The sequence below is a fragment of the Rosa chinensis genome, chromosome 1 (assembly GCF_002994745.2).
Source record: "Rosa chinensis cultivar Old Blush chromosome 1, RchiOBHm-V2, whole genome shotgun sequence".
NCBI classification, from domain to species: Eukaryota; Viridiplantae; Streptophyta; class Magnoliopsida; order Rosales; family Rosaceae; genus Rosa; species Rosa chinensis.
In genome coordinates, this window is record NC_037088.1 from 65588941 (window position 1) to 65652965 (window position 64025).

Below are 64025 nucleotides of genomic sequence, written 5' to 3' on the forward strand. Positions count from 1 at the left end.
TCAGAGGGAGACCGCGCTAGGCGGTCTTCAACTCTCCGATGCCTAAGTTAGTCAATGTATTTATGTTGACAAAGTAACAGTAGGTAAGTATTGAATGCGTTCTTAATGAGGAGAGAGGAGAGAACCTTTTATAGGTGAGGAATAGGAGGTTATTCTCTTTGCTTTCGATGTGGGACTGAGGTGTTTCAGTTCCCAGCTCTGGGAGCTACTGATGCCATTTTGGCACGGCGCGTGGCGGCGCGTCGGTGGTGATCTGAGGGTGATCCGACGCTGAGGTTGTAGCCAGCCTGGCGGTGTACCTGTATGTCATTCCTTTGGTTGGAATTAGTACCTTTGGCGGTACAATGAGCGTGGCCCATTATAGCTAATTATGCTTGCAAATGTATATGTATGTACAGGTTTGTCTCACCGCAGGGGTTGACCAGGGTGGTAAATAGCGCGCGGTTGATGCCTACCGCTGGGTTGGTGGGTTGGGGGATGGCAGATTGATCTGCCCGCTCATCAGCGTTCCCCGCGCTGTTGTTAGTCATGGAGATTGTGGCGGGATGACCTTTTGTTCAAGGGTTCCCACAGACGGTGCCAATGTTAATGCTCAGGTTCGGCGTTAGCCGATTCCTGGGTTTAACGCGGGTCCGGTGGGAGGACCGCTACTCCGAAGATTGGATGATTCCTGTTTACTGTAACACGATAGACAGGGCGTCAGAGGGAGACCGCGTTGGGCGGTCTTCACTGCTCCGATGCCTAAGTCAGTCACTGTGTATGGACAGTATAACAATAAATGATTAGTAATTGAGTAATTAATGAGGAGAGAGGAGATAACCTTCTATAGTTGAGGAAGAGGTTGATCTTCCTCTTTGTTTCCGATGTGGGATTGATGTGCTTCGATTCCCAGCGTCTGGAGCTTCTGATGCTATCTTGACGCGGCGCGTCGGCGGTGATCTGGGGGCGGCCCAGGGCTTAAGTGGTAGCCTGCCTGGCCGTGCCTTCGCAGGTTATCCCCTTGGCGGGAGTCGGTACCTCCGGCGGTACAATGAGCGTGGCTCATTATAGCTAATTATGCTCGTTCTGGCACATGTAGGTACAACGGCTACACCTTAACTCTTCCTAGTCTCAAAAGCTCAAAGCCAGTCAAGGCCATGAAAAAATCCCTTCTCAGATCCTTATAAAACTACTCGTTTTTCATTTCCCACAATTCAATTTCCATTTCTCCACCCAAATAATCCAAAATCCACAACTTTGCTTCTAAAGTTTCCATCTTTTGGTTCTTGCTCCTGGAGTTCAGAGAAGAAGAGTGGCGGAGGAGATGGTAATGGACGAGAGAGAGAGAGAGAGAGAGAGAGAGAGAGAGAGAGAGAGAGAGAGAGAGAGAGAGAGAGAGAGAGAGAGAGATACTGAGACGGAGATTTGAGCTGGTAATTTTTTCTTGGTTTCTTGCCTTCTGCAAAGTCTGAACTTTGAAATGGGGTTGAATCACCTAAATGGTTTAGGGTTTTAATCTGGGTTTTCAGAAATGGGGGAAGAGCACGATATCCTTCGGGGCTGAGATGGTTTTGAGAGAGAGGGAGGCTGAGATCGGTTCGGGTTCGGGCTTTCGGTCTCCGTATATTTGAAACCCGAGACCGAACCAATAAAATACATTCGGGTCGGGCTTTGCACCGAACCGATAATTTTCATATCAAAACCGAACCGAATCGGGCTTTTTTCCTCGGTTCGGGTCGGGTCCTCGGTCTTTCGGGTTTGGACGCCCAGCCCTACTTTGATGTAGTTTGCCAAAAAAGTTGACATCATTAAAGTTTAGACTTTGACCATTGCTAAAATCCAGAGTAGTAACCAACGCCCAAAAAGGCTCAAGCCCAAACACCTCTCCCTCACTTGCCATTCTGTCCACACCGCAATCGGTACATATCTATTGGAGCCCAAAACTTAGGCCGGCTGAGCCTCCAAATAAGTTGTCAGCCCAATATAACCCCGTCTTCTTCTTCGTCATGCCTATTATACGACCCATGGTCTCATCCATAAACACTAGCCAGTCAATATGAAGAAGCAAGTAAAGAGAAATATCCGAAAGAAAACAGCACAAGCTTCCTCATCATCAGCAGAAACCGTAGCCAACATCGAAGAGCTCCTCACACAGATCCTCTTGCGCGTGCCAGCTGGAACCCTAATCCTCTTCAAATCCGTCTCCAAGCATTGGCTCTCTCTCATCTCCATTCCCAGCTTCTGCAACTCCCACACCTTCAAAACCCTAACACCAAACTCTCTGCCGCCTTCATCGTTCTTGAAAAGGAAAGTAAGGACTACTACCTCATCTCTCCTCTCAGTTTTCGCTCTGAGTCTCACTCGTGACAAACTAGACTAGGTGGACTCCACATTCTGGACTCCCGCAATGGCTTTCTCTTGTGCTACACTGAAACATACCCGGGAACTAGAACTAGTTGTTATGTTGTTGTGAATGCCACAACCAGTCAGTGCTTTAAAATCCTCATTTATGATGTTGATGATGATAATAATCCGTTAGTAGTCATCGGTGAATCTCTAGCGGTTGATCCTCGGAAACCACTTCACTACAAGGTGTTGTGTTGTGTATTAACATGTTAGGAACCAAGAAGGCTGTATATTCATATATATTCTTCTGAGACGAGAAATTGGAGAATGATCGAGTGCTCTTTTACCTCCTCACAGACCCATGATGCTCTCCAATGCCGAATGATGTAACAGTCGAATCCATTGGATAAACTGGAAATACGAAATCATACACTATGACTTGGATGATGGTAGTCTTGGAGTGATGGCTACAGTTTCTCAGTGTTGCTTTCATGATGATGCTGATGATGATTATAGGGTAGAGGCATCACATTTAGGGGAATCCGGTGGCCATTGCATCTTATCATCATGGGCGGGCCTTCTTTCACACAATTTGATGTGCTGGAGTTGGAGAGGAACTACTCTGGCTGGTTTATTACGTACAATGTGCATCATGAGAACTTGGCATGTTCGAGATTTGCCATTGCATTTCTTGCTAGAGTGGAAAATGAAACTGCTGAGGATGATTCATGCATGTTTCTGCGCATTTCTGATAAGCTGATCTCGTGTAATATCAGAGATGGGACCTCTAAGACTGTCAGGAACAAGATGGATAGATATACTAAGACTTGTTATTATACGGAGACTTGGGCCCTAGTCTAATCCGTATGTTATGGGTACCAAGCTGATCTCCTATAAAGCAACTCGGTAGTTGCAAATTTCAGTATGTGCTTATCTAATGAGGTTGACATTATCATAGTTTATGTAATGGCGCATCAAATTCTTAAGTAGTAGGACCTTGCCTTATCAGAATCTTGTCATGTGATTTACATACCCAGTGATTTTACTTTGTAACTTTTTTTTGGATCGATACATGAACTGCAGTCATTCTCATCTAAATCTGGATCATTAATTATGCTTAGGTTATAATAATCTGCTTAGAACACAGATTACTTAATCCATTGGGGAATCTGGTACCAACATATGCAAGTTATGGTCATGTTAAAGTCATGGTCTGGTACATGTATCAGAGGTTGGTTAGGGAAAATTTGAACTCCTTACATTATGTACTTTGGGTAAACATATATCTTGCAAGCCTCTTCAGTACAGTTATAAAAGATATTCCTTACATGCCAGACGTTGACTTGACTCAAATCCAAGCCTAGCTATTTACATAGCGAGTTCTCTGATCAAACTCTCCCAGAATGGAGCATGACACAAGAACAGTAGTTGAGAGTGTAACTTCATTCTGCCGTTCGGGCACTGCCCGGAAAGGAAGAATTCAAGTACCTCATCATGGCGTTTATATATGAAATAATCAAAGAACATCCCTGACCTTACAGGCATGTAGCATGCACATTCAACTTCTAAGCATTTAGCATTGAGTGACAACAAATTGTTTCTTAATGTATCTCCCAAGTTTTAGATGACAATTTTTTATGATTTTCATTTGCAACCATTGGCCGATTCTGATCAGCTATAGTTTATGGGGTTTTATGTAAATTATAGACTCATAGTTCCCATATTATAGCTATAGTTGACCTTGTAGCAGTAGCAGCATATCCATGTGTATGATCCTTATTTTTTGCAGACCTTTACACTCCATGTATGACTTGTATATGCTGTCTCCTCACATTTTGTCATTTTGATTTCAGTTGAAAAAGTGACGGTGTTTACTCAATCAAATTGAAGACCTCCAAGTCCAATGAGGTACGAACTTCTTAAATTAATTTCTTTATGTTAAATTATGCATAATTTGCGGTAGATTACGGTGATTACCAATATACCTAGGAGTGTGGGACTACATGGCCATTTTAATATATTTGAGTAGATTATCAATCCACGTTACCATTCATGTAGTATTCAATTTGGGTTGAGAAGCACTGATATTAAAACCCGCATGTAGCATTCAAAGCACACTTATCTGTCTTGTTTTGATTAGAGCAGAAATACGTAAACATGTAAATTAATTGTGCTCACCAATATATGTTTGACGAAATGCTTGAAAGAGACATTTCATTAGTTAAGACAAAATTTTTGGTCAGACTCCGGCAAAGTGCTCTTAATTAGTTTAGTTTATGAATAATTCACAATTAAGTTGCTCTTCAATCCTAATTGCCATCCGTTCTACATCAGAGCGATAAATTTTGACAAAGTGCTGTGTCCTAGCTTAGTTTTAATTTCCGAATAATTATTGTACGGTAGCTTTGTCTTGTTTCTGTGTTTAATGCTACTTGCTAGCTAGCTAGCTGAAGGGTAGATCTTGCAATTGCCTATGTGGTCAAACCTAAAGTTTGCGATCGAAGCATGACAGTTCATTTCAAGCCTGTCTCTGATTGCAACTGCTAAAATATGGTTGTCTTATGCAAAAAGAGTATTAATTCTCAAGTAATTTAAGCAGCCGTGTCGCTATCAAAGATGAAGTACAATTGATGTTGGAAATTTGGTCGATGGATGTTATTTTCGTCATCAGATTTCGTTTCTTACAAAATTCACAAATACAATATTTTATTAGTAAATAAATATAATCACATTAATGCCATAATAAGCTGAAAATAGAAGATCAACACTTATCTTTTAGATTTACAAGTCGCCACCCAATGATTATTTCAGAAAGAGTTTAAGGTTGAGGCGTTAAACACTGCCCTTAAGAGTAGATTTCGCCCCTCAGAGACAATGTCTCGGTGTAGCAGGTTTGTGGCACCCTACCCTCCAGGGTACAACAACCTCGATCCTTGTGTGTGTACACTCACAATACTCGGATCGTATCGAACAGCTTGAAAATTTCTTTTGGTGGAATAGATAAATTAAAGTAAACACATGAATACTTTGAGCTCGGAAAGGAAACAAAGGAGATTGAATTTCTTGTTGTGTTTTTTTTTATCTGGAAAGCTAGGGATTATATATATGGCAGGAATGATCAACGCGATGATAATTAAACAATAGCAATTAAGCTATGTAACTTATATAACCGAAAGGAATATTATGACATTAATTAGGAAGAATCAAAACGTCAAAATAGGAATGACATTTAAAATCTGTAACTTATGTAACGGAAAGACAATATATATCTTGACATTGATGAGTAAACCAAAACGGAAGAAAGCAAATAAAGAACCACCACAATTGCAGACTTTGAACAAATGAATGATATATGAGTAAACTGATGAAATCTTTGTGTCAATCACAATCAAAGAGAGTTAATGACTATTGTCATTTGCAATTAAATGTCCAATGGAGGTATCAAATATAGCTGGTATTTTGAAATATTCTAACTAAATTCCAACAATCCCCCACTATTTCAAAATACCAAAATTCCAAGGAAAGTGAAAGATAAGGAATACCAAAAGAAAGTGAGAATCAATGCATTAAAACTGGTGTCTTTTGGACTATGAACCAGCCATAGGACAAATTAGTCGTGACCCACGAAACCTTAGTGAAAATAAAATTTTCTATGAACCAAAATTTCTAATTGTGAATCAGACAACTAACCATCCACATTAACTCTTGGATCAAGCTATTCGAAGCGGGGTGGCGCGAATAGGCCATGCGCCCTACCTGGATATTCATGAATGCTCTAGAGAGTATGCCTTGCTCTCATAGGAAGCGGCCCCACTTTCACATCCATATAGGTGAATCCATCAAGTGTGTACTGCAAACAAACACACCACCCAAATTTTTGGGCTATAAAACTCATTAAGAACATTTGTTCAACCTTACACATTACAGTTCAATCACTATTTATTTACACCATAGGGAGGGACCATCAATAGTTTTATTTGATAGTGCAATACTGACCAACAAATGACTTGTTCTTACCCATATGAACCTACTTCATGGGATCTCCAATCACATAGGTTGTGTTACCATCACTCTTGATCTTTGTCTATAGGCATAAGCCCTATCCCCCTCGATGTATTAACTGAAGGAATTGTGTCCTAAAACAATCATTTTGATGTAATTATTATTGTAATTATTATTAATCAAAAGGGCAAGTTTATTGTTCATTGCTTATATTTGATATTTGATTGAACAAGGTCCATGGAATATGAGTTAAAGATAAAGTAATCTAAAGAGTTAGATGTGTGAGACCTTTACTCTTTCACACTCTTATCCTAAAAGGTTCCTAGTCATAGGATTATCACTTGGACATTGATAATCCGGAAAGACTAGCACATACTATGTATGCTCAATATGGAGGATGATATGTCTCTTGTCATTTGTGTGGAGACACTAATACAAGTATGTGGGTGCTCTTAATTTAAAGAGTACACTGAACGCGATCATTAGAGTTCTTGTATGGAGTCTTACTTACATGTCAAACTTGAACTCTAAATTGCAATAATACAAATTAGTCCTTTGACCTGAGACACCATAGTTGTCTTATGAGTGAATTGATTATTTCTTGATGATGCAATAATATTGTGTCCCTTAATGGATATAATAGATGCATTCATTGGTATAATCAATTCGGTCATGGAGACATGTGAGTGTACAATAAGGAATCTCTATCCTTAAGTAAATAAGGTGTATGTTCAAAGATGTGATTCAATAAGTCTTTGGCCAAAGCATTGAATGAGATTAAAAAGGAGTTTCTAATCACATTCTAAGAATCACATAAGAATGAAAATCACATTAGGGGATTGACATATCAATTCCATACCCCGATGATGTGATTTAGAACATAGTGTTAGAGAAGGACCGTATTGTATTGTAATTCCAATTGAATAGGTTCTTTGTCATTCTACATTAACTAGGGTAGTCATGATATGTTGCAAGACGTCACTCATGACTTGTGAAGTCCCCGAGGATTAATAAACATTTATAATCCTAATAACAAGGGAGAATCAAAAATGGAGTTTTTGATTCGTAAACAAAATAGAATGGTTTCTATAAACTTCACTGCCTTGTTAATTAGAACCTAAGAGATCGCACACCATATAAGTGGATCATTGAGATTGTATATGAAGAAGATTAAACAAGAGTTGGTTATGACCAAATAATTAATTAGATTTATTATTTGGACATAATTAGGATTTTCGGGTAAAACCGAACCTATTGGGCCTAAACGATTGTCGGGTTTTTTGGTGTGGACTTGGGCTTCACTAAATGAGATTTAAATGAAAGCCCAAGACACATTTTTAGTGCCCAATAACATGTATGGACCAGCCAACATATTGGCTTTATGAAAGCCAATATTTTTCTTTTAGTAATTGGAGTTATTTCCTATTATATAAAAGTGAAAGCATGGACATAATAATAAGTGTGTCTCCACACTATTATTTTCAGATTTGAGATTTGAGAGAGAGAGAGAAAGAGTTCTCCCTTGGTCCATTACCAAATTAAAGGAAAGAAGAACACTTGCATAATTTCTTCTTTTCTTTCATCTTTCTTCATCTCTTGATTCACTTGGTGAAGATCCTTAGAGGCCATATCTTTTTGTGGCTTTCCTTACTACATCAAAGAGAAGATTACAAGCACAAGAAGGAGTACAAGAAGGAGTTCTTAATCCAAGGTGCTTCAAGGTGGAGGAAACACACACAAGGAGAGATCAAGGAGAGGAACTTTGGTGGTTCACTTGGATCGGATTGAGATCACGCTCCAAGGGTGAGTAGAACATAAACTCCCTCTTTGTTCTTCCTTACTATGCATGCTATGTTTATATACATATCACAATAAGCCAAGATCATGGGTTAAAGGAATGGATTTTATGTTTAGTTAGTAGTTTAATGGTTAAACTAATTCCGCACTAATTAAAAAGTTTTGAAATCCATCCATTCCTTCAATTGGTATCAGAGCCATTGGCTTAATTTTGATATGTTATAAACATGGCTAAGTATGTTGGTTGATGTGATTTTCTTAAGCTTAGAGTAATATGTAATTTAGATCATAAAATTTGCTTTATCATAAAAGTTATGAAGCATGTGATGTAAGGTAGATTTTATGATAGCTAGAAAAAGTTTTCTGGAAATTACATGTAAGAAGTGGTTTAAGTTTTATGAAACTTTGATGCATATGAGATATGTATTAAGGGATTCTATATGTTTCTTAATTAAGGTGTTAATCTTAGAAACATATTAGATTATATATGCCTTAGGGTATGCATGATTTTTGGCTTCAAAGATGAAGTAAACAAATGTTCAATGGAAGAACACAAAACTGGAATTTTATTTCCAGCTTTGGAACATGTCTAAACTAGTTATGAACTAGCTAATTTTTCATGGTGTTTGCTTTCACTTTTGATCCATAAATTCATGAATTGAAATTTATCCAATAGTTAGTGATGACATAAAATCATTTCCATGATTCCCTCACCAAAAGGTTGGTAGAGTTAGTCATCTTTACTATTAGTTTCTCTAAATTACCCACCAAAAGTTGGAATAAGATAAGAGACATGTCTCCCTAAATTACTCACCAAAAGTTGGTGAATCATGATGTAAAACATCATCCCCTAAATCACTCACCAAAAGTTGGTGATGCATGATGTAAAACATCATCCCCTAAATCACTCATCAAAAGTGATGTGAGACATCATCCCCTAAATTACTCACCAAAAGTTAGTGATGCATGATGTAAGACATCATCATCCCCTAAATCACTCAACTAATTTACTTGCATTAAATTAAAGTAATTTAGTGGTTAACTTATTTTGATTGAGTTAATTATGCTTGTTTAATTAACCTTATTAATCTTGGTTAATTAAAGGATGATTATGGACTATGGCCAAATATAATTGAGCATGTGATTGGCCGACTATTCATTTTGAATGAATGTGGTTATGTAATTAAAGTAGTTAATTCATTTGGGTTATGTAATTAAAGTAGTTAATTCATTTGGTTGTGTAACTAAGTAGCTTATTTAATTTATTCAAGTTTGATTAAATTTAAATGGGAGCTTGTATGCCCCTAATCCACTCTTGTAATCGAAGATGGATGCACATGAGGATGATCCAAAGAAGAAGTTTGAAGTCATCTAGCCTTGAAAGAAGTTCAAGTGCAAAGTGTAATAGCTTAGCTTAGTTATTTAATTTTCGTAATCGTTACGCGTAATTAAAATCAACCACCCAAACATGACCTTGATCCAACATATTGGCTCATGTTGGATCAAACAACAAGTCCATAATCATCCTATGTGACCTATTATAATTGCATGTCCATTGCACTTGATCAAGTAATTTTATATTTCCCATGATTCCATTTGATCGAAAAATGTTTTTGATGAAATCAAATTGTTTTTCTGAAAACAATTAGTGGGAGTATTTTATTATAGATCAAGTATAATGAATGTGTGATTGCAATAGGATCAAAGCAAATGCAATGTGATTGTTATTAATAAGATTATTAAAGATGAGACCTTAAAATTCCCTCAAAGTGATATTAAGTTGAAAAACGAAGAAGTCATTATGAATGCTTCTTTGTGGCCTTCCAACATTGTAATCTCCTAGTAAATGTTCTTGCATGTGAATATCATTCCGAACGGAGGTATTTCTTGCTAGGAGCATTAAAGAGAGGTTATTCAACATTTGATGTTGTAAGGTAGGGACAAATCTTGGTCAATATTCTATTATGATGAGATTTAATTTTTGATCTCTATACTTACATGAGATGTTGGGTATAGCTTAACTAGAGTAATTTATCAATATCCTATTATGGTGAGACTTAATTACTTTAGAGGCCAAAGTTATGGATATTCACATTTGATGTGATTGGATAAGAGTATCCTCTCATGGAAATTAAGTTGACTTATAGTTCTATTATGATGCGGTTGGCTTAATGAATATGAGTCTTCCATACTCACTAAGAGTTTTAATTTATACTCTCGAATTCCTTGAGGGATTTGGAATTTGATAAAATAGTGAGAGGGTGCCATTTGATTCTTAAGACCCGAGTCACTTGGTTTTAAAATAAATCTTATTTATTTTATTTTTATGTTATGTAGATTGCAATATGTCAGGACACCCTATCACCAAAATTCTCAATGAAAATCGTCTTGAGGGCCCAAACTTCAATGACTGGCTCCGCAATTTGAAAATTGTATTGACATTCGATAAGATCGCTTATGTCTTACAAAATGCACCCCCTCACACTCTTTTGGCTCAAGATGCAACCGATGAGCAACGTGTTGCTTATCAAAAGCATAAGGATGATGACACGCAAGCTAAATGTGTTATGCTTGCATCCATGAACTCACAACTTCAGAAGCAACATGAGAATATGGATAGCGCCAGTTCTATATTACTTCATCTCACTGAATTGTTTGGTGAGAGAAATAGAAACGTGCGCTTCACAGTAGTCAATGAGCTTGTTAAGACAAAGCATGTGAGGGGTGCACCTGTTCATCAACATGGTCTAAAAATGATAGGCCTTATTGAGCAAATTCAAGACCTTGGATTTGCACTTGATGCGGAGCTAGCTCAAGATCTTCTTCTTTCCTCCCTAGATGATTCATTTTCTCAGTTCATAATGAACTATAATATGCAACAAATGGATCATACTCTTTCTGATCTTCTCAATATGCTGGTAACAGCTGAGAAGCAAATTAAGAAAGAGAGTGGGAGTGCGGCTATTATCGCTTCTTCTTCATCCAGTAAGTCCAAATGTAAAGGCAAAGGGAAGAAGAAACAAGTGATAAAGCCTAAGGGAGTAGTCCAAAAGAAGAAGAAGAAGGAACAAAAGGAACCAAAAGGTATTTGTTTCTTTTGCAACAAAGATGGGCACTGGAAGAGGAATTGCAAAGCTTATCTTGCATCCTTGAAGAACAAGTCTTCAACGGAAGGTATGATCAATGTGATTGAATCAATATTTACAGTTAATAATACTTCCACTTGGATAATTGATTCAGGTGCATCCCACCATGTTTGCACTTCGTTGCAGGACCTAGTGGGAGCAAGGAAGCTTAAAGCTGGAGAAATCACCCTACGTGTAGGAAATGGCACAAGAGTTGACGCCAAAGCCGTAGGGACTTATATTTTGAAGTTACCATCAGGAGATACATTGGAGTTAAATAATTGTCTTTATCTTCCTATATGTATAAAGAACCTTATCTCCATCTCCATGCTTTTGAAGGATGGTTATAGAGTAGTTTTTGATAAACTAAGTGGTTTTGTATCTATTAATGAACGCATGATATGTCATGCTAATATTATTGATGGTCTCTTTCATCTAGCTTTAGATGGTAGTATTAACTGTATGAAGGAAAATGCTTTGGGATCTAAGAGATCTCGAGAAACGGTTAACCCCATTAAGATGTGGCACCTTAAACTTGGTCATATTAGCCAAGATAGAATTCACAAATTATCCAAAAATGGATACTTAGAGTCATTAGGATCTGATCCTATGCCTACTTGTGAGTCTTGTCTAAAAGGAAAAATGACCAAGTCACATTATGGTGGACAAAGAACAAGAGTTAAAGAACTCCTAGGCCTAATACATACCGATGTATGTGGTCCCATGTCCACTATTAGTAGAGGTGGGTTCTCATACTTCATAACCTTTACCGATGATTATTCTCGGTTTGGTTATTTATACCTTATGAAGAACAAATCTGAAGCCTTTGAAAAGTTCAAAGAATTTAAGAATGAAGTTGAGAAACAAACCGACAGAAGTATTAAGGCTCTAAGATCTGATCGAGGAGGAGAATACTTAAGCAATGAGTTTATTGATTATCTCAAACAAGAAGGCATTGTTTCTTCATTAGCTCCTCCTGGAACACCACAACTCAATGGTGTCTCTGAAAGGAGAAATCGAACTTTGTTAGACATGGTTCGTTCCATGATGAGCTATACTGATTTACCTATATCCTTTTGGGGATATGCACTTCAAACAGCAATTTATTTGTTGAATAAAGTGCCTTCCAAGTCCGTCCCTCTTACACCATATGAGATGTGGCATGGGAAGAAACCAAGTCTCAATCATATTAAGATTTGGGGTTGTCCAGCTTATGTCAAAAGACTAGAAGCAGGCAAGCTTGAAGCTAGATCAAGCAAGTGTTTATTTGTGGGATATCCTAAAGATAGTTTAGGATATTATTTCTATCAACCTGAAGAACAAAAGGTGTTTGTTAGCAGGAATGCCACTTTCCTTGAAAGGGACTACGTCCTTGATGGAAATGTTGAGCAAATGGTAGAACTCAAGGAAGTGTCCAACAAGCCACAAACTAACACTCCATTTCCCATTGAACAACTTCCTGAACCAACTATAACACAAACTCCAAGAATTTCTAGTAGGATCCGGATACCTCCCAAGAGGTATGGTTTGTGTCATGAAAGCCTTGGGGAGTTAAATCTCCTTGGTGACAATGAAAACCTGTATGATCCTTCTAGTTATAATGAAGCAATGTCAAATGTTGACTCAAAGCAATGGCAAGAAGCCATGGAATCCGAGATTGACTCTATGTATACCAATCAAGTCTGGACTCTCGTTGACCCTCCACTTGGTATTAGACCAATTGGAAACAAATGGGTCTTCAAGAAAAAGATAGGTTCAGATGGTAAAATAGAAACCTACAAAGCAAGGTTGGTGGCAAAGGGCTATAAGCAAAGAGAGGGCATTGACTATGAAGATACGTTCTCTCCTGTTGCCATGGTTAAATCTATTCGGATATTATTTGCTATAGCTGCTCACTATGATTATGAGATATGGCAAATGGACGTAAAGACTGCCTTTCTGAATGGCAACCTTGAGGAAGACCTTTATATGGATCAACCTGAAGGCTTTACGTCTAAAGATGACATTCATAAAGTGTGTAAGCTTCATAGGTCCATCTATGGACTCAAGCAAGCTTCAAGGAGTTGGAACATCCGTTTTGATGATGCAGTCAAATCTTTTGGTTTCACACAAAACATGGATGAACCTTGTGTTTACAAGAAGGTCAGTGGGAGTGCTGTTGTGTTCCTTGTACTTTATGTAGATGACATCCTACTATTTGGGAATGATGTAGGAATGTTATCTTCAATTAAAGTTTGGTTGTCCAAGACCTTCCTTATGAAGGATCTTGGAGAAGCTGCCTATGTACTAGGAATAAAAATCTACAGAGATAGATCAAGGAGATTAATTGGATTATCTCAATCCTTGTACATAGACAAAGTGTTGAATAGATTTCACATGGAACAATCTAAGAAGGGTTTTCTGCCTGTCAGACATGGCATTCACCTTTCTAAGAAAATGTGCCCACAAACGATTGAGGAAGTGCAAAAGATGAGCAAGATCCCATATGCATCTGCAATAGGGAGCCTCATGTATGCGATGCTATGCACAAGACCTGATATCAGTTATGGCGTAAGCATAACTAGTCGATATCAGTCCAATCCAGGTTTAGAACACTGGAATGCTGTTAAGAATATCCTTAAGTACTTGAGAAGGACTAAAGATTTATTCCTCGTTTATGGAGGTGGTGATTTGCAATCAGAGTTGCAAGTGGAAGCATACACAGACTCAGATTTTCAATCTGATGTGAATGACAGAAAATCCACATCAGGGTTTGTCTTCACCTTGAATGGAGGTGCAGTAAATTGGAGAAGCTGCAAACAAAGCGTTACTGCAGATTCCACTACTGAGGCAGAATATATTGCAGCATCAGAGGCTGCAAAGGAAGCAGTTTGGATAAAAAAGTTCATCACTGAACTTGATGTTGTTCCTACCATTGAGTCACCGATTCCACTTTATTGTGACAACAATGGGGCAATTGCTCAAGCCAAGGAACCAAGGTCTCATCAAAAATCCAAACACATCGAAAGACGCTTCCATATCATAAGGGAGATTGTTAATCGTGGAGACATTAACATTCTCAAAGTAGCATCTGTTGATAACATATCAGATCCATTCACTAAGCCTTTATCACAAGCAAAGCTAGAACAACATCTTGAGAAGATGGGTGTACGTTTCATGGCTGATTGGGTTTAGTACAAGTGGGAGATTGAAGGAATTGTGTCCTAAAACAATCATTTTGATGTAATTATTATTGTAATTATTATTAATCAAAAGGGCAAGTTTATTGTTCATTGCTTATATTTGATATTTGATTGAACAAGGTCCATGGAATATGAGTTAAAGATAAAGTAATCTAAAGAGTTAGATGTGTGAGACCTTTACTCTTTCACACTCTTATCCTAAAAGGTTCCTAGTCATAGGATTATCACTTGGACATTGATAATCCGGAAAGACTAGCACATACTATGTATGCTCAATATGGAGGATGATATGTCTCTTGTCATTTGTGTGGAGACACTAATACAAGTATGTGGGTGCTCTTAATTTAAAGAGTACACTGAACGCGATCATTAGAGTTCTTGTATGGAGTCTTACTTACATGTCAAACTTGAACTCTAAATTGCAATAATACAAATTAGTCCTTTGACCTGAGACACCATAGTTGTCTTATGAGTGAATTGATTATTTCTTGATGATGCAATAATATTGTGTCCCTTAATGGATATAATAGATGCATTCATTGGTATAATCAATTCGGTCATGGAGACATGTGAGTGTACAATAAGGAATCTCTATCCTTAAGTAAATAAGGTGTATGTTCAAAGATGTGATTCAATAAGTCTTTGGCCAAAGCATTGAATGAGATTAAAAAGGAGTTTCTAATCACATTCTAAGAATCACATAAGAATGAAAATCACATTAGGGGATTGACATATCAATTCCATACCCCGATGATGTGATTTAGAACATAGTGTTAGAGAAGGACCGTATTGTATTGTAATTCCAATTGAATAGGTTCTTTGTCATTCTACATTAACTAGGGTAGTCATGATATGTTGCAAGACGTCACTCATGACTTGTGAAGTCCCCGAGGATTAATAAACATTTATAATCCTAATAACAAGGGAGAATCAAAAATGGAGTTTTTGATTCGTAAACAAAATAGAATGGTTTCTATAAACTTCACTGCCTTGTTAATTAGAACCTAAGAGATCGCACACCATATAAGTGGATCATTGAGATTGTATATGAAGAAGATTAAACAAGAGTTGGTTATGACCAAATAATTAATTAGATTTATTATTTGGACATAATTAGGATTTTCGGGTAAAACCGAACCTATTGGGCCTAAACGATTGTCGGGTTTTTTGGTGTGGACTTGGGCTTCACTAAATGAGATTTAAATGAAAGCCCAAGACACATTTTTAGTGCCCAATAACATGTATGGACCAGCCAACATATTGGCTTTATGAAAGCCAATATTTTTCTTTTAGTAATTGGAGTTATTTCCTATTATATAAAAGTGAAAGCATGGACATAATAATAAGTGTGTCTCCACACTATTATTTTCAGATTTGAGATTTGAGAGAGAGAGAGAAAGAGTTCTCCCTTGGTCCATTACCAAATTAAAGGAAAGAAGAACACTTGCATAATTTCTTCTTTTCTTTCATCTTTCTTCATCTCTTGATTCACTTGGTGAAGATCCTTAGAGGCCATATCTTTTTGTGGCTTTCCTTACTACATCAAAGAGAAGATTACAAGCACAAGAAGGAGTACAAGAAGGAGTTCTTAATCCAAGGTGCTTCAAGGTGGAGGAAACACACACAAGGAGAGATCAAGGAGAGGAACTTTGGTGGTTCACTTGGATCGGATTGAGATCACGCTCCAAGGGTGAGTAGAACATAAACTCCCTCTTTGTTCTTCCTTACTATGCATGCTATGTTTATATACATATCACAATAAGCCAAGATCATGGGTTAAAGGAATGGATTTTATGTTTAGTTAGTAGTTTAATGGTTAAACTAATTCCGCACTAATTAAAAAGTTTTGAAATCCATCCATTCCTTCATTAACCACTAGCTTTGGCCTTTAGCCTAGTGGTTTTGTCAGAGTATTGGCCAAAATCAACTCTTACGTACACAGCTTATTAAATAATCTCAACAATAAGTGATCTTTATTGGATTTTTAGTTATCCAATCTCACTTAGATATAAGAGCCTATTTTTTCTTGTCTTTCCTTGACCCCCAGATTTTTGAGTATGTCTGAATTAGCCTTAGGCTCATAAATATAGGCAAGATAATATTAAGCCATATATATTTACTCAACGAATCTTCGCCAATCAAGGACTTGAGAATTTAGTAGGCAACATTATGTATCATATTTCTTGACTTTGGATACTTTAGTCACCCCCACATTTGTAGCCATCAAATGTCTCTTAATTCTTGATCAAAATTAAATTTGATCATGGAGGTACATTGAATGTCCATTTTCTCACAGAGTAAGCCGAAGGCAGCAATCAACGAGATAGTTTTTCAAGGTATCAGCAAAAGGGACGATATCGAGGTGTCAATGAATAAAAACTGCATATTTTTATTTGTTTTTAAGCAACATTGACCGAAAGGCAACGAAAATTCGAAAGGCAGCCCAAAAACTTAAGGCAGCATATGCAGCTAATCATCTGAGCAAATATGGCTAGGGAACCATGTTTAGAGACTTGTTGTCTCCGCATTATATCTGAAAGCACCGATAATATGAAATCAGGCAACTATTTTCTTGGTAACCAAATTCTCAAGGCAACCATATTCATTATCATTAAAGTATCGAGGCAACCGTTATATCTAATCCATAGGATAGGGTCCGATTCATCATTTAAGATGTAAATGTGGCAACTCTTATTACTTGTAACCAAACTTTAAGGCAACATTATTATTTTTTCCTTTTCGAAGGCATTAACCGTGGGGACATTTATATTCTGAGGCATCAAATTACTATAGGCAACCGTCAATGTAAAATTGACAAAATAATTTCTCACTGTGTTATTCACGATAACACTTTCTTTTTGAAGAAAAATACGTGAAGGGACGTATTCCGAAGGCAACAACATAGGAACAACTTTCCATGTTATAACGGTAAAAAATATTTTAATGCATAGAAATAACTTTTCAAGTTATAATGGTAAAGAATATTTTGATGCATAGAAAATAGGCTAAACCATAAGATTAAGAGCAATGATACACAATAAATAGTACGAAAATAGTAAAATGGTTACAAAAATTATATACAGCTATTAATATAGAAAAGTACACGGTTAATTTTTAAGTTACAAACACAGTACATTGAATAATGAGGTGAATGCAAATTAAACTAAAATTAGTGGTAGCACATGCTTGATTACACGCATTTTTTATGCATGTAATTGTATCCAAAACACTATAAATATGTTGATACTTGAGCCAATTATAGTGTAGTTAATCTAATTTTATTTGTTGTGTAGGAAATAAGCGGAATTGCGGAAATCGAGAGAAAAATGGTAGAAAATTGAGCAAAATGAAATTTCTGACAAAAAGACGAAATAGTCAAAGCGGGTCAACATGGTCAACTCCATCAAGGAAGCGGAATTTAATTGCCTCCGATAGTATTTGCGGAAATGAATTAAGAAGGGAGATGAAAGAAGAAAGAAGAAAAGAGAAGAGAAGAAAAGGAAAAGAAAACCAAAATTAAAAAAAGGCCTCATGACGTCAGCATCAGAATCAACAATTTCCTCCCCCCCCCCCCCACTTGCTCCTTCACCATTTCTTCCCTTTTCTCTTTATTTTTTTTTCTTTTTCCTTTCTTCCTATCACTTGCTGCCACATGTCATTTTCTCTTCCTCTTGCAGCCACAAACCGATGGGAATGATCACATTCCCTCATATACCCATAATTATCCCCATCTCTTCCTCTCTCTCATCAGTAGCCTCACCAAACAGAGGCAGCCCCTTCGGGAAGGGGCTGCTCTCTCTCCTCTCCTCATTCTCTATTTTCTAGTTTTTTGTTAGTTTTATTTTAGAGAATTAAATAATTACTCACCCAAATCTTCAAGGATTCATCAAATGCCTCAACCTCTACAAGATTCAAGATTTGAGTATTTTGTGGGGTTGTAATTCAAGGCTAATCACTCTAGTTTCATAGCTATTTGTGACTATCCTTGTTTTCTCCTACACTTCTCTACTCTTTTCCCTTTGAATTTTGTATTTTTGATGTTCATAATTATGGGTTGTGAGTAATTTTCTTGTTAGGGGTTAGGGTTGTGTCCCTAACCCAAATTTTGTGTAAAAGATGTTTATTTTAATGTAATGATGCAATTTTAATATGATGGATGCTTATGTCTATTTTTGTTGGGTTAAAATGCATGTCTAGGAGCCTAGTCAACTCTAGGGTGTGTATTTTGAGCATGTCTAGGATGGAGTTAGAGGCTTGACCCCATCTAATTCCTAAGCTAGAAACCTTCAATTTCGTATTTGAGGGGTTATAAGCATGGTGATTTACACCCGTTGTGTGATTGCACGGGCGGGTCGCTTAGTAGTCTAATTCCTCGATCTCTATGCCTCTTGATGTGAATTAGTGACCCTTGAACCGGCTCTAATTCATGCCAAGTGAGTTCCTACGGCCCTTGAACCGGAGTAGGAATACCATGAAAGGGAATTTCGGTCCTTGAGCCTTGAACCACCTTGGATACGACTACCGCCAAAATAGGAAATATACATCTACATTAGATTAGCTTCCGACACATGAGATTTGGTGAATAATCCTCCCTAGCACCCGACATTCCCTTTTATATTGTTTACGCTTTTATTAATTTCTTTGCATTTTTATTAGTTGCTTTATATTTCATTACTTTTTGTTATGTTAAAATCAACTCACAAACATTCAACTATTCCACTCATTTGTGCATATCCATCACTAGACTCTTAGTTTTGATTAGGCTTTGGTGAAAATCAAAACCGACCATTGCTAAGGCTTGGTGCCTTAGATTAGCCTTTTTATTTGTTTTATTTTTCCTTTATTTGCTTAGTGACTTTAGTTCTGACTATCCAAGGATTGTGGGTTAGCCACTAATCCCCGAGGTACGATAAACTAAGGTCCAATTACTTCCCTTACTTGACAACGATTCATAGGCTTGCGAAGAGTTTATGAACCAAGTCAATGCTCCATGCATTACTAACAAAAAAATGCACATTATCAACATTCAAATGCAAAAGAAAATCCATTACTAATTAAAATATATACACTTTACTATCGTAACATATATTAAAAGATGATAAATTATAATAAAATCATGTATGTAATTGTAACCGTAACCGTGCAAAATAAATATTATTACAAGAAAATCTTATTGGAGTAAAACAATAATGTAAGACTGCAAAACTGTTTTGTTTTTCAACGTACAACCTGTAATAACCCGAAACTTAGTATCACTGTAGAACATTCTAAGATACCTTCAACTTAGAAATAATCCAAGTATCTTTTAAGCATTTTTTTTGTTTAGAGACCAATGATACCACATGCTATACTTACACGTTATATAGGTAATTTTTTTTAGAGTTCTAGTAAACTTACTAAAATACCTTAGTTCGTATTTCTTGTGTACACTCGATATTTGTTATTGAGCTCAAAACTCTCATCTATATTATTTGTATGATGCATGTCATTTTAGTAATAGTTATTGCCAACACATATTTGAACCTTAAGAAAGCATATCAATCTTCGTATTAGTTTGAGTAGATGTGTATCTATATGTATATGTATACACAATTCAAATGCCAATACATCTAGAAGAGCTAATCTGATTTTTTTTCCAACCATATCTAGCTTTATAGGAAATTTCCAAGCCCTTGTAAGTGCTTTGTGAACTTCCAACCCACTTTTGACTTACAAGTGTTAATTGATTTTTTTAATGCATTTTTCTAGCCTATATAAACATATGATCTGATCATATTTCCTACAAGCCTTAAGATCAAGTGCAAAACTGATTTGGAAGCCTTAGTTGTAGAGAAAACTCACCTCACTAATCCTTCATCATTTTTCTCTTAAGAAGCTCCCTTTGTTTTTCTCAAAGAAGTCCAAGCTTGAATCCAAGACCAAAACATTCACTCCATCTCTGAGTTTCTTAAGTAAGTACATGAATACATTCCTATATTCTTTTGCCTTTAAGATTTATCAAAGTGCATAACCGATGATAAAATGGAAAAGAATCTGTTTTGCTGCAGCCATATATTTTCGTGTTTGATAAAAGTTAATCTTGTCAAAAATATTTATATTTTCAGTTTCTTTATAAAAAATCCTTCAGTTTAGGCTTTTGAATCACTAAAAAAGGTTAAGAAATGAAGAAGTTATGGCTAATCAAAGTTTTCAACTTTCAAACTCGCTAGAAATCTCTTACAGCTATCACAACTTCAAAAATTCATATCTCTCTCATTTCTTAACCATTTTCTACAAACTTTATATCAATTTGAAGCTTAGGACCTCTACTTTTATTCTGGAAATTTTGAGAAGTAATGGTGAAATATACAGTACGTAAAGACTTAGACATCAAAGGTTAATATTAAGAAAATCGGTTTCTGCGCTGTTCTGGTATTTTACCATTTATGGACTATATCACTCTGATCTGGACTACATGACTTATCCCATTGAATTCCTTATGAAAAATCCTATGACTTGGTGTCCTCACTTGACTATTTCGGACATGAATTGAACAAGTTATAAAAACAGAAAGTTGACGGTACTTGGTATATCATTTTGATTGACGAATGGACACTTTGGACTAAGATTTCCAATACTGTGGAAAAATGACTACTGACTCTTTGACTACTAACTATTATTCTCTTACTACTTTTAATTTTCAGTACCTTTATTTTATCGCACATTTACTTTCAAGTTTAATTTGCAGTACTTTTATTTTATCGCACATTTACTTTCAAGTTTAATTTGCAGTACCTTTATTTTATCGCACATTTACTTTCAAGTTTAATTTGCAGTACCTTTATTTTATTGCAAAATTACTTTCAAGTTTTGAGTATATATATATATATATATATATATATATATATTAATTTGTCCACACAATTTCAGTTATATTTATGTAAGCTTGTTTATATGCTTTGTTATTATTTATGTAGCTGTTTTATTTACTACTTAAAGCTTACTATGCTTTATTGACGTAATTATATCTGGAGATGTGAAATTGGGTGATTAGTACTACCCCGTGCTTAAGTGAATTACTGGTAAAAGTGTGTTGTGTTATGAGAAGTTAGCCTTGGGCCCTAGTCCCTACAGATAGTGCACTATTATACTCTTAGGAAGGTTGCTTACTTTGAGTATACATACTTTGGTAGTGTCCTTGGTATGCTGATGGCTGTCCCATGCTTTGGTATAGTACGTTGGACCCTAGCATGTGGATTTATGATTTGTTACCAGTCAACCTGGTTTTCCCGTGTTTTGGGTATAGTACGTTGGACCCTAACACGTGGATTTATGATTTGTTACCAGTTAATCCGAAAATTCACTAAAAAGAGAAGTGTACTTATATTATTTTGATCAAATATCTATCTGCAATATATATATTATCAACATGTTATGGTGCTAAGTGAAAAGAGAATCAAGCGTGTATTGCTTAAAGTTTATTTCACATATTAATGCTGCAATATTTGTTGGTTTGATAAGAAGATGTGACTATGTGATTTATTACCAAACCATTCACACGAATGAATATATTTGTATATATGTGTGTGTATGTATTGTGTGTATACATATACATATTTAAGAAATCGTGTGAACATATAGATGGTTCTCGGTACATTTTTACTTGGTTGTTCAGTTTTGATTTCTTATAAGACACACTAGTATAAGAATGTAAGCTGTACTTACTGGGTCTGTGTTACTCATGATGCTACACCTTCATGTTTTCAGGTAACGAGTAGATGCATGGGGAAAAATGGGATGAACCTACTAAATAAAAGAAAGTTTTTCCTACTGCTATTTCAAGAGTTTGAGTACTGTAATATGTTTTGCTAAACTTTGGTATTGTATAAATAATGATTTCGTTTCCTAATAAAAGTACTATTCAGATATATCTCTACATAGTCTTTTACTTTCTTTCAATTTATTCAAAAGGAAGTAGTTTTATTTATTTCGACTCACGTCACAAATTCATGAGCCATATTTCAATACAATATTGGCCTTAAATTTGGGGGCGTGACACAACCATTAAGACCTCAAGGAAAGGAATGAATGCAATAGATTCATAACAATCTGGTCATATTGAGATCTTAATTGAAATGCTAAGCACACACCTTATAATCATAAGCCAAAATAAAATAAAAATTGAAGCTTAATGTATGATTAAAATGCAACGGACATTTTACATTATGCAGGAAGCTAACTGCCATACTAATAATTCTAAATCTAGAAGAACAAACTCATTCATAGATATATCTCAAGATATAGTATTGACTTCATTCTCAAAACAACTCACAATATATTCTTTTCAAATTTTTGGAGTAGAAAGGCAATATGTTTAATGAGAAAGAGTTATACTCGCAACAACTAAATGAATACCAGACTTATCTTTATGTCCAAGCTTTTCACAAGAAAACATCCACCAACGAGATCTACTCTTAAGATTGTTGGAAATTTGGTTGATAGATGTTATTTTCGTCATCAGATTTCGTTTCCTACAAAATTCACAAATACAATATTTTATTAGTAAATAAATATAATCACATTAATGCCATAATAAGCTGAAAATAGAAGATCAACACTTATCTTTTAGATTTGCAAGTCGCCACCCAATGATTATTTAAGAAAGAGTTTAAGGTTGAGGCGTTAAACAATGCCCTTAAGAGCAGATTTCGCCCCTCGGAGACAATGTCTCAGTGTAGCAGGTTTGTGGCGCCCTACTCTCCAGGGTACAACAACCTCGAACCTTGTATGTGTACACTCACAATACTCGGATCGTATCGAACAGCTTGAAACTTTCTTTTGGTGGAATAGATAAATTAAACGAAACACATGAATACTTTGATCTCAGAAAGGAAACAAAGGAGATTGAATTTCTTGTTGTGTTTTTTTTTTTATCCGGAAAGCTAGGGATTATATATATGGTAGGAATGATCAACGCGATGATAATTTAACAATAGCAATTAAGCTATGTAACTTATGTAACCGAAAGGAATATTATGACATTGATTAGGAAGAATCAAAACGTCAAAATAGGAATGACATTTAAAATCTGCAACTTATGTAACAGAAAGACAATATATATCTTGACATTGATGAGTAAACCAAAACGGAAGAAAGCAAATAAAGAACCACCACAATTGTAGACTTTGAACAAATGAATGATATATGAGTAAACTGATGAAATCTTTGTGTCAATCACAATCAAAGAGAGTTAATGACTATTGTCATTTGCAATTAAATGTCCAATGGAGGTTTCAAATATAGCTGATATTTTGAAGTATTCTAACTAAATTCCAACAATCCGGCCCCCACTATTTCAAAATATCAAAATTCCAAGGAAAGTGAAAGATATGTTGTAGGAGAATGTCATTGTGTTTATTATTGATAATAGGAGCCCTTTAAATAGGGAGTTATAAGGTACCAAAAAGGTAATAGAATCCGATTACAATTGAATACCTAGAATACATTCCTATTACAACTCTAAACCCTAGTTTGTAGAGGCACACATTATGTCGATATCCTTCAACACTCCCCCTTGTGCCGCTCAAACTTGGTGATGACGCTTTGATTGTTGCCTCGTTAAAAACCTTGCCAGGTAACAAAAACCCTGCGGGACAAAAATTACCCTGGTCGAAGGACAAAAAGAGCACAACACGTCCTTCACTCTTCGAGATCGAACATGTAGACATCATGCCTCCCCCTGATGTCAATATCTCCCCCTGATTTCTTCAATTATGAGAGTTCGGATAACTTTCTCAATCTGATGCTCTTCACATGTTTCTCGAAGGTGGATTTTGGTAACGACTTAGTAAATAAGTCCGCTATATTATCCTCTGATCGGATTTGGTTCATTTCAATATTTAGAAATGCTTGTTGTCATTTTGATGGAGGGGATGAGGAGCACGGAAGGTGGGATTTTGCCTTGTTGTGTCCGATCCCACACTTCCGTCATCTCTTTTCTCTGTAAGGATAGAACAAGCCCATATCAATCGTAGTTCTCAAATATCGAAAGATTGTCTTCATACCAATCTAATGGAGTTGCATTGGCGCGGGGCTATATCTGGCCAACAAATTCATAATAATTGAGGTGTCTGGTCTTGTATTGTGCTAAGTACAATATTGCGCCTATTGTACATAAGTAAACACTACTGCTATTAACACGTCTTCGTCATCATCCCTGGGACGAAACGGATCCCTCTTAGGGCCAAGACTACGGACGACCATGGTGCATCTTTGACTTTATCAAAAATGTCTCTTGATACGGTATACAAGTTCTGAAACTAGACAAAATCGTGTTCTCCCAATGTCCTTCCTCTCAAACTCGGATTTCAGGTGTTCAGCGGTTTCCCTTAACTCTCAAGGGTTCCAATTATGTTTATCAACATAAACCGCGACAATTGCAAATCCGAAACTTGTCATGGAAATGCGTGGGCATAATTCATCATATTCTTTCTCAATCAAGTAGTCATTTTAGTGAGCATTTCAACCTCGTTGCAAATGCGCTCCGTGGTATAGAGCCACGTACTTGACTTGGGTAAATAAAGTCCACAAGAACCTTCATTATATTCTGTATCTAGATCCCCATAGAGATATGTAGTGACCACATTCGTAAGCTGCATGTTCAGTTATTTGGAAACTACCAAACTGACAAGGTAGTGGAGTGCAATGACATCCATTACGAGAGAATATGTCTTCTCGTAGTCGATTCCAGGGCGTTGTGAGAAACCTTGCGCCATAAGGCGAGATTACCATCTCTTTTTCTTATCACGCTATCTAACGAAAACCTATTAATGTCAAGAGGTTTTATGTTAGGAGGTGTTGGCATCTCAGGCCCGAAATCCTTCCTCTTCGTTAGTGAATCCAATTCAACCTAGACCGCATCTTTCCATTTAAGCCAATTTTCTCTACGTTGGCATTCTTCAACGGAGTAAGGTTTGATGTCATTGGTTTCAATAATTCCACGTCCTCATGTACACTAGTGTAGTTCGTAGAGATCTCTATATTCTCAGGAGTTGGTTCTAACATTGAGGCTTTCCCCAACGATGTCTCTTGGACATAACCACAATCCAAAATATTCTCATGAGACGGCTTTTGAGTATCAATGATCAATGGATCAAGTTGTGCCAAACTCGCTCTCTTCTTAGGGCGAGAATCCATCGAACCTATGGGTCTCGTACTCTCTCTAGCGGAACTCATGGCCTATGATACCATTATGCCACCTTAGTGGCGTCACCATACCACCATCCATGGTAGTGGTGCAATACCCATCTTCTCTGGGTGACACCATGTCCTCTTGTGGGGATATCAATCCTTGCAGGCATGTTTGTAGCAGGTATATGTGATCTCGTCACTTTTAGGGGATCAAGATGAGACATAGTGGGGACAGACCATGACAATTCATGTCGTTCCTGTTGAACATTGACGTTCTAATCTCCCCCTAACGACGGGAAGACTGTCTTATCAAAGTGATAATTCGCAAATCCAGCGAAATAAAGATCGCCTGTCAAGGGTTCTACATAGCGGACTTATAGTTGGAGACTCATGTCCAATAAATATATATATATATATATATATATATATATATATGCAATCGTTGCAATGACTCATGTTGATGCGCTGTGGCAGCGCAATTGGCACATGAACCGCACACTCAAATATGCATAAATATGAGATATTAGACTCTAACCCAGTCACTAGTTGTAACACAAATAAAAGTTACGTGGCTGCTATGAGTCGTAAACGAATTAGGATAGCTGCATGCAATATTGCATAACCCAAGCGGAAAATATTGGTGCGCATTACCAAAGTCCGGGCTACCATCGTAGTCTTTTAATGGTGGCTTTTCCGCGAGACCAATTGGGTGTGTACATGAGAATATGATACTTAATATCAATACCCAATGATATGCAATAGTCATTGAAAATTGTCGATGTAAACTCTCTAGCATTATCAAGTCAAATTGACTGAATGTGATGATCTAGGTAGTGAGCCCGTAGCCATATGTTATGTGCTAGGAGTGTAGTATAAGCAGCATTACTAATGGATAATGGCACAACACGTGACCAGCGTGTTTGTGTATCAACCAACACCATAAAACATCTATACGGTCCGCAAGTTGGTTGATCAAATCCATAGAATTCCCTTAGATTCTTTGTAAGAATGGAATTATTTCCTCAATCTCCTTTGCTCAATCTTAAATAACAGGCTTTACAGAACGAAACATGGGCTTTATAATCAACCAATGAAGGTTTTGGTTAAGCCATAATGTCACAATAGACTTGAGAAGTAGAGATATGAGTTTATGGCGTCAATGCCATGTATTTGCCGCAGGGGGTAGGCGGCGCCGGCCATGTATGGTCGGTCTTTGCACAATCATAGCTTCATGAGACGCATGTGCAGCTCCTCTAACCAATTCTTGGTTCTTACTTTTCTTCGTTCTGAAAGTGGATGTTCGTGCAAAGTCTTTAATACACAGATCATCATGTCAAAGCCTATATATGTCAGAATCCCACAAGTCGTCTCTCATGACATGGTTGGATTCAATAACTCAAATAGTGGTTGCATACAACCCACTAGTGCGACACATAAGTTTCTCTAATACTCGTTTATGTCCGTAGTCATTAGAGGTGATGCAAATGAACTCTGTCCATTCTCATAATGTGTTTCCACATGAAAACCATTGGCTCTTATATAATAAAGTTCGAATTAAGGTTTGTCCAAGACATTAAGTAAAAGAATTGACACTTTATTAATAGCCAATGATTACATCAAAGTTTCCAAAATCTAATCCAAAATAAAATCAAAGTAAGACACATTGTAGTCACTTTATTCGTTTGGTAACTCCAATCAAATATGACCAGGAAAGTAGAGAGAGATGTTGGTGGAGCAAGGCACTCTTAAGTACCAATAATCTCATTGACTTTCCTAGACATCACATTTTATTGGGTCCGCCACATAAGAAAGAGTTAATACAATTGTCATTTATTGACTAAGGCAAATTGTCATTACAAAAGTTCTTGGAAAAATAAAAGGACTAATCTAATCAAAGTCTGCTGCATCCTTGTGCACTTCATCTTCAGCTTTGAAGTCCTCTATGGTGAGATTGACATCTCCACCATCTTCTTATTCTTCTGTAAGGTACACTTATTGCTCCCTCAGGTCCCTATATGCCCTGTATCTTGAAGCTAGTTCCTCGCTTGCCTTGCATTGCTTGAACCAATGCTCAATTGATCCACATCGATGACACTCATCATTTTGGTTGCCTCCTTTTGATTGAGGTGCACGTTGTGCACGTTGTGGGCGTTCCCTAGGAGGGTTGGTGCCACCACCACGACCCATGGCGCCACCATTACGGCTAGGGATACCACGACCCCCTCTCCCACGTGTGACATTACCACCACGTGTATCCACACCAAACTTGCGATTTCCTTCCTGGTTAGGGCGGTTATATGGGCCCATACGTCCCTCATGTCCCCCATTCTTAGGGTACCGCTCCTTGCGCCCTCCTTTGGGTGCATTATAATTCGCCTCATGAACGCTCTTAGTTCCAAAGGACCTTGAATTATAATTCCTCACGAGTATGTTATCATGTTTCTGAGCTACAAATATAACATTGATAAGCTGATGAAACCTCATGATCCGTCCAGCATTGACTTCAGTACGGTATTGCTTTGATACCACAATGGCTGAAACGGGGAAGTTGGATAGAGTTTTCTCAATTAGCTCTTGCTCTGTGATAGGTTGTCCACAAAACCTCAACATGGACTGTATGCGAAGAGCTTCTGAATTATATTCAGCAACAGACTTGAAATCAGCAAAGCGCAGGTTGTTCCATTGAACCTTCAAGTCAGGGAGGAGGGAATCTTGGACATTGCCAAAGCGCTCTTCTAGCGCTACCCATAGCTCTCTTGCATTCTTGATCGACATATACTCCAATCTGAGTGCCTTGTCCATATGGCGCATTAAGATAACAGCTTGAGCATGCTTTGTAGGTGTTGGCACGAACACAAGATCCGGGTTAGGTGCCTGGATTATGGGTAATATTCCCTTTGAAGTGAGATGGTTCTCAACATCGGTTACCCAACTGTGGTAATCCGAGCCTGTTGAGTCAAGCATGGGAAAGTCGAGTCTAGGTTCATTCGACATCCTGAAAATAAGAAGAGAAGATATATTAGTTTCGGAGTTAAACTTCCACGAAAACTAAAACAATAATATTTCCGAGCTATGCTACCAAGAAATCAATTTCCAAGAATCTCTTTTGGATTAGACCAAACAATAATGTTTTAATATGGTCACAATTTGATGCTTACGGACGCTCTTAGTCCAAGCATTGTGAACGCTCTTAGTTCACACGAACACTCTTAATTCGTTTAATTATGAACACTTTTAGTTCATACGAACACTCTTAGTTCGTTAAACATGAATCCCCACAATTCTGCTTTGTTAAATATTAAAATCATTTGGCAACATATATTCCAATATTTGCAGAAAATAAAAGGAATGTAAATACAAGAAAGCAGCAACCTTAATTATAAAAACTTACGTGATTGTTCTTGGCTTGAAGACACGCGCGTGTTGATGCAGGCATGTAGCTAAATTAGGATTGCTGGAATCTGGTCGGAAAATTGGCTGTTGGTGGGCTGCCCTTCTCCCTTCCTTTTTTTTTTTCGGGCCCAGCCCTTCTCCCTTCCTTTTTTTTCTTTCTTCCTCCTCTTTTTTTTTCTTTCCGGGCCCAGCCCTTCTCCCCACCTTTTTTTCTCTGGGCCGGCCGGGTCCCTTTTTTTTTTTTTTTCTTTCTTCTTTCTTTTCCTTCGGTCTTCTTCTTCTTTCTTTCCTATGTTCTTCTTCCTCCTAATCTGCAGGCGGACTGGAACAGGCGACTGGGCAGGCGGACTGGAACAGGTGAACTGGGCAGGGCAAGGAGGCCGCAGGTCGTGTGGCAGATGGCTTGGGGCTACGGGCTTGGGTGCAGCGCGGGCTGCAGGGAGGTGGCTGGAGGCTGGAGCGATGTGCAGTGGCTGCAGGGTACGCGGGGGCTGTAGTAGTGGACTGCAGGAGGCGTGGCAGGAGGCTAGGGCGGCAGAGGCTTCAGTAGGCTTGCAGAGAAGGCTGCATGCTTTTCGGCAGTTTTCTTGGTGAGGCTGCTTAGGGTTTTTTTTTTTTTTTTTTTTGCGGTTGGGGTTAGAACTCGTGCTGATAACGTGTTGTATGAGAATGCAATTGTGTTTATTATTGATAATAGGAGCCATTTAAATAGGGAGTTACAAGGTACCAAAAAGGTAATAGAATCCGATTACAATTGAATACCTAGAACACATTCCTATTACAACTCTAAACCCTAGTTTGTAGAGGCACACATTATGTCAATATCCTTCAGCACTCCGCCTTGTGCCGCTCAAACTTGGTGATAACGCTTTGATTGTTGCCTCGTTAAAAATCTTGCCAGGTAACAAAAACTATGTGGGACAAAAATAACCTTGGTCGAAGGACAAAAAGAGTACAACACGTCCTTCACTCTTTGAGATCGAACATGTAGACATCATGCCTCCCCCTGATGTCAATATCTCCGCCTGATTGCTACAATCAGGGGAGTTCGGATAACTTTCTCAATCCGATGCTCTTCACATGTTTCTCGAAGGTGGATTTTGGTAACGACTTAGTAAATAAGTCCGCTACATTATCCTCTGATCGGATTTTGGTTCATTTCAATATTTAGAAATGCTTGTTGTCATTTTGATGGAGGGGAGGAGGAGCACGGAATGTGGCATTTTGCCTTGTGGGGTCCGATCCCACACTTCTGTCATCTCTTTTCTCTGTAGGGATAGAACAAGTACATGAATACTTTGAGCTCGGAAAGGAAACAAAGGAGATTGAATTTCTTGTTGTGTTTTTTTTTATCTGGAAAGCTAGGGATTATATAAATGATAGGAATGATCAACGCGGTGATAATTTAACAATAGCAATTAAGCTGTGTAACTTATGTAACCGAAAGGAATATTATGACATTGATTAGGAAGAATCAAAACGTCAAAATAGGAATGACATTTAAAATCTGTAACTTATGTAACAGAAAGACAATATATATCTTGACATTGATGAGTAAACCAAAACAGAATGAAGCAAATAAAGAACCACCACAATTGCAGACTTTAAACAAATGAATGATATATGAGTAAACTGATGAAATTTTTGTGTCAATCACAATCAAAGAGAGTTAATGACTATTGTCATTTGCAATTAAATGTCCAATGGAGGTTTCAAATATAGCTGGTATTTTGAAATATTCTAACTAAATTCCAACAATCCCCCACTATTTCAAAATACCAAAATTCCAAGGAAAGTGAAAGATAAGGAATACCAAAAGAAAGTGAGAATCAATGCATCAAAACTGGTGTCTTTTGGACTATGAACCAGCTATAGGACAAATTAGTCGTGACCCATGAAACCTTAGTGAAAATAAAATTTTCTATGAACCAAAATTTCTAATTGTGAATCAGACAACTAACCATCCACATTAACTCTCGGATCAAGCTGTTCGAAGCGGGGTGGCGCGAATAGGCCATGCGCCCTACCTGGATATTCATGAATGCTCTCATAGGACTATTCTAACTAAATTCCAACAGCTGATCTTTCAATTGCCTATGTGGTCAAACCTAAAGTTTGCGATCAAAGCATGACAGTTCATTTCAAGCCTGTCTCTGATTGCAACTGCTAAAATATGGTTGTCTTATGCAAAAGTTGTATTAATTCTCAAGTAATTTAAGTAGCCGTGTCGCTATCAAAGATGAAGTACAGCTGATAATGGCCGGGAGTAGTTAGTAGCCTGCATTAGACTACCGATGCTATCGGCTTCATGCATATAGCTGAAAGACGTGTGCTACTTATGCTCTTTGGTCGTCTTCAATATCTATAAATATGGTCTTTATTCTGCATTTTCTTTGATACTCATCTGCTCGAGAACGAAGCTAACACGCTAATACACTAATTAGTTGAACATGATTAGGCTTGTCTGCATGATAGATTGATAGGCGATTGCCTAGGTTAATTTGCTTCCAGTATTGTCCATCGGTCAGTCTTCTTTTTTTCTTTTGATTCAACATTATCTATCTGTTTATATATTGTGAGTTCTGCATATATAGATTGCTGTATAATCGATATGTGTTGTTTTTGTTTAATATATATGCATTACTTATCAGTGATCAATAATTCTTAAATATAGTAGTACCATGGATCTGATCCTGCGGTAGATTATAGGCATCACTTACATATTATCTTTAGTTGTGAACTTGTGAGGCAGGTATCCCAAATGATCAAATATATATTGAAGTTCTTAAAAATGTAAAATCTCTTGATGGTGTCAGTAGCTTTAAACGAAAACGAACAAAAAATATATAACTCTGTGTAATCAGCTTCATCAGTTTAGCTATAAAATTACGAAGTCAGATTTCTTGCTGGATAATACGAGGCGGTTAGTTTAAAGTCGGAAAGTTTTGTTATAAATTCCAGTGATTCACCATCTATCATAAAAGTCATTTATTTGATTGGTTGAACTGTCCCTTTATCACTTTTCATCAGCTGCAAACTCTTTGGGAAAACTATGGATTCTGAAGAACAGGTTTCCCTTCAAATTCCATCTCTCATCAAATACATATCCTCTAATGAAGTGGTTGGTTTTGATAATGTTGAGGAGCATACCATTCTCAATGATAAGCCTCAACCATCAGCTGAGGTAAGTTTGTCTTAAAGATTGAGGTCTACAGAAAGGAATATTGTATCATGTTTGTTTTTTCATTGATAGGAATTCAGTGAGAAGCAAAAGAAAAGTTCCTATGGTTGTGCATATAGTAACTTCTGTTTGAATTGTTATAACAGGAAATTGAGATAGCTGCTTTAGAAAGCACAGTTGATGAATATGAACAACCAATTCATCAAAGGATGCACTCTGTTTCTATTAGTATGCCGCCATCACCCGTGGAAGTTCATTTAGAGAAAATAAAAGGAATTCTCTTCAGTCCTGAAACAATTTTCAACGGTGGAATTCCAGATTCTTCTTCTGCTGCAATTAAGAGTCCTAGTAGCAGCAAACTTCCGGAAGCAGCAAAGTGTCACTCTCAACCCTTGCCAAAAGGCTCTGCATTTGAAGATCAGGCAACGCATGCTGGGCATTTCCCCTATCATCCAAGTATTATAACGCTGAGAGATAACAGGTTTGATAATTTCAAGACATGGTCCGGAAAATTTAAAAGGCAGATAACACTACTACGGGGAAAGACACCGCGAAAAAGTGATCAACCAGAGAATGCTTTTGCTCAAAGTACAGATCAAGTTGACCGTTTACCCGCAGACCGTTACTTTGATGCATTGGAAGGGCCTGAGTTGGACACTCTTAGGGTAATTCATGCTCTCTTTATTCAGTATTCTCAGTTGTTTGTATATTTTCTAAGAAATGATAAGATGATTTGGTATTAAACTAAACAGGCTTCAGAGGAAATAATGCTTCCAGAGGACAAGCAGTGGCCATTTCTTCTCCGGTATCCCATTTCTTCATTTAGCATCTGCCTTGGTGTCAGCAGCCACGCTATTTTGTGGAAAACCCTACCTACCTCGGCCTCCACGAAATTTCTCCACTTGAACCTTAAAACAAATTTGGCTCTGTGGTGCATTGCCGTTGCTACATTAGTTGGTGTTGCTTGCATCTACCTTCTTAAAATCATCTTTTACTTTGAAGCAGTTCGTCGCGAGTATTTCCACCCAATTCGAATCAACTTCTTCTTTTCCCCATTTATAGCCATCTTATTCTTAGCTCTAGGAGTGCCACCTTCCATTTCTAGCAACCTCCATCCAGCTCTCTGGTACATCATCATGACCCCACTTTTATGTCTTGAGCTTAAAATCTATGGACAGTGGATGTCAGGAGGGCAACGCCGGCTTTCAAAAGTAGCCAATCCTGTTAACCATCTCTCCATTGTTGGCAACTTTGCGGGGGCTCTGCTAGGTGCTTCAATGGGACTAAGAGAAGGACCAATATTCTTCTTCGCAGTTGGGATGGTTCACTATATGGTCTTATTTGTAACTCTTTACCAGAGACTTCCAACAAATGAGACAGTAATCCCAAAGGAGCTCCATCCTGTGTTCTTTCTGTTTGTTGCTACACCTAGCGCAGCTTCCATGGCTTGGGCAAGAATCCAAGGCTCCTTTGATTATGGCTCGCGGATTGCTTACTTCATCGCCATGTTCCTTTATCTCTCACTGGCAAGTACATATAACTTTCGTCAATTAAGTTGCACCTATCAATGTCATCAAACATGCCTGACTATGTGGCATGATAAGATTTTCATAGAAATTTCATCCTTCGCTTTGTCAAGTCTCATGACTAGTATTCCGGTACTAACTTTCTTTTCTATCCTTTTTCTCTGCTTGTACAGGCAGTCCGAATCAATTTCTTCCGAGGATTCAAGTAAGATATCATCAATCTCATTATTTCTAGAGTGCTGAAAGGAATTTTCCATCATTAGTTTGTACATCAAATTAGCTTTTAACATCAATTGAAACAGGTTCTCATTGGCATGGTGGGCATACACTTTCCCAATGACTGGTGCTGCCATTGCAACCATCAGGTACTCGAATGAAGTAACGACTGTAGCAACTCAAGCTTTGGCTGTCATACTCTCCATCATTGCCACGCTCACGGTCACTGCTCTCTTCATAACAACCGTCTTGCATGCCTTTGTGCTTCAAGACCTCTTCCCCAATGACATTGCAATTGCCATCAGCGACAGAAGCCCAAATGTACCACGCAGAAAGTGGTTCCATCTAAAAAATGGAACCTCTTCGGATTCAAAAGACATTGAGAATTTCTTGAAGTCAGCAACAAGCTCAGAAAAAAAGGATTTGGAAATTAAAACGTTACTTGAAACTGCCAAGCTCTAGCTAGCTGCTTGAACATGAGAGGAACTTAAGTTCCAGTAAACATGTCAAATCTAGCATATGTAAAGACTAAAGAGTAGCTAATATATGTTGTAGGAGAATAAAATTGTGTGTTATCATTGATAATAGGAGCCCTTTAAATAGGGAGTTACAAGGTACCCAAAAAGGTAATAGAATCTGATTACAATTGAATACCTAGAACACATTCCTATTAAAACTCTAAACCCTAGTTTGTAGAGGCACACATTATGTCGATATCCTTCAACACTCCCCTTTGTGCCGCTCAAACTTGGTGATGAAGCTTTGATTGTTGCCTCGTTAAAAACCTTGCCAGATAACAAAAACCATGTGGGACAAAAATAACCCTGGTCGAAGGACAAAAGGAGCACAACACGTCCTTCACTCTTCGAGATCGAACATGTAGACATCATGCCTCCCCCTGATGTCAATATCTCCCCATGATTGCTACAATCATGGGAGTTCGGATAACTTTCTCAATCCGATGCTCTTCACATGTTTCTCGAAGGTAGATTTGGTAACGACTTAGTAAATAAGTGAAGGAATGGATGGATTTCAAAACTTTTTAATTAGTGCGGAATTAGTTTAACCATTAAACTACTAACTAAACATAAAATTCATTCCTTTAACCCATGATCTTGGCTTATTGTGATATGTATATAAACATAGCATGCATAGTAAGGAAGAACAAAGAGGGAGTTTATGTTATACTCACCCTTGGAGCGTGATCTCAATCCGATCCAAGTGAACCACCAAAGTTCCTCTCCTTGATCTCTCCTTGTGTGTGTTTCCTCCACCTTGAAGCACCTTGAATTAAGAACTCCTTCTTGTACTCCTTCTTGTGCTTGTGATCTTCTCCTTGATGTAATAAGTAAAGCCACAAAAAGATATGGCCTCTAAGGATCTTCACCAAGTGAATCAAGAGATGAAGAAAGATGAAAGAAAAGAAGAAATTATGCAAGTGTTCTTCTTTCCTTTAATTTTGTAATGGACCAAGAAAGAACTCTTTCTCTCTCTCTCTCTCAAATCTGAAAATAATAGTGTGGAGACACACTTATTCTCTTTGTCCATGCTTTCACTTTTATATAATAGGAAATAACTCCAATTACTAAAAGAAAATATTGACTTTCATAAAGCCAATATTTTGGCTGGTCCATACTTGTTATTGGGCACTAAAAATGTGTCTTGGGCTTTCATTTAAATCTCATTTAGTGAAGCCCAAGTCCACACCAAAAACCCGACAATCGTTTAGGCCCAATAGGTTCGGTTTTACCCGAAAATCCTAATTATGTCCAAATAATAAATCTAATTAATTATTTGGTCATAACCAACTCTTGTTTAATCTTCTTCATATACAATCTCAATGATCCACTTATATGGTGTGCGATCTCTTAGGTTCTAATTAACAAGGCAGTGAAGTTTATAGAAACCATTCTATTTTGTTTACGAATCAAAAACTCCATTTTTGATTCTCCCTTGTTATTAGGATTATAAATGTTTATTAATCCTCGGGGACTTCACAAGTCATGAGTGACGTCTTGCAACATATCATGACTACCCTAGTTAATGTAGAATGACAAAGAACCTATTCAATTGGAATTACAATACAATACGGTCCTTCTCTAACACTATGTTCTAAATCACATCATCGGGGTATGGAATTGATATGTCAATCCCCTAATGTGATTTTCATTCTTATGTGATTCTTAGAATGTGATTAGAAACTCCTTTTTAATCTCATTCAATGCTTTGGCCAAAGACTCATTGAATCACATCTTTGAACATACACCTTATTTACTTAAGGATAGAGATTCCTTATTGTACACTCACATGTCTCCATGACCGAATTGATTATACCAATGAATGCATCTATTATATCCATTAAGGGACACAATATTATTGCATCATCAAGAAATAATCAATTCACTCATAAGACAACTATGGTGTCTCAGATCAAAGGACTAATTTGTATTATTGCAATTTAGAGTTCAAGTTTGACATGTAAGTAAGACTCCATACAAGAACTCTAATGATCGCGTTCAGTGTACTCTTTAAATTAAAAGCACCCACATACTTGTATTAGTGTCTCCACACAAATGACAAGAGACATATCATCCTCCATATTGAGCATACATAGTATGTGCTAGTCTTTCCGAATTATCAATGTCCAAGTGATAATCCTATGACTAGGAACCTTTTAGGATAAGAGTGTGAAAGAGTAAAGGTCTCACACATCTAACTCTTTAGATTACTTTCTCTTTAACTCATATTCCTTGGACCTTGTTCAATCAAATATCAAATATAAGTAATGAACAATAAACTTGCCCTTTTGATTAATAATAATTACAATAATAATTACATCAAAATGATTGTTTTAGGACACAATTCCTTCAATAAGTCCGCTACATTATCCTCTTATCGGATTTGGTTCACTTCAGTATTTAGAAGTGCTTGTTGTCATTTTGATGGAGAGGGGAGGAGGAGCACATAATGTGGCATTTTGCCTTGTGGAGTTCGATCCTACACTTCCGTTGTTTCTCTTCTCTCTGTAGGGATAAAACAAGCCCATATCAATCGTACCTCTCAAATATCGAAAGATTGTCTTTATACCAATCTAATGGCATTGCGTTGGCGCAGGGCTATGTCTAGCCAACAAGTTCATAATAATTGAGGTGTCCAGTCTTGTATTGTGCTAAGTACAATAATGCGCCTATTGTACATAAGTAAGCACTTCTGCTATTAACACATCTTCGTCATCATCCTTGGGACGAAACGGATCCCTTTTAGGGCCAAGACTACGGACGACCATGGGAGTGCATTTTTGACTTTATCAAAAATGTCTATTGACACGGTATACAAGTTCTGAATCTAGACAAAACCGTGTTCTCCCAAGGTCATTCCTCTCAAACTCGGATTTCAGGTGTTCAGCGGTTTCCCTTAACTCTCAAGGGTTCCAATTATGTTTATCAACATAAACCGCGACAATTACAAATCCGGAACTTGTCGTGGAAACGCGTGGGCATAGTTCATCATATCCCTTCCCAATCAAGTAGTCATTTTAGTGAGCATTTCAACCTCGTTGTAAATACGCTCCGTGGTCTAGAGCCACTTGACTTGGGTAAATGAAGTCCACAAGAACCTTCATTATATTCCGTGTCTAGATCCCCATAGAGATACGTAGTGACCACATTCGTAAGCTGCATATTCAGTTATTTGGAAACTACCAAACTGACAAGGTAGTGGAGTGCAATGACATCCATTACGAGAGAATATGTCTTCTCGTAGTCGATTCCAGGGCGTTGTGAGAAACCTTGCTCCATAAGGCAAGATTACCATCTCTTTTTCTCATCACGCTATCTAACGAAGACCTATTAATGTCAATAGGTTTTATATTAGGAGGTGTTGGCATCTCAGGCCCGAAATCATTCCTCTTCGTTAGTGAATCCAATTCAACCTGGATTGCATCTTTCCATTTAAGCCAATTTTCTCTACGTTGGCATTCTTCAACTGAGTAAGGTTCGATGTCATTGGTCTCAATAATTTTACGTCTTTATGTACACTAGTGTAGTTCGTAGAGATCTCTATATTCTCAGGAATTGGTTCTAACATTGAGGCGTCCCCCAACGATGTCTCTTGGACATAACCACAATCCAAAATATTCTCATGAGACGGATTATGAGTATCAATGATCAATAGATCAAGTTGTGCCAAACTCGCTCTCTTCTTAGGGTGAGAATCCATCGAACCTATGGGTCTCCTACTCTCTCAAGCGGAACCCATGGCCTATGACGCCATTATGCCACCTTTATGGCGTCACCATACTACCATCCATGGTAGTGGTGCAGTACCCATCTTCTCTAGGTGGCACCATGTCCTCTTGTGGGGACATCAATCCTTGCAGGCATGTTTGCAGCAGGTATATGTGATCTCGTCACTTTTAGGGGATCAATATGAGACATAGTGGGGACAAACCACGACAATTCCTGTCGTTCCTGTTGAACTTTGACGTTCTAATCTCCCCCTAACGACTGGAAGACTATCTCATCAAAGTGACAATTCGCAAATCCAGTGAAATAGAGATCGCCTGGCAAGGGTTCTACATAGCGGACTTATATTTGGAGACTCATGTCCAACAAATATATATATGCTTTCGTTGCAATGACTCATGTTGATGCACTGTGGCGGCGCAATTGGCACATGAACCGCACACTCAAATATGCATAAATACGAGATATTAGACTCAAACCCAGTCACTAGCTGTAACGCAAATAAAAGTTGAGTGGCTGCTATGAGTCGTAGACGAATTAGCATAGCTGCAAGCGATATTGCATAACCCAAGCGGAAATATTGGTGCGCATTACCAATGTCCAGGCTACCATCGTAGTCATTGAATGGTAGCTTTTCCGCGAGACCAATTGGATGTGTACATGGGAATATGATACTTGATATCAATACCCAATGATATGCAATAGTCATCGAAAATTTTCGATGTAAACTCTCTAGCATTATCAAGTCAAATTGACTGAATGGGATGATCTGGGTAGTGAGCCCGTAGCTATATGTTATGTACTAGGAGTGTAGCATAAGCAGCATTACGAGTGGATAATGACACAACACGTGACCAGCGTGTTTACGTATCAACCAACACCATAAAACATCTATATGGTCCGCAAGTTGGTTGATCAAATCCATAGAATTCCCTTAGATTCGTTGTAAGAATGGAATTATTTCCTCAATCTCCTTTGCATAGGATGGTCTCAATCCTAAATAACAGGCTTTACAGAACGAAACATGGGCTTTATAATCAACCAATAAAGCTTTTGGTTAAGCCATAATGTCATAATAGACTTGAGAAGTAGAGAGAGCAGTTTATGGCATCAATGCCATGTATTTTCCACAGGGGGTAGGCGGCACCGGTCATGTATGGCCGGTCTTTGCACAATCATGGCGCCATGAGGCTCATGTGCAGCTCCTCGAACCAATTCTTGGTTCTTACTTTTCTTCGTTCTGAAAATGGATGTCCGTGTAAAGTCTTTAATACACAGATCATCATGTCAAAGCCTATATGTGTCAAAATCCCATAAGTCGTCTCTCATAACATAGTTGGATTCAATAACTCAAATAGTGGTTGCATACAACCCACTAGAGCGACACATAAGTTTCTCTAATACTCGTTTATGTCCGTAGTCATTGGAGGTGATGCAAAGGAACTCTGTCCATTCTCATAATGTGTTTCCACATGAAAACCATTGGCTCTTATATAATAAAGTTCGAATTAAGGTATGTCCAAGACATTAAGTAAAAGAATTGACACTTTATTAATAGCCAATGATTACATCAAAGTTTCCAAAATCTAATCCAAAATAAAATCAAAGTAAGACACATTGTAGTCACTCTATCCATTTGGTAACTCCAATCAAATATGACCAGGAAAGTAGAGAGAGATGTTGGTGGAGCGATGCTCTCTTAAGTACTAATAATCTCAATGACTTTCCTACACATCACATTTTATTGGGTCCGCCACATAAGAAAGTGTTAAGACAATTGTCATTTATTGACTAAGGCAAATTGCCATTACAAAAGTTCATGGAAAAATAAAAATGACTAATCTAATCAAAGTCTGTTGCATCCATGTGCACTTCATCTTCAGCTTTGAAGTCCTCTATGGTGAGATTGACATCTCCACCATCTTCTTCTTCTTCTGCAAGGTACACTTCTTGCTCTCTCAGTTCCCTATATGCCCTGTATCCTGTAGCTAGTTCCTCGCTTGCCTTGCATTGCTTGAACCAATGCTCAATTGACCCACATCGATGACACTCATCATTGTGGTTGCCTCCCTTTAATTGTGGTGCATGTTGTGCACGTTGCGGGCGTTCCCTAGAAGGGTTGGTGCCACCACCACGACCCATTGAGCCACCATTACGGCTAGGGATACCACGATCCCCTCTCCCACGTATGGCATTACCACCACGTGTATCCACACCAAACTTGCGGTTTCCTTCCTGGTTAGGCGGTGATATGGGCCCATACGTCCCTCATGTCCCCCCTTCTTAGGGTACAGCTCCTTGTGCCCTCCTTTGGGTGCATTATAATTCATCTCATGAACGCTCTTAGTTCCAATGGGCCTTGAATTATAATTCCTCACGAGTATGTTATCATGTTTCTCAGCTACAGATATAACATTGATAAGCTAATGAAACCTCGTGATCCATCCAGCATTGACTTCAGTACGGTATTGGTTTGATACCACAATGGCTGAAACAGGGAAGGTGGAGAGAGTTTTCTCAATTAGCTCTTGCTCTGTGACAGGTTGTCCACAAAACCTCAACATGGACTGTATGGGAAGAGCTTCTGAATTATATTCAGCAACATACTTGAAATCAGCAAAGCGCATGTTGTTCCATTGAACCTTCAAGTCAGGGAGGAGGGAATCTTGGACATTGCCAAAGCGCTCTTCTAGCACTACCCATAGCTCTCTTGCATTCTTGATCGACATATACTCCAATCTGAGTGCCTTGTCCATATGGCGTTGCATCAAGATAACTGCTTGAGCATGCTTTGTAGATGTTCGGTTGAACACAAGATCCGAGTTTGGTGCCTGGATTATGGGTAATATTCCCTTGGAAGTGAGATGATTCTCAACATCGGTTACCCAACTGTGGTAATCCGAGCCTGTTGAGTCAAGCATGGGAAAATCGAGTCTAGGTTCATTCGACATCCTGAAAATAAGAAGAGAAGATATATTAGTTTCGGAGCTAAACTTCCACGAAAACTAAAATAATAAGATTTCCGAGCTATGCTACCAAGAAATCAATTTCCAAGAATCTCTTTTGGATTAGACCAAATAATGATGTTTTAATATGGTCACAATTTGATGCTTACGGACGCTCTTAGTCCAAGCATTGTGAACGCTCTTAGTTCACACGAACACTCTTAGTTCGTTTAATAGGAACACTCTTAGTTCATACAAACACTCTTAGTTCGTTAAGCGTGAATCCCCACAATTCCGCTTTGTTAAATATCAAAATCATTTGGCAACATATATTCCAATATTTGCAGAAAATAAAAGGAATTTAAAGTATAAAAAGCAGCAACTTTAATTACAAAAACTTACTTGATAATTCCGGGCTTGAGAACACGCGCGTACGTGTTGATGCAAGCGTGTGTAAAGATTTTTTTTTTTGGGTTTCTGCTGATTTGTGGCCCACCTTTTTTTTCTTTTTCTTCCTTTTTTTTCTTTCTCTCCCCCCTTTTTTTCTTCTGGGCCGGCCGGGTCCCTTCTTTTTTCTGTTTTTTTTTTTTCGGTCTTCTTTCTTCCTCTGGTTCTTCTCCCTACAGTTTGCCGATGTGTAGAGGGGGCTGGTGCGCGGGCTATGCGGAGGGAGGCTGATCGGAGGCCTGGGCTGCTGCAGATCGGAGGCCGAGGCTGCTGCTGCAGTTCGGAGGCCGGGGCTGCTGCTGCTGGTCGGTGGTCTGGGCTGCTGCTGCTGCAGATCGCGACCTGGTGCTGGCAGGGGCGTGTGTAGCGTGGGCTGCTGGTGCGGTGGCGGTAGCAAGCAGAAAAGTTGCGTCTGGGCGCAGGGGCACCGTGCAGAAGGCAGGGCAGCGACGCAGGAGGGCGTCTGTGCAGCGTGGGCTGCTGGTGTGGTGGCGGTAGCAAGCAGAAAGCTTGCGGGTTTGTGTAGGCTGCAGGGGAGGAGGCCGGAAGAAGGATCTGGAGGTCCAGCCGGAGAGGTGAGGCTGAGGCCGGGTTGGGAATTTTTTTTTTTTGTTTGGGTTTTTGGGTTGGCGGCAGAGAAGAAAAATGTTTTTTTCTTCTAGGGTTTTTTTTTTTCTTTTTTCTGAAGCTAGGGTTAGAACTCGTGCTGATAACGTGTTGTAGGATAATAGAATTGTGTGTTATCATTGATAATAGGAGCCCTTTAAATAAGGAGTTACAAGGTACCAAAAAAGGTAATATAATCTAATTACAATTGAATACCTAGAACACATTCCTATTACAACTCTAAACCCTAGTTTGTAGAGGCACACATTATGTCGATATCCTTCAACAATATACGCATTTTTTGTGCTGCAAGTTTTTTGTATGATGTATGCTAGTTTAGCTTTTCAGAACCGCTCTGAAAAAAGAATAAACTGGTTGATGATTTTGCTTAATTCATTGTCTTACTCAATACGCAAATAATAACATGCTAAACCACTAGGTGAACCCAGCTGATTGATAAGGATATACTAATAGAGTTATAGTGTGTTCCATTCCTAAGAAGTTGGAATACTTGGAGGAGTGGAGGATTAAAGACCTCCTCAAGAAGTTATCTATTTTTGTCGCTCATCGATCCTATGATTCCTATCTACCTCAGGACTTTAGAAGACACAACTGAAAAAAGCATCAACATCAGTGATGATGAACCTAGTACTATTGCCTGTTGTGTAACTATGGGCTTAAAACTTGGGCTTAGTTGTCAGATCTCAATGGGTTGATTGTGAGTTTGATTAACTTGTGATAGAGTATTCAGGCCCAACATATGGAATGCAGTGTGTAAGAAATTATGGTTCAAGTATATTGTACCCTGGTTTGTGTCGAGTTCATGTTCATTATGATCGATCATCAAGTACGAAGATTCTGTCCAAAACAGGTACAGTAGTGCCTAAATAACTTTCAAATAATTATTCCTACTATCTAGCGCTACTAGCCAGTTATGTACTACTCACTTGCGTGAAATGAAATAATTCAAGTTTTGATGACTACTGCCATTGCTTGTCCCTAACTAAGACCCAACCCTTTGACCTCTAAATAAGTTTTGTTTTTCTATGTTAACACATATATCCTTGATTTACATATTTTTGACTAATTTACAACATTTGTTTTGGGTGGGATAATGATTGTCTAACAGAAAGTAAAAATCTTGTCGGTAGGAAGTCTAGAGAAAGAGTGGGTTCAAGAGTCACGAGCGTACTTAAGTGCTTCTAGGTGAATCTATAGTACGTATGTCATGAAACTGTTTCACATTTTACGTGTTTTGTAAAGTTATGGGGATAAAGTGTCTGAAAAAATGTCTCCATAAATTACAATAAGAAAGAGTAGAGAAGTTCTACAACTATACGAGAATGCACATCTTAATCATATTCTTTCGGCTTGTGGATAAATAGTCATGAATCCACAATTGTTCAAAGTGGATTATTCCGTCCATAATTTTCTATCCCTATATATATCTACTGCGTGTCTACATATAGGATGTAGTTGCAATTGACGAAGCAAGGGTGTTAGGTGTTAGCTTGTGACCAACATTAGCTGTTAGTATGAAGGAACACATGTTAATGATAAGCTAGGTTGCGTGGTTAATTACGACTTGGCTTGATTAGCCCGCACTCAATTGCTTCCTCTAGCTAGCTAGGCGCTAAAGAGACCAATTGCAGCAGAGGGACAAGTAGCATGTCTGATAGTTGCTGGTCCCCCACAGCTTAATCTGATATACATAGCTATTAGTAGTCCATTACAAGCCTGGAATGGCAAAACAAAATGATAAAGCTACTCTATGTTGTGCTTCCTTGGCCACAAAACAGAAAATCCAAAGCCGAAGACAAAACGAGAAGTAGAAAGAAACACACATATATCCAATGTCATATCCAGCTTTGGCATTTCATGCTAGCACAGTTTGTCCATGTCTCCCTATCCTCCTCAGCTTCACATGTCAGACGTACGTATTGACCGATATTAGGCTACCCACATCGAAGAAATGGAGCTAGCTTTGTTTTCAATCTCAAGCTTCACAAAATCGAGCTAGACAGGTAGATCTAGCTTCATGATCATCAAAAGACCGAAAGAAATGGGCATTCATGCATCTACTGCTCTGCATGTGCTTTGCCTAAGGCTAGCTCGTTTCGTTTTGGGGACCAGCTAGAATGAAAAGTTTGTTCTTTGTTGTACTATAGCTGACTCCGTAAACCCGAAACCCTAAACCCTATGACAAACTCATCACTCTTTTCCATCACTAATGTTTTTCTCGGACAAATTTGTAGCAAATAATTCATCAGCAAATTAAGCAGTGAATCTGGGAAACTAGAGGACTACAGAAGTGTGTGTAAGACAAGATTTTGAATGCTTTGAGACCGTGCCTATAAAATATCCTTTCGGTTCCATATGTAGATAGGTAAATAGTATTTCTCTGTAACTACGTATAAATGACGATCTCCAATGTGAGACAATAATATGTAATCAATCGAACTAAAGCATGAAAGTAGGCGGTTTGGTCTGTTTAAGAGCCTACATGAACATATCATGCACTATGATATATGAGCAGAATACCCAAATGTAAGCTACAATTTTGCTACAAACGGAGCCCATAGGTATGATTGTGTTTCAGTTTTACAACGTAGCATGTCTGCATGTATATCCTTTGGGGTTTGGTGTGAACACGAAGAGCTAGCTAGGGGTCTACCATGCATACTATTCCATTCATGACTCGAAATGAAGCCAAACCTAACATTCCATATATACAAATCGATCAATGTGATATGTCTCTTGATATATAGACTCTATGTTACCCTCCATCTCTTTCTGCTTATAACTCTTATTTGCAACTGCTACCCGGTTCTCAGTTACTATATACAGTTTACGTACCGTAGCTCAATTCCACCAAATAACAGAGGAAGATCGAGAAAGATGATGGCTTTGATGTTTGGTATGTCTTCAAAGCTTACATACGTACCCTCGGGAATGAATATTGAACGTTGTTAGATAAATACAACCACATTGTCTTTAAAACTTAAATAAATAAAAAACATCATTTATTGAATAAAATAACATCATTTTATTTGTGTTTTAAAAACATCATTTTATTTAGGTGCTTCAATGTGGTTGATGAACTTCGATGAAACGAGGATAATTTATTGAATAAAATAAAAACAGAGTGGGACTATACCAAATCTCTCGACAACATCACATTCAGTCCCGGTTACAAAAACTATGAATTATAGGCAGAGCCAAATCCCACCAAACTAAATCTGAGGACGAAGTAGTTCCAAAATTTGCTAGTGCGTCTGCGGCTTGATTCCCTTCACGAAATATATGAGTAGAACGAAATTGCATTTGAGAAATACGATGTAAACAATTACCCAATTCCACATGAAGTTGCCAAGGTACAAGATGAGGAGATTATAGAAAATTGAGAATAAAGTGTAGAGTCCACTTCCAACCATATGAATTTCCAATCTCGGACCCATGCTAATTATATTGCTTTAATAACTGCCATGACCTCCGCTGCAACAGAACTAGGCATATCCAAATTGGAGCAAAAAGCACCCAAAACAACACCTTTATAATCCCGAAACAATCCACCATAACTTGCTTTCCCCAAATCACTTTTCCATGCTCCATTTGTGTTTATCTTGATCAACCAAATAACAGAGGATGCCAATTAACTTCAATGATGCGAGGAGTCTTCTGCTGCCTACAAGGGGCATTAAACCTCTTCAAAATACATATGTCATGAGTGGTATTATGCATGTGACCAGTGGCAATGTGACTAGAAGAACATATATGACCTGAAATCAGCCTACATGCTTTCCCCACGTCAATATTTTCACCGTCAAACTTGACCTTGTTCCTTGACTGCCATATAAACCATAGAGTGTAAGAGAATCATGCAAGCCACATTTCTTTCGATTGCCATATAACATCGTTGAGATCATGTGTTAGTATTTAATCTTTCATCCATTCTCTCTGTATATGTGATATATGTGCATCTCCGCCTGCAAGAGATATGATGTTTGGCATATAATGCACGCTCATTGCTTAACAACTCAAGTTTTTAGGGCACATCGGTTGTCTATCTAAGAATTTGGTGTACATCGTCTCTATTCTGTTTTATAATCACTATCAGTATATATTTATAACGCGCAATGGTAATGTTTCATATGAAACTGTTGGTACAAGTAATATAGATTGCAATTTTTTCTGTTTTCCTTTCTTCCTCTCGTTTCTCTCTTCTTCTTGTTTACTTGTCTGTTCTATCTAACAAGATCGATATGAAAGCATATGATCTATATCGATCCCTCACTCACCCCGAACGTATATGTATTATGCAAGGGTTTCTAATAGAAAATCATCAGCTTTTCCAACCGATAGATATACTTCTTTATATTTTCAGTGGAAATTAATCAATTTTATCATGATGATAAATCTAAATATGATCATATATCTGTAGGGGACCAGTTGTCATAGTTAGCCGATCAATTATTCTCACATCAAACTCTCTTGCTATAGTATCATACAATTGACAGGCTTGTTGTTAAAGATAATATTCTGCATATTGTTGGGTTTAGATTAATCCAAAAAATATGTGAACTGTAGCACGTGGAGAGATGAAGAACGAAAACTGACTAGGCACTGAAAGAGCAACACCAACACTCAGAAATTTAAAACCATATAATCGAAATGAGGTAGACGGATTTGCCATACCAGATTGTATATTAGCTACACCCTTTTTTTTATATATTTCCAAAGCTTTAATTTGAATATACAATACAGATGAGGAACTGTGCTTTCCATGAACAAAATAATCCCGATTTAGTTTATTATTACAGGAATATAAGCAAGGAAGAGAAGGGAGATTCTCCCTCCCACACAGAGAAAAAGACAAGAGGAAAAACTTAGAGTATGTTTCTACTTTCTCCTCCCTACAAGGTCAGCAATTAATTTTCATGAAGACCATCCACACAAGTTCTGAGAATCTTATATATCATCCAAGAATTATATAGACAGAGCTATATAAGAAGATGCCAAATTTGAGAACAAGTGGTTGATGATCTTCCCATGTGTATTCCTTTATTCTTTCCCTTTCTTCTCTGTCTCTTTCTTTCTCTAGTTTCAGTTTTTCACTGCTTAATTTTGTACCACTTGGTCCTCAATTGACTTAGTTTCCTGAAATCAACAGAGTTTCAACAAACATGAGATGAGGCTCAAGTAACTATTATCAATGATCAATGATCATGCAAGTGTTAAAGAACATACCTATGGATCTTTTGCAATGAAGAACTGCCTCATATATTGAGCTCTCGGAATCACACGACCTTCGCCAATCATCAGGAGCAGAATAGGCTACGCTTATTCGCGGCGATGCAGTTTCTGATGAATACACCCTGCTGTTCTTCGATGAATGGAACCTTTTATCAACATGATTCCCAGCTACTTTAGGATTTGCTTTATGACCTTGTCTAATCCTTTTGTACAACGGTCTGAGAAAATCCAAGTACTTCTCAAATATTCTTTTTGATAATCTTCTGCACCTTCTCAAGGAATTAGAGCAATCTGAAGAAGAATTTTCTGTTGGAGCAGCTTCTTTTGATGAAGAGACTGGAAGGTTTGCAGTACTGGAATTCGAGGCTTGATCATAATAATCATCATATGACTCCATATTCTTCAATGGGTCATCAACCGAAAGTGGCAAAAGATAACCATTGGAAATGAGCTCATCAGCATGAACAAGAGTAGAGAGAGGAGATTGTGAATCAAATTTGAAATCCTGCTGGGAATTCCTAAAGAATCTCTGAGAGGGTGGCATTGTTGGGTCCATCTCGATGAAGGAGGCTTCATCGGATGCATCTAGTGAAGTCCTAAGGGAGTTGTCAAGGCTTTCAAAAGAAGGAGGCTTGAGATTCACTAACCAACTGTATGAAAAGCTTTCAATGGAGAGGGGTTGCTGAGATGTTTCCATGGCTTCCAACTTGTTATGAATTAGTGTTTAGACAACAAGGAAAACTGAGAAAGGAATACAATTATACAAAGTGGGGAAATTGCTATTGGTAATTGCTAGCAGAAGAGGCCCTCTTGCATGTGGAACATATCTCTACTACATATATATACCTTAATATCTTCTCAGTCTCTCTCTCCAACAATTGGGTATGTGGTTGTCTGGCAAGAGACACTGAATTTTGATAATTGGAAAAGAGAAAAGCAGAAAAGAAACAGAGAAATGTGAGCCCCCACAAGCATCCATAATGTACTGTTGCATCACTAGCTAACCCCACAATTCGTTTTAATCATTTTTCTTCTTAAAGTTCACAAATAAGATTGGTTTCTTTTTACATAAGCAATTTCTGTTAAATATAACAAACAGAGAATATAAACAGGTTCATGCATGTTCCATTAGTTTAATTGCAAGCCAGGCTTTAGAAACTTGATTAAAATGAGGATAAAAGAAGAGTCATATGCATTTGAACTTCTTAAGAACATTCCATAAATAGAAGGTAACATTTAGAAACTGGTTCTAAGAAAAGCAGATTCATGCATTCTCCATTGTGTATCAACAAACACAGCCAAAGTAAATAGGGGCAAGTGTAGTCCTAACACTTCAGAATATTCTCTCACAAGTCATAACCTTTATTATATATGTTCTGGAAAAAAGAGTTGATATTGCTTAGCTTGGCTACTCTTTGTCATTGTCTTTCACTCTTTTGATGTTATTTTGTATTTATCAAAAAATTTAGGAGAGGTTAGACCAGATTGAAAGGATGATTTCACTATGTGATGGTCACTTCCTAACAATCTTAGCACAATGCTCAACCTAAATGACATATTATATTGTTCTCCCATGTCACAATCATCATATGCTGTATGCAATTAGCGGTGTTCTAATTACAAAAATAGTATTTCTGCACTACAATTAATAATGAATGTTGCAAAGCTGCAAGTTCTAGAGGTTGAACCAGTAATTAGGAATGGTGGATGTCATTATGCTTTAGAGTCACTTGGGCTTTAGGCTGGCCTTACCCTCTTTCAGAAAAATCAGTATCAAACTATGAATGTAACTAAACAATTACCTACTTGCTATATGAATCATAAATCAGCAGAAATAAGGAAAAAAGTTACAGAGCTATTGCAGGCCTTAAAATGGCTTTTGACTATTAGCTAGTGTATTGGATTATTACTAACATGTTAAAGACTCATAGTCCTGCAAGCCTAAGAATAGATAGGAACCTTGGACCATGAGCATGGAGAAAGAGAAACCATAACTTGGTGTGTTTCCTTTGTTAGGTTCAACATCCCACACCGAGCTAGTATAAAGGAAAAGTAAAGAACATAAAAGAAAAAGGAAATGAAAATTCAAACATCATCATTGCCTTGACACTTAACAATATGGTTTTGTTCTCTACAGATTCATACTTTTTTACAACACCTTCTATATTCTATTGATACTTTTAACCCGAGTGTTTAACCATTTGGATTTTATGCATGACACGTAAAAAACCAAATTACTCTAACCCTGCAGAAGGAAACAGAAACTGAAGTTTCCTCCAGGCAATGATTCTCATGGTCCTCCAATTACAATACAACATCAGAACAAACATAATAGAGGACAATGAACATAAATTCGAGCAGTTCAAAACCACAAATGGATAAATTCAAGTGTTGTTCATCGTCATAGGTAGCTCTATATCTGTCTGCGCATCGGTTAAAACTATCCAAATCCAGGAATAACAATAATATCCGAAAGTTTTCTTGGTAAGGAAATCTCAAGGTTTTTCATCCACTATCTCCTCAATCTCAAGTTACATGTTAGAAAGAGTCACATCCTTTTCATTCAAAATTGAGCAAATTATAAACATCGTTAATTCTATAAAAAAAAAAACTAAAAAGAACAGCAGAAAATAGCAGACATTGGTCCCGGAGGTGTCGGAGAAAGAGATTGACATGAACCGAGGTTTTAGTGACAAAGCCCAGAAAAGGAGAGTGACTTGAAACCAATTGGTCCCCCCTAATGTCCCCTCTCTGAGACAATAAGCAAATGCAAAGAGATTCCAAACATTCATAATGCAGTTTAATTCCGTAAAGAATGTTCTTGATCAATCAAAAATTCATTATAAAATGCATTATCATTGAATTTGAGGACCCATAAGCAATAAACAAAATGGCTTGCTTCAATTTAACAAACAAACAAAAAAAGCAACTTGCTCCAATTCCATGGAGTAAGAAAGTCTACCTCTTTTGCTCATAGCATAATACCCAAAACCCAATATTTCAGGTTTAGGGTTTTGGAGTGACCAATTTCAGATTCAAATTCTCCATCTCTACAAAAAACCAAAAAAAAAAATGAAGAAAAATAATTCAGGGTATTAATTGTGTATATGTATTGTAATAGAAGATTGATTTTCTGGGGGGAGAGAGATGACATGGAATCGATAATTGGGTGACAGGAGGTTCCTTTTTGCTCTTTTGTCTGGGGATGAAAGAGGGTTTCAGAAAACCCTTGAAATTGGGGGTGGTGAGTATTGAAACGACGTCGTTCACGTCTTTAAATCGTTAGCTGAAAAGAGCGCCAAAATGGCAGGCCATTTTTCTATGCGAATGCTCGATCTCCTGCTTGTCTTGAACGATCTCGGCTTTCGGCCCAAGTTTACTCGCAAACTTATTTTGACGGGAGCCCAAGAGGCCCACTAAAGGTTTTTGTTTTTTTTTTAGAATATGAAAAAAAAGGGAGATATGCATTAAATAATTTTTTGGATGCTACTGCATAATTCTTTGTTGGTTTTTTTTTGTGATTATTGTTTGACTTTGGGAATGGGGCAGTTGGACACAATTAGAAGGTGGATTTTTCTGCAATAATATGTCAAAATCTGGAGTTAATAAACCCTTATCTTAAATGTACAAGGTCCCCCAAAAAATCATAATTCCGCAAATAATTTCAACAGGAGAATTACTTCCCTGGTCCATGAAACATGAAAATAATGTCCAAATAATTGCAGCTCGATCACAAAGAGGATAAGATGCTGAAATGGGAGATCAGTTGCACTTTAGACTTCAATGTCAAATTGATGATGCCTTTCCCATCGGACTTTTAGCACCGCTTTAACGGATTCATTCGAATTGCCAAATACATGTGACTTCAGCATCCGATATTGATATTGTATGAACAAAGCTAAGTATTGACTTATGGACGGATCCAAGAGAGAGTGCTAATGTAGGTAACCACCTTCCTTCCAATATCTTTATGCGTTTATTACAATAAGTAGTGATTTACGTGTTTTTGTTCGGTGATGCTGAAATTATTGAAATAGATTTAGACATTACAAAACACATAATATGTTATAAGGTGTTCAACGAATTGCTTCAAAAAAAATTAATAGAAAAGAAATTAAATAAGTAAACTAGATGTAGACGGAGTCTACCTCGACGGAATGTAAGTCGTTTTTATTTTTATACCAAATCCACTTTCAACTGATGGATATTCTTGATGGTGAATCCTCAGTATGCTGAAACCAGATGATCACTACTAGCTACAATGTGAAAGCCAGAATTCTCATGCAAATAATTGCAATATGGACACGCGCGTAGATCTTATGCCTTTCGGTTGGTCACGAACTCACAGTCCAAATCCAAGACCACAGTGCAATAAACACGTTGCCCAATATCCAACTGGGACCTCTCAGCCTACCCATTTGATAAAACTCTTTGTCAAAATTTTGCTCACCAACCTCTCCATACACCTGTCCCTATGTTCTTTCAATTTTGTGCTCCTTCAATTTTCTTAAATATGGCACATCTAGCCAACTTTTTCTTTCGCTGGCTTTGCTCTTTAGCAAAACTACTACTACACTGGCTAGCAATTAATAGCTCCAAACAATGGCCTCCAGTAGTTACTTGGTGTTGTTCTTCTTCTTGGTTCTAGCTGGGTTTGGTGCCTGCATGGCTAACCAGATTAGTTTGGGTTCGAGGTTGATGGCTAAAGAGAACCAGACGGTGGTTTCTGATAATGGTACATTTGCACTTGGGTTCAGTCCAATGGATGAAGATAACAGATATCAACTGGCAATTTGGTTTGCAGAGCTTCCTGGAGACAGAACCATAGTATGGTCTGCTAATAGGTAATTTTACAAAACTATATCGTTTAGTTACTCTGTTTATATAGTTGAGTATCACACTCTTGCATATTTGATTATACACAGTCTGCTTTGTTAGTTGATCAGAACAGTACTGTTGGATTGTTACTGGTTTTTGAGTCTCTTAACTTAAGATCACAAACCAACTCCCAATCTCTAGTATTTAGTATTTACAAAGCTAGCGTTTTGAAGTTAATGTGATCATCATCACTATTTACTACTTAAGCTAACAGATTTCAGTTTCTCTTGGTATATCTAAATTTGGGTAAAGTTCTAAGAACGCATCACCTAGTGGATAGGGCAAATGACTATAAGTTTATCATGTACGTTCGTATGTACGAGATCTATATCTTAGAAACTTTTAGTGCAAAACATTGGTAAGTACCTTTAGTTCCAAGCTTTAGCACGTTTAGTGCAAACTATTCGCATCCAAATAAGAAAATCATTGGTAACTAAAATTACTAGTTTGCTTACAGAATTGATTATCAGACGACTCTTGCATAAATCAGATTTATTTTCAGTCTTTATGAAAGTTGATTACGCATATATAGTTTGTTTTACATAGTTGATTAGCAAACTCTTGGATGGTTACTGGGTTTTGAGTCTTTGACTTTCTAAAAGAAAAAGATCACAATCAATTCTCCATCTCTAGTCTTTACAACACCTCTTGCAGGTCAAATATGATCATCATCACTTAAGCCAACAAATTTCATTTTTTAGAAATTCTGCTGTCACCAACAATGCAATCCTGGAGCTAGAGACCACCGGAAACCTTGTTCTCATGGATGGTGATGCTACTATTTGGACCTCCAACACTTCAGGCACCGGCGTTGAATTTGCATCCCTATTAGAATCTGGAAACTTCATCTTATACAATGAAGCCAACCGCCCTATGTGGCAGAGTTTCTCACATCCATCTGATACTCTCCTCCCAAACCAGCCTCTTTCGGTCTCTTTAGAGCTCACAACAGCTAAGTCACCCTCTCATGGTGGCTATTATGCTCTCAAAATGCTTCAACAGCGCACTTCGTTAAGCCTTGCATTGACTTATAATATGCCAGAAAGTACTTACAATACCTCACCAGAATCTTACTATAACAACTCTTACTGGACTGGACCGGAGATATCAAATGTGACAGGAGATGTCATAGCGGTTTTGGATGAAGCAGGAAGCTTTGGAATTGTGTACGGTGAGTCTTCAGATGGAGCTGTATATGTGTACAAGAATGATGGTGATGATGGAGGACTATCAGCAGCCTCAAACAAATCAAACAGGTTGTCAGTTCTTCGGAGATTGACACTCGAAACTAATGGAAATTTGCGTTTGTATCGTTGGGATGATGATGTCAATGGGTCAAGGCAATGGGTGTCAGAGTGGGCTGCAGTTTCAACACCATGTGACATTTCTGGAATTTGTGGTAATGGGATTTGTACTTTAGATAGGACCAAGGCCAATGCTTCTTGCTCATGTCTGCCAGGGACTTATAAGGTGAATAGTGGAGGTCAGTGTTCAGAGAACTCATCATTGATTGGAAGATGTGATTCGAAGCAGGATTATCAACCTTCACAGTTTAGAATGTCCACGGTGCAGCAAACCAATTACTATTTGCCAAAATTTTCAGTCATAGCAAATTATAGTGACATTGAAAATGTATCAAAATGTGGAGATGTTTGCTTAGCTGATTGTGAATGTGTTGCTTCAGTTTACGGGCTTGATGATGAAAATGCTTACTGTTGGGTTTTGAGGAGCATGGAGTTTGGTGGCTTTCAGGACCCTGGCTCAACCTTGTTTGTCAAAATTAGGTCCAATGGCTCGGTGGTACCAGAGGGAGATACAAGAGGATCCGGGGATTCATCAGATGGGTCTAGTAGTAACAGAGAAAAGGTTTTGGTTATACCTATTGTTCTGAGCATGACTGTTCTTATAGCCCTCCTATGTCTCTTACTATATTACAATGTGCATAAGAGGAGATCCTTCAAGAGAGACATGGAGAAGTCTTTAATCTTGTCTGGTGCTCCAATGAATTTTAGTTACCGTGATTTACAAGTTCGTACCTGGAATTTTTCACAGCTGCTTGGAACTGGTAAGTATGGACTACAATGCTAATTCAATTTTTGTGTATTCTTATTTTGGTTGTATATATATGGTATATAGTAAGATGTATATATATATGCTACTACTTTTTCAGGGGGCTTTGGGAGTGTGTACAAGGGAAGCCTTGCAGATGGTACTTTGGTTGCAGTTAAAAAACTTGAAAGGGTTTTGCCCCATGGGGAGAAGGAGTTTATAACTGAAGTCAACACCATTGGCTCTATGCATCACATGAACTTGGTTCGGCTATGTGGCTACTGCTCCGAAGCTTCACAACGGTAAGCAGTAATTCTTGGATTTCATTTTTATGCTCTCATTTATAACTACATTAAGAATTGCATAATGTATAGCATCATTAGAATCTCATGAGCATAATTCCTTGTGCTGGCATGGCAGGCTTTTGGTTTATGAATTCATGAAAAATGGGTCATTGGACAAATGGATATTTCCCTCAAAATATTCTGGACATAGGTTGCTGGACTGGGAAACTCGCTTTAACATAGCAGTGGGAACTGCACAAGGGATTGCATATTTTCATGAGCAATGTCGAGATCGAATAATACACTGTGACATCAAGCCGGAAAATATTCTTATAGATGAAAATTTCTGTCCTAAAGTGTCTGACTTTGGACTAGCTAAGATGATGGGAAGAGAGCACTCACAGGTTGTTACCATGGTCAGAGGAACTAGAGGCTATTTGGCTCCAGAGTGGGTGAGTAACCGGCCTATAACTGTCAAGGCTGATGTTTATAGCTATGGCATGCTTCTCCTAGAGATCGTTGGTGGTCGAAGAAACCTTGACATGTCTTTTGATGTTGATGACTTCTTCTATCCTGGATGGGCTTTTAAGGTAACAGAGAAATTAATTCTATTTAATTTCAAATGATCTTATGAAAAATCTGAGAGTTATGTCTAATGAATTTGATCATGCTTGTAGGAGATGACAAGTGGAGAGCCACTGAAAGTTGCAGATAGGAGACTAGAAGGAGCAGTGGAAGAAGAAGAACTCATAAGAGCCTTGCAAACCGCATTTTGGTGCATACAAGATGAGGTTTTCATGAGACCTACAATGGGGGAAGTGGTGAGGATGCTGGAAGGATCGGTCGAAATCAACATGCCACCAATGCCCCAGACGGTTTTGGAGTTAATTGATGAAGGCTTAGATCATGTGTACAGAGCCATGAGGAGAGAGTTCAACAACCACTTCAGCTCATTCACCATCAACACCCACCATTCATCTCAAGCTACATGCAGTTATTCCACAGTGTCCCCTAGATAGTCAAAACAGATGTACATCTTCCACAAACAGAGCTCATCAAAGTTCATTCTTTATATATATATATATATATATATATATATATATATATATATAATTATATATGTAACATTCATATAGTGCATATAGGATTTTTAATTACATACACAAGGATCGTTTTCAATTTACATTCTAGAGTCTAGACATGATTCTTGATGGAGGAGCTGTATCCATCAAGATCATCATAATACTTGGACCAAAGCATGACACCACCATATTTAGCCGAATTTTTTATACCCGGAAGGACTTTTGAAGTGAGAGCAGCAGCAGGAATGAATCCGCTACCAGCAGCTTGAGGTGCAGCAGGGAGTCCTAAAAAGATCTTTTGTGCAGGAATGGCTGAAGTCCATTGCTTCCAAGCGTTTTCGAGATTGGTGACATCGCCAGAAGTGTACTGACAAGGAGGGTTGTTGTAAAATTGAACCCAAACATAGTCAAATAGGCCTGTCTCAAGTGCATTTCCAACATAAGCATCAGGAAAGGGACACTGTGGAGCGGCAGTCAAGTAAACTTTCTTGCTGCCCTTCTTGCTCTGCGCCGAAAGGTATCTAGCAAGGTCATCATAGTACTGGTCATTCCCTCCTTCAATGTCGAAGTCAACTCCATCCAAAACAGCATCTCCCAACGGCCTTGAAGAGGAGTGTCCTCCCAAGAAGTTGTTCCACAAGTAAGCACCAAATTGGCGGGCATCACTGGATGAAGCTAGAGAGTAGCCTCCAGCACCACCTCCAATAGATAGTATGACCTTGATGCCTTTGGCTTGGCACGACTTTATTTGCGAGCTGAACTTGGTGCATCCATTGCTGTACGGGTCACAGTGACCCGCAAGGTTGATGGTAGGGATTCGGCCATTGCCAAATGATGAAAGGAAAGCTATGTTTACAAACTTGTAGTTCCCTGAGGCACATGTTTGTGCTAATGTGCCTTCATTTCCATTTTGGCCCCAGTAAATCGCGATTCCGCCTGCATTAGACCCAACTGCCAGAAGTAGTAGTGTTGCTAAAGATAACAATGCTGCTACTAAAATTGAAGCCATCTAAAGCAGTGGATTGAAAAGCTAGTTTGTGTAACTTTTGGTGGGAAAGGTTGTGTGTGATGAAGTATGAAAGAGTTGTGATTCTTTTATAGAAGAAAAGGCCTTGTTTGCTACAAGTTTTGTGCTTAATTTATGTTCTTGATCCGTGGCATTACAGTCACGTAGGCCTTAATCTCTTTGTTATGTTCTGTTTGTAAGTTGAAGGCAGCCTTGAGAACACTGTCCTATGCAATTGTTCATTTACACAAAAATTGTATGCCATAGCTAAAAGGAGACTGATAACTATACATGATATGCTAAGTTCTGTAACATGAATCTTGTTTTGGAACTATGTATGTGTAGTTTCTGTATGAATGATATTGTATACTCAAACTTCCCAATCTAGAAGAGGATTGCTATAAGCTTATAAGAATGTACCTCCAAAATTGAAGAAAGAAAAGAACAAAAAGTCTAATGGCATCCCTGTGAATCATGCTGCAGGGATTACGGTTTATTCTTGTTAATTAACTTAATTTCACATTGTTTTTATTTGTACTAATATTAATATCAACTGGTAGCTAGCACTCCAGAATGAACCACTAAGCAAGTGAGGTTAACGGTGCTTCAATATCAGTCCCAAAGAATAAAACATAGGATCGTCTTGACCGAGTAGTATACCACCTCAAAATAACAAAAGATAGGAGAGTAGGCTACCTGAATGTTTCTGAGATGGTCAAAATGCTTTTGGACTTCCAGTGATGGGTTATTGAGGAAACATGAATGCCTTGTTGTGATCTCTATCATCTGCTCTCGCGAAGCCTCCCCCGTAAACCATAATACAGCACGAGAGATTATATCATCCCGAATTATGGAGCAGCAAAAAATGATAATACCAAGAATAGAAGAAAACAAGTCATCAAAGTACTAAATTATGAAGTTCTCAAATCTCCGCCAAAAATAGCAAAATTCAAAGGATTCTAACAGATCCGACCAGAAAAAAAGTTTATAAGTATACATCGTGATGTCAATCCTATTAAGTTCATGAATTTATCCATGGGTAAAAACCAAGTTACGAACTCACCCAATGAAATAAATTCCTTGCAAGATATATTTGAGTACTCGGTCCTGTTGAGAAGAAAGAGGAAGAAGTAAGATACTACAAACAAATACTTACAAAAAAAAAAATTACACCTTTAAATCAGAAGGACCATATTACTTTATAGTTATTGACTTCAGGTAGACTAAAAAGGTCGAAGAAACTTCTACGTTTCGTCAAACGATTTTTTGAATACCACTCAATTTCCGTCCTACAAGTATCAAGTTACATGTTAGCCAAATTATTATTGATTAAATACAAACAAGTGAAACAACCAATCACATAAACAAAATAGACTATTTAGCATTATAGTAAGATACGAACCAAACTTACCCTATTATTTTATCTATAATGGACTCATCTTCATCAAGCATATGATATGTTAGGGTCAAAACGGAGTTTTTGAAGTAGGGGTTTCGACGAAAGTAGAACTCCAGTTTGAAAACCCTAAGGTTTTCTGTCCTAAGTCACCTGATGTTTTCAAGATGTTTGAGAGCTCCTTCATCATAGTGTTCAATCTAATTAATAAATAAATAAATAATAAAGTTATTGATTTCACATACAATTTCAGACTATGAACATTAAAGATACAAATTACATTAGGATCTCACATATTTATTTATCGCACTATAGGCTTTCAAAGCATAGAGCCAAAAATCAGGTATCCCCTTACAGCAAAAAAAAAAACATGGATTCATACCAGAGGGTACAAATTACTGAATGCAAATAAAACAGTCTCCCCAATGAACATTACCCAAGAGTCCTGAAAATTGTTTTACTTTTTGATTGAATGTATAACTTAATAATTGTCACAAACTAAAATACACAGATATATATAATAAAGGTAGCAGGGAAGATGATCATTACCCTCTTGATTTGTTATGGCCGGTTCAGTAGTGACTCCAATTGCGTTTAAGATATTATATCTCTGCAAAGTGACTCCAATTAATTGCGTTTACGATAAGATACTGAATGCTTAGACATTCGATGAGATTCGGTGGAGTTCATTGTATTGCACGGAGAAACTAATCAGAAATATAAAATTAAAAAAAAAAATAGAACAAAGGGGCACTTCACTTATTTATAGTTAAAAGGCTACTCACCTTGTTTGGATTAAGACCTGGTTGATCATCTTCGTTCCCAACTTATGCAATAGAAATCAAAAGAAGCTAGAATGTGAAAACCAAAACCATCGTATCACAAAGAAACACAAACACAGAGAGAGAGAGAGAGAGAGTGGGAATGTACCGAAAGGACAGAGATCGGACGCGCTTATGTTGCTCATTCTGATTCTGATATGTAAAATAATTAATAATTAGCCTAAAGATAGGGAACAAGGGCGTCAAACCCTTTCAATATGAGAATGAAAAAAAGAAGAAGAATAATTTTCAATCATTTTGGAGCACGATGGTTCTTCATTGTTCTATTTTGAAGCAAGAATGATTGGGATCGTGCTCCATATAAAGGACACCATAACAAAGAAAGAAGATACATACATACATATATATATATATATATTTTTTTTTTTCTTCTTTCTTTTGAATAGAAAAGAACAGAAGAAGATGAAGAAGATTGCATTGACTCTTTTTTATTAGGGTTTCAACTTTCAACTGATTGAATATCTAAACCCATTCTTTACTGTCTGGGCTCCTGGAAGCCCACTACATATATCGGTCCATATCGTCCCTACTAACAGAATATATAAAGGCCCACTAACAGAATATATATAGGCTCACTACATATATATATATATCGGTTCCTATCGTCTCCATCAAGCCTTCGTATATCTGCAGATGAAAACGGTGTCGTTTACGGTGACATCTCTTTTGATGTGGGTGACCAGCATTATATTGGTTTTCCTAACCCAACCGGAATAACTATTCCATCAGAGATTAGATTTATTTGTAATATAAACAGTGTCGATGCACTCTTTATATTAGTTGTAGAGAAAGATATGATTTTTGAACGATTGGTGCAGGATGAGTTTTGCGTTACGGGAGAGGATCCTCTCTTCCTTATCTGCCTAACCTGCCTAAGCTTTTCATGACGAAGCGACACGTGTACAAAGGCAAATATGACAGCTGATATTGATTTGCCCACTATACTTTCAATCCTTCCTCTATTCGCAACCAAGGACTGAAGGTTCACAGTTTCAGACTACGGGAGTAATACTGCTTTGTCTGCTTCATCAAGCTCAAGACCCAATCTTGTTTAACCCCTCCACACAAACGTATCATCTTCACCTAAAATCATGGTCATTCTTGCCTTTGCTTTTCTTTTCTTGTTATAATTTGATGTTTTTAATCATTGCTTATTTAGATTGAATCCATTGATTCAGATCTGAAGCTACTAGCCTTGAAGCAACCAAAGTACTCCCACATCTACTAAGCCCAGTCTACCCTCTCTCTCTCTGGCTCTCTTAGTGAGATGAGACTCTCTTTGGTTATTTTCTTCCACCTAAATCAAGTCATTGCTTTTTCTTTGATGTCATATATACTTATCTACTCATCTTTACATTCCTTTTCACTTCCCTCCCCGTCGCCATGAGTACTGCTTTGAATGATTACACAATACACATCCTTGGGTTTTCAATAGGTGTTCAAAACAAGTGTTCCCAAACAATGTCCACCAGAAAAACCTCAATTCCCTCATGGACGCCAAACAATTAGCTCTCTGCTTTTCTCTCATTATTCTTTTCTTCTCCTTTTAATCAATCAAGATGAACCCATCTTGGGAACCAAAGTTTGCTATGGAATTGAAGATTCCAAGCATTACAAATTTCATTTCATAAGATGGATAGACGAGATTTGAATTGGCAAAGAAGAAACTTGGGGGGGGGGCATTTACAAAAATACCAATATAAGCCGTTGGATGTGATTTTGTACACATGTCGTTTCTTCAAGAAAAGCTTAGGCAGGTTAGGCAGATAAGGAGGTTAGGAGAGGATCATCTTCCTTACTACACATACCATTGCATCATAGTAACAGCAAAAGATATGCAGGATGTGATAACTAGAGCCATTTTGAGTCTAATACATGAGTTGAAGATTTCTGATATTTACCGTTACGAGTCAAAGACCATGTCTTATGACCGTGAGAATTTAACCACACATGATATTAAGTTGCTGGGCATTCGGTACTCAGATATTGTTAAGTATAAAATACCTGAAGCAAGTATAGAGGAGATAACTGAAGCAGATAGAAATATTGTAGATGAATTGTTGGCACTAAAACATTTGAAGGATTATCATGGTAACCTGCGATCCATGAAAGATGACAATAAGAAGATACAAATTGAATCTTTCCATTAAGACGACATTAAATATTTCGCGGAACTTGCCACCCTAGTAAATTCAGAAAGGATTCTAGTCGAGCAAGGGGAGCTGGTAGAGCGCATTGCAGGGAGACATAACAATTTCTTATTGAACACAGATGAGGTATGTAGTGTTGCATGGTATTAACCGTTAATATGTATATGGATTACTGTTAAAAAAAAATTGTAGATATTTCACAATGCATGTGGTACAACTCAATGTTGTTTGTTTTTTATTTTTTTTGTAGGTGAGGGGTTCGACTTATTCGATACAACATATGTCAATATTGAAGCCCAAGATCCTATTGTGAGGGCAATATCACATTTGACAATGGTACCGAAAAAGAAGCAAGATTTTTCAAGTTTAAAGAAGAAGAAGTGGCCCAAAAATGTTTTCATGGAGCGTGGAAAATGAATGATGATGGAATTCTAAAGCCTTGGTTTCTTAGTCATCGAAAAGATGATGATACTTGGATTATATGTTACGAGCAATTTGACAATATATTTAGCGAGTGTTATGATCATTTGGTTTTTCCTGATAATGATACTTGGAAGGATTCAGTCAGGTATGGTCATACATATATATAAACACACTCACAGACATATTGACTTCTATATTGTTTTAAATGATATGTATTATTTTCTAAACTCACTATTTGATGTAGAAACTTTATGAAGACTGTGAATTATATACATAAGTGTAAATTGTTGCATGAGGGTTTGAGCAAAACATGTAATTACTCTTTGATTGAAGACCTGACGACTAGAACCATAAAGATCAAAATTATTTTTGATAAGGCATGGAGTGTTGATAACTCATTTAAGGTGACTGATGGATACCTAAACAATTCTGGTTTTTTTGGATTGAAGAGATTGAAAGATTGGATCGACTGTGGAGGTGTTCTCAATGATTTTGTTTTGAAGTCTTTGGGAGAATCAGATGAGACAAATTCATTCTTGGCGTTTTTTTATTATACTGAAGGCTATTTCATGTATGATATCTTCATTGTTTAATATATGATGTACATATTGGCGTTATGACTCAATGACATGTTTGTTTTTTATTTGCGCATTTTATTTTCTTTGTTTTTAGGACGTATGATATATTTGCTTGACAACTCTTAAGTCATCCATATTTAATGAAATCGGCCAAACGCATGAAGTATCTCATTATGTTTGATCATACATTGCTAGTAGCAAAAATGCTATGTAGATATCGTGCTTTTGAAATTGCAGCAAAAGCATGATATCTACGTTTAAGGGGACTAATTGATACTTAAACAATTCTGGTTTTTATAGACTAAAGAGATTGAAAGACCGTGACTTTTTTTTTTTTTGCCTCAGGATGAATTAAAAAAAAAGATAAATAAGTAAGTATTTACAAAAACCAATATAAGCCGTTGGATGTGATTTTGTACACGTGTCGTTTCGTCATGAAAAGCTTAGGCAGATAAGGAGGTTAGGAGAGAATCCTTTGTGACACATATTATTGCATCATAGTAACAACAAAAGGTATGCCGGATGTGATAACTAGAGCATTTTTTAGTCTAATAAGAAGAGAGCTAAAGTTTCATGTGTTTGCACTTATGGACTACAATCCACATGGATTGAAGATTTCTGGTATTTACCGTTTCGGGTCAAAGTCCATGTCTTATGACCATGAGAATTTAACAGACCTGATATTAAGTTGTTGGGTATACAGTACTCAGATATTGTTAAGTATAAAATACCTAAAGCAAGTATAGAGGAGATGACTAAAGTAGATAGAAATATTGTAGATGAATTGTTGGCACTAAAACATATGAAGGATTATCATGGTGACATGCAACCCATGAAAGATGACAATAAGAAGATACAAATTGAAGCTTTCCATTCACACAATATTAAATATTTTGAGGAACTTGCCATCCTAGTAAATTCAGAAAGGATTCTAGTCGAGCAATGGGAGCTGGTAAAGCGCATTGCAGGGAGTCAGAACAACTTCTTATTGAACACATATAAGGTATGTAGGGTTGCATGGTATTAACCGATAATATGTATACAGATTACTATTTAAAAAAATTGTAGATATTTCACAATGCATGTGGTACAACTTAATTTTGTTTGTTTTTTATTTTTTTGTAGGTGAGGGGTTCGACTTATTCGATACAACATATGTCAATACTGAAGCCCAAGACTCTATTATGAGTGCAATATCACATTTGACAATGGTACCAAAAATGTTTTCATGGAGCGTGGGAAATGAATGATGATGGAATTCTAAAGTCTTGGTTTCTTAGTCATTGGAAAGATGATGATACTTGGATTATATGTTACGAGCGATTTGACAATCTACTTAGCGAGTGTTTTGATCATTTGGTTTTGCTTAATAATGATACTTGGAAGGATTCAGTCAGGCATGGTCATACATATATACAAACACACTCACAGACATATTGGCTTCTATATTGTTTTAAATGATATGTATTATTTTCTAAACTCACTGTTTGATGCAGAAACTCTTTGAAGACTGTGAATTATATACATAAGCGTAAACTGTTGCATGAGGGTTTGAGCAAGACATGTAATTACACTTTGATTGAAGACTTGAAGACTAGAACCATAAAGATCAAAATTATTTTTGTTAAGGCATGGAGTGTTGATAACTCGTTTAAGGGGACTGATGGATACCTAAACAATTCTAGTTTTTATGGATTGAAGAGATTGAAAGATTGGACCGACTGTAGAGATGTTTTCAAGGATTTTGTTTTGAAGTCTTTGAGAGAATTAGATGAGACAAATTCATTCTTGGCGTTTTTTATTTTTATTATACTAAAGGCGATTTCATGTATGATATCTTCATTGTTTAATATATGATGTACATATTGGCGTTATGACTCAATGATATGTTTGTTTTTTATTTGCTTATTTTGTTTTCTTTGTTTT

The 64025-nt window shown here is 37.5% G+C and overlaps 4 protein-coding genes and 1 long non-coding RNA gene across 8 annotated transcripts; 3 read left to right on the plus strand and 2 right to left on the minus strand.

Moving 5' to 3' along the window:
• Positions 1 to 20228: 20228 nt before the first annotated feature.
• Positions 20229 to 22338, plus strand: LOC121050931. Its single transcript, XR_005804416.1, has 2 exons — positions 20229 to 20382; positions 22178 to 22338. It is a non-coding gene; the product is annotated as an uncharacterized LOC121050931 (long non-coding RNA).
• A 9071-nt stretch (positions 22339 to 31409) lies between these two features.
• Positions 31410 to 34451, plus strand: LOC112182292 (S-type anion channel SLAH2). Of its 2 annotated transcripts, XM_024320740.2 has the most exons (6): positions 31410 to 31516; positions 32024 to 32177; positions 32321 to 32839; positions 32927 to 33700; positions 33874 to 33905; positions 34003 to 34451. In XM_024320740.2, the coding sequence occupies exons 2-6, from the start codon at positions 32046 to 32048 to the stop codon at positions 34376 to 34378; spliced, it is 1833 nt and encodes a 610-aa protein (XP_024176508.1). In that variant the 5' UTR covers positions 31410 to 31516; positions 32024 to 32045; the 3' UTR covers positions 34379 to 34451. The 2 variants fall into 2 exon arrangements, with proteins under 2 accessions (XP_024176508.1, XP_040368385.1); XM_040512451.1 differs by lacking the exon at positions 31410 to 31516 and having other exon boundaries at positions 31593 to 32177.
• Positions 34452 to 46942: 12491 nt separating this feature from the next.
• On the minus strand, positions 46943 to 48298 carry LOC112177040 (probable membrane-associated kinase regulator 6). Its single transcript, XM_024315211.2, has 2 exons — positions 47406 to 48298; positions 46943 to 47315 (listed from the first exon to the last, which is right to left on the minus strand). The coding sequence occupies exons 1-2, from the start codon at positions 48106 to 48108 to the stop codon at positions 47308 to 47310; spliced, it is 711 nt and encodes a 236-aa protein (XP_024170979.1). The 5' UTR covers positions 48109 to 48298; the 3' UTR covers positions 46943 to 47307.
• A 3612-nt stretch (positions 48299 to 51910) lies between these two features.
• On the plus strand, positions 51911 to 56569 carry LOC112182314 (G-type lectin S-receptor-like serine/threonine-protein kinase At5g24080). 3 transcript variants are annotated; one of them, XM_040512481.1, is made up of 6 exons: positions 51911 to 52255; positions 52991 to 54354; positions 54460 to 54640; positions 54759 to 55212; positions 55300 to 55706; positions 55745 to 56569. In XM_040512481.1, the coding sequence occupies exons 1-5, from the start codon at positions 52014 to 52016 to the stop codon at positions 55639 to 55641; spliced, it is 2583 nt and encodes an 860-aa protein (XP_040368415.1). In that variant the 5' UTR covers positions 51911 to 52013; the 3' UTR covers positions 55642 to 55706; positions 55745 to 56569. The 3 variants fall into 3 exon arrangements, with proteins under 3 accessions (XP_040368415.1, XP_024176553.1, XP_040368416.1); XM_024320785.2 differs by having other exon boundaries at positions 55300 to 55698; XM_040512482.1 differs by having other exon boundaries at positions 52121 to 52255; positions 52944 to 54354.
• LOC112182324 (hevamine-A) lies at positions 55570 to 56713 on the minus strand. Its single transcript, XM_040508373.1, has 2 exons — positions 55745 to 56713; positions 55570 to 55698 (listed from the first exon to the last, which is right to left on the minus strand). Exon 1 carries the CDS (start codon positions 56711 to 56713, stop codon positions 55817 to 55819), a length of 897 nt encoding a protein of 298 aa, XP_040364307.1. The 3' UTR covers positions 55570 to 55698; positions 55745 to 55816.
• Between the last annotated feature and the right edge of the window lie 7312 nt (positions 56714 to 64025).

Bases quoted from the DNA above. Each gene is read 5' to 3' on its own strand.
- LOC112182314 (XM_040512481.1), top strand. From the start codon at position 52,014: ATGGCCTCCAGTAGTTACTTGGTGTTGTTCTTCTTCTTGGTTCTAGCT. The intron at 54,641-54,758 runs GTAAGCAGTAAT...CTGGCATGGCAG, and splicing joins TGCTCCGAAGCTTCACAACG to GCTTTTGGTTTATGAATTCA. The intron at 55,213-55,299 runs GTAACAGAGAAA...TCATGCTTGTAG, and splicing joins ATCCTGGATGGGCTTTTAAG to GAGATGACAAGTGGAGAGCC.
- LOC112182292 (XM_024320740.2), top strand. From the start codon at position 32,046: ATGGATTCTGAAGAACAGGTTTCCCTTCAAATTCCATCTCTCATCAAA. The intron at 32,840-32,926 runs GTAATTCATGCT...TAAACTAAACAG, and splicing joins CTGAGTTGGACACTCTTAGG to GCTTCAGAGGAAATAATGCT. The intron at 33,701-33,873 runs GCAAGTACATAT...CTGCTTGTACAG, and splicing joins TGTTCCTTTATCTCTCACTG to GCAGTCCGAATCAATTTCTT.
- LOC112182324 (XM_040508373.1), bottom strand. From the start codon at position 56,713: ATGGCTTCAATTTTAGTAGCAGCATTGTTATCTTTAGCAACACTACTA.
- LOC112177040 (XM_024315211.2), bottom strand. From the start codon at position 48,108: ATGGAAACATCTCAGCAACCCCTCTCCATTGAAAGCTTTTCATACAGT.